The sequence below is a fragment of the Taurulus bubalis genome (genome assembly GCF_910589615.1).
Source record: "Taurulus bubalis genome assembly, chromosome: 20".
In the NCBI taxonomy this organism is placed as follows: Eukaryota; Metazoa; Chordata; class Actinopteri; order Perciformes; family Cottidae; genus Taurulus; species Taurulus bubalis.
In genome coordinates, this window is record NC_136608.1 from 10,117,126 (window position 1) to 10,189,214 (window position 72,089).

Sequence of the window (72,089 nt, forward strand, 5' to 3'; positions counted from 1 at the left end):
ATCACTACCACTTGATTATCCTAATTCAGGATGGAGTCCAATCGCCAAAGACTTTGCACTATTCAAATGTTATGAACATGTAATATGTAATATGGAGCATATGGAGCTCATGGGGATGAGTGGTCGTCCTGCAACCACAGACTGGCCGGTTCGATCCCCAGTCTCCCCATAGTTCACATGTCGAAGTGTCCCTGAACAAGACACTTAGCCCTAAAATTCCCCCCCGAGCGCTTCACTAGGGGCAGCCCACTGCTCCTTAAAATACTAAGGATGAGTCAAATGCAGAGAGTACATTTCATGTATGTATTTAAAAGTATGTACTATGACAAATACTTCTAAAAAAATAAAGTATTGTTAAGTTATAAACCTCTCCTGATTGAAAAGAAGAAATGTCCCAGCCTTCAGTCATTTTTAACCACAGACCTATAATATCCTCATTATGTTTGATTTGTGTTTATGTCATGTAAAGTTCTGAAATGTCTCTGCTAATCAGGCAAACCTTTTGCTTGTGGCTTTTATGTGTTTAGCATTGTACTGAAAGACTGAAAAGTCCCCCTTTTATAATCATAACAAAGATATTGCTCATGAGAAAGGCACCTGACACTCCAACAGAACTCAATCAATCTAATTTAAGGAAAAAACAAAAAACATCTGAAAAGCAAATTTTTAAGAAATGCACTTTTATTAGGCTGTATAATACATATCAGCTGCATAGTGCCAGATGACTTGGTCTTCAAAAAAGCCTGCATTAAAGAAAAGGTATAATCGTGAAGCTGTAGTCCATAGGTTCCACATAAATTGATCAAAATACAAAGTGATGTATATCCTATGCTTACAATTGTATACAAACATTCAAAAACGTCACAAGATGACAAGATAGTTATACTTTGCATAGCAGGCGTTTAGTCATTCCTACTTAAACTGAGTATTATGAATGTTATGGTAATTTTTGTAATGTTTGATTCTACTACTGTTACCTTCAGTAGAAGTTACACATGTATTTCCCCTGATTCATATGGCACCTTAAGTTGTGTGTGCGACAGGAGTGATTACAAGCGTGTCGTCAAAATTATCTTCAAAGATACCAAAAAAAGGGTAGAGCTTTGGTCTGTGACTTAAGGATGCGCCAACCAGAGAATAGAAAAAAGCTTTGAATGCTGGTATTGTCTCGATGAAGGCACATCCTGAGTAGGAGTAGATCAGAGTCCTGGTGTCCACGTCATAGAAGGAGACCTCTCCCTTCTCATAATCAACGAACACACCAACAGTCTGAGGCCTTTGCAAGCGGGCATTCATCACAGTTTCAGGACAATAGCGTTGGTACAAGTTGTAAGATCCTAACAGTGTCCAGCATCCCTGCTCAGGGCAAGTAGTCACAGGGGTCTCCTTGTTGGGCTTTTTGACCACTCCCAATAACCAACATTTACTCCCACTAACCTGCACTTCATAGTAGAACCTGCCGGAGGAAAAACCCTCTTTCCCAAAAATGGAGGCAATGTCATAACATCTTCCCCCAAAAAAAGTAGAAAGATATGGTAGAAGACCTTCACCAAACCTCAGTTGCTTCCCATCCTCAGACACTATGAGTCTGGAATGGGCTGTGTAAGCGTCCAGAGTCACATCCATCGCATCGTACTGCTGGATCATCATCAACTTGTCCCGAGGTGGATTCCACACTTCTCTAACAAACCCATCTGGCATTTGTTCTTCAGCTGCATCAGGCTGTTCAGTGGCCTCACAACAATCAGATCTGACCTCATGTATAAGCATCTCCATCTCATTACTGAGGGTCTTTTCCATCTGAGCCACTGCTTTTTTCACCGTCGCCACATAACTCTGCTGACTGAGGTCAGTGAGGTCTGATGTACATGGAGGGTTGGAGTGGGACTGAGGGTCGAATAGGTCTTCAGTGTGTGCAGATAAGAGAGATGGCCAGCTCTGGAGGAGGCGGAGGTGGTCCTCTGTTTGTAAAAGTTGCTCCATTTCAGATCTTCTCCTCCTCAACTCAGCTACTTCCAGCTCCAGCTGTGTCACATGGTCTGCAGCCTGCTTCTGTGGGGCTTCCAGCTTCTTCTGGATCACCTCAATCAGCTCGGCCTGCCGTCTTTCCCGAGAGACCACCAGAGCAGTGAAAACCTCAGCAATGTCCGCTATCTCTTTCTCAGACTTTTTCTTGCTCTGATCAGCTGCGTGTTTGATTTCCTTAATACTCTTGGATTTCATGTTTTCCTTCATTATCATCTCTGACGTCACACAGTCCAGCTGGACTTTCCTCTCTCTGAACTCGTGCTCTAGCGGTACGGCTTCGTGCGTTGCATGGTCTTCTTTCCAGCACATGAAACAAACACACATCTGGTCTTTACGACAGAAGAGCTCCAACATTTTGTCGTGCTTCTTACACACCCTGTCCTCCAGGTTTGACACAGGGTCCATCAGCTGGTGCTTCTTAAGGGTTGTGACTCTCTGGTGAGGCTCCAGGTGAAGCTGGCAGTACGAGGCCAAACACACCAGGCACGTCTTCTGGGCCTTGAGCTTCGGCACAAGGCAGATGTCGCAGGGTACCTCCCCTGGTTTGACAGGAATGTCATCTTCATTCCTCTCTCTTGTGTTTTGGAAATGCTCCACCATATCTCTGAACCCTGTGTTGACCTGGAGCTGTGGTCTCCTGCGGAACTTCTTCATACAGAGGGGACATTTTATCTGGCCGCTGCTGACCCAGTAACCTGTGATGCAATTCTGGCAGTAGTTGTGTCCACATGGAGTAGAGACAGGCTCGCTGAACACATTCAGACAGATTGAACACAGGAACTGTTCTTCACATAGGAGGCTACTGGCTGAGGCCATGTCTACATGAGAGAAACAGATTTCATTATTATATTTTTTAATTTCAAACCCCAAAAATGTGGAAATCAAGTCGGTAAATTACATTTCTGACTACCATTTCCCTCCCTAGGAGGTCAAGTTGTACTGGTTTTTGGTGTTCAGAATGATTGACATCTGCCTTTTAATAGCATCCAACACCATATGTAGGTCAGAGCATGGAGGCAATACATTGTGCAAAGGTCTGTCATGACAAGAAATGAGGGTGGAGAGAGAGGATGACATACAACAAAGGTCTCGGCCCCTACCTCCGGGACACCAGGGCTCTGTTACAGAAAGCAGTTAGTTAACCCTGGGATGAGGGAAACTTAAACTCTGGCTCTGTTATCATGGTAACTGACTCTGTGAACCTAACGTGCTCGCTGTCAGGTTTTCTTTAACACACCCTAAGTTTCTTTCTGTCTCCTCCCTCAGCCGGATTTCCTCATTCTTTCATTCCGTGTCAAAGCGCCTAGAGCATTGCATTAATTTGCGAAGGTTTACGTTCTGTAGAATGTAAATCCTGGTTGGATATTAGTTTTTTTCTGCGAAAAATCGGAAGTTTCTGCTTTTATGTGTTGTCAGTCATTTCATTGAACAGCATTTTTTGTCCCTCACGTTATATTACAAAGACTCAAGTCACCCTTAACAGCATATCCTACCTTTAGCGAGTGGACATTCTTTTTATATACAAGAATATAACGGCGTGACTCTCTGCACAAAGTTGATGTCAGTGGTTTAAAAAAAAAAGGTCTGCGTATTGTGACAGTGTACACCAACAAACAGCTCCAGTTCAGGCAGTGCATCATTAATCTCGGGGTTGTGTCCTCAAACAGCATTTCGATCAACAGTAACATCCAGAAAGACTTGAACAGTTAATCTATTCAGGCTCAGCAATTTGCATGTAAAATAGCAATTAGCAATAAAATCATAACATTTGTAATTATTCAACCTGATTAAATACAGCAAACACTGGATATTCTACCGTCAAACATGGCCCAGATAGTTCAGCATTGTAATCTGTGGCAGCGTATAATAACTTTATCATCTTTGTAATATCTTTCATCTGGACACAGGCACACACAGTTTTCTTTAAATTATATTTCAGATCAAAGTATCAGAGCACTTTACCTGTCGAGTAGTCTGCGTTGTCTGTGGAAACTGATTGTTGTGTATGACGTAGGTTCACTTTAGGCATGCTCTTTCATTTCTTGAGAAATGCTACTTATGAACCGGTAACTCCAGTTCTATGAGTACATAATACGTCCACTAATCGCTTTGCTATTGGTAACACGATCAAGGCTTTGCCTCGGCCCCAATCACCCAATCAGGAAGTAGCAACCACACTGGAAGAGAGCACATACACTCCACTACCCTGCTATGCAGGGTTTTACAGCATTATATTATCAGATAGATACCTCTGCCTACTTCTCTTCATTATCTGTAAAGTTAGACAACATGGAGCCATCAGCGCACCATTAACACTGACCTAAAACAATAAAGTAGACGAGCCGGTTGGTCTAGAGCAGGTGTCACTAGTAGGCCGAGGTCCGGTTCTGGACCCAGACGTTGCTGTATCCGTACCTGGACCTAATACCGAATAGATAATTGATACTTATTCAATTTTAGTCTGCACAATTTTTCCAGCCTTTATGGCACCTGTTCAGCGGTCCAAGAAATAAACCAACCAACTGCTGCTACATTTTTATTACGAAATGATACTCAGCCAATCAAATGTGTGTATTCCGATAAGCGTTGCAACTCCAAGAACATTTATTTATTATTAAAGTATGTGTTACTTATAGTTCAATTTGAAAAAAATCTGAATCCTAATACTACATCATGTGCTTGTTTTTGTGTTTCATTCGTGGATTTCGTTTGCTAAAGTGAGCACTTGTTAGATGAGGATGATGTTAGATTAGGAGACACTAGATGCCTCCTTTCCCTCATGCAAGTGTGGAAAAGGAGGTACGGTACAGTAGAAGGGCTATCCCGCTAATATTACATTTCACCAGTGGCGGCCGGCCAATAGAGGGCAATGGGGCTTGGCCCCACCCACCTAGAGCCACCAAAAAATATATAAAAAAATATATATATTTATAATATTATTTAATTTTAATATTATTTAATTATTATTATAAAAATTAAATAATATTAATAAATTATACAAATTGTCAATATTTGTGTTTTTGAGCTAGTGAATATACACAGTAATATTTGTAAAATAGGATATCTGCGCAAAATATATGCATTTCCTGCTCGTCCCCCTCTGCTCATGCACCTCTCAGCTGCTCCAGTGCACGTCTCTGCTGCACGTGCACGTGGTGGGGATAGATGGATTTTGCCCAAGGAAGACGGGTCTAATACGTAGTTTAGCCAATCACTGATTAAAGATAATAATGAGTGACATACAATGTATTCAATCAGCGCCCTAAAAAAGACTTCCGGGAGGGCTATTCTCATCTTGCCCCAGGGCTGCGCGTTCACGTCTCTCCTTCTTGTCAGGGCAGACGAGGTGCGCGCCACCCATTATAACAACATGCAACGGCGATTGCGAGCAGGAGCCACTGCTCTTCAAAGAAAACCAAACGCTAACTCTGTTTAATCTCTCCTCCAACACACGTTTGAGAGAAGACCTTTGGCTGAGAAACTACAGGTAAAACACCTGGTCCCAGATCAACCGAACAGGTGGTACGACCAGTAGGTCCGACCGGTCGTACCACCTGTCCAACGCACTCACTCCTCCGCTCTCTCTCACACACACAGTGCACGCTCACAGAGTGATCGCTGGGGAGACACGAGCAGGAGCTTTTGAACGACCGTCTTGTTGGAACAAATCTCTCCCAGTTGATATTAATGATGAAGTGTAGTCCGAGTAGTCTGAGTTTGTAGAATCCAACAGTTTCTGAGTGGAGTTCTAAACTAGCCGCTTAACTCTTGAGTGAGATCAAATATTTTGTTGCTATTGTTGCGCACTTGGACACAGGAGATCCAGGCGTGCATGGTTTTTTAAGAATTTCTTTACTAACAGGAGCAACTGTACACGAACACACTGAAAAGTACAGAAACACACTGATCAGCTCCACACTACGTACTTCATGCTATTCTAGACCAATCTGAATACAGTTTCTTATACCTATATACACATATCAACTTATATTATCACTAACAACTTCATTCACACATTCAACTGTCACGCAACTGTCACTCACAGGCTACAGATGATTACTACGGTTACTAGCTAGCTAAGCTAAGTGATTCATTATATTCCGGACACGTCATGACATTCAACTTCCAAACAGACATACATTCATATTTGCCTTCCAAACAGTTATGCCCATGTGTCGCTACTTTTATACTATTTAATCACTTTCACCCACCTGAAAAGTACAGAAACACACTGATCAGCTCCACACTACGTACTTCATGCTATTCTAGACCAATCTGAATAGCGCGAGCACAGCTTTTTCCCTCGCTTTTTCCCAAAGGACCCCTGAGCTGACCCAAGTCTTTGCCTGAACTTAAATCCATGTACCTGACACACCAAAAGAAAAAATGATCTGAAAAGCAAGTTTTTAAGAAATTCACTTTTATTAAGCTGTATAATACATATCAGATGCATAGTGGAAGATGAATTGGTCTTCAAAAAAGCCTGCATTAAAAAAATTGTATAATCTTGAAGCTGAATCACAAAGTTATAGCTATTTTATCATTTAATTGTTTTTCACAAATACACTACAATGTTTTATAATTATTTTTCCCTATCAGCTTATTTTTTCTCATTGCACAGCTCCTGTCTTCCTCTGTTGCAAGCCTGCAGTCTTCAGCCTGCAGATTCAGTGCAGCTTGTTTTAAGGAGAAGCGTTCCTCCAATCAGATTTTTCTCTCCTGTGTCTATGCCAGCAAAGCAGTTTAAGCAGGCCTTAGCAGATTAAACTACACTGAGAGTGGACACTGTGGTTGATTGTCATGGACTTCAACAAATCAGATCTTTAATTTGACAAGCTGGGCAGATTCTTTGACGTCCAGGGGCTGCGAAATGGCGTGGATGTGTATGATTGGTCAGTGGCCCAGCGTGACCATTAACATGCGCTGTGATTGGTCAGTTGGGCACAAAGCTAGAACCAAAAAGCTAACTTGCTGGTGGATTTTACTGATGATGCCTTTCGCACTAAGGGTTACGGGCATGTGGTGAGTTAAATGATGGCTCTGTAACTTTTTTTTTACATCTGCAGTTGTATTTAATGTGTGGGAGGGACGCTCGCCGCCGTTTTCTTTACCATTACCGTAATGGACCGCAAAGTGCCACATGGCATTGGAAAGGTACGTTCAGAATCCGTTGGAATTATGGCGTAAATATTCGAAGAGTTACGGTCGTTTGCACCCTTCTAAACAACAGGCGTAGCTACTAAATCCACTGCCCGCCACTGATATAAAGTGATATATATCCAATGCTTACAATTGTATACTAACATTCAAAAAAGTCACAAGATGACAAGATAGTTATACTTTGCACCAAAATGTCTTTAAAAAACATTTAAATAGAACCGGGGAGAGAAACAGGTTCATGGAGCAGCGTGAGTTAACGCCTCACGGTCAAACAATCAGCAGCAAAGAACCCTTAACGTGCCTCAAATAACCTTTTTGCTGTCGTTTCTCATTAAAAAAGTTCATTAAATGATCATAATTATTAGAGAAAATTTTGGGGGCATTTTTTGCCCCTCCCCTAGTGATATCAGGGGCAAACTTATATTTCTTAGCGGCAGTTTTGCCCTTTGCCCTCGTGTATTTCCGACGCTGAGCAGAGAACCGGGTCTTTATCCTTCTTAGCCAGTAGATATAGAGGCCTGTCTGGTTATTTTCAGGCCTGGAAAAGTCCTCTAAAAAAAAGAAATCCCCAAAGTTTTGGAAAAGTCATGGAAATATGTTATATTCATATGTTCATGTCGTTCATTTACGCTGAGTTTGAAATGATTAATATGCTTTTAAAAGAAAGACGCTCAAAATATAAGCAGGCATACATACAGGCATATATATATAAATGTTTATTCTTTTAATCATACTATTGTCTCTTGTTCATTTGTGTTATTTAAGGTATACTGTATGCTTTGGAATTCTCGTTGTTAATTTAAATACCACATTTTCTCACTTCGCAAATGTTTGGTCATGGAAAATTGGTTTAATGTCTTGGAAAAGTCATGAAATCCATTGGTCAGAATGTGTATGAACCCTGCTTAATCTTAAATCTTTTTCCTGTCCATGTAGTTCCATTGTGTCAATCCTGATGGCCCTTATGGATGGAGGATTAGATTGGAGGAGAGGTCGTTGTGATAGGAGCGACGAACAGGCCGCGCTGTTTAGAGCAAGATCAACTGCACCTGAAGAGACTTGTGTTCGGGTAAATGAGACAACAGTCCACAAAATAATACACTGTTAAGGAGGAGGAGGAGGAACTATGTGTGCTGACCCACTCAGCCACTTGCCGTCCCAGGCTGGTGTTGGAGGGCAGACCTGGGTCAGGTCAGACCTCTTGAGCGCTAATTAGCAAATGTTAGCTCGCTGGCACGTTAAAGTTACTGTGAGGACTTTTTATTGCGGAAAAAGTCTAAATTTAATACCATCAGATCGGAGCCACCGGGTTGGATTCTGGTGAAACCAGATGACATCATGCAGGTTCACCAGAAACCTCCTTCAGCTCAGACTCCAGCAGAGACCAGTCCACCGTGGACAGACCCAGATCCAGCAGAGACCAGTCCACCATGGACTAGACCCAGGGCTACACTGTAAAAACTGGGATTTGCATTAATTAATATCTCCTCAATAAATAATAGTAACCTTTACATCATAAAAAATACTATGTACTGTTTTTAATTAGATTGAGCTGAATTCAAGAAATGTTGTTCAATTATTAATTCGGTTTTACTTAATTTTATGTAAATAAAATCAGCTGTGAATCACTGAGTAGACTTTAATCATATTTCATCAGTAAAGTCAAAGATGCTGGAAATTGATAAATTTTACTCATTTGGAGGTTTTTGTTTTAATCAACATACACTTCCGCCTAACGCATTCTGAGCCACATGGACATCTTCTGCCATGTGTTGAAGGGGCTGCTGTTTTCCCAAAGGTAAGACTTGTTTAATTATTGTTAGTTAACAAACAAATTATACTGAAAAGTTAACAAACATGTCAACTTTACTGCGCTGTAACTTTATTTAACTTAAGTCATAAGTAAGCTAATGTTAGTGTTGTTTTTTTAAGTTGTCTTTGAGCCGCTAAGCCCTATGACAAGGACTGAAAAAGTAGTCAATTCAATGCCACAAGTTCATGACTTTTCTCATTTATGATATCCCGTATATTATGCCTTTTTGAGATACCAGCTCAGACCGAGTTTTGGGGTTTCCACCCCTCCCCCACCGCAACAAGCTAACATAACTAGCTAGCGAAAAGCAGCAGAAGTTAGAGCGCATTAAGGTTAATGCAATTATGAACAGAAATTCTTGCTCCTAAAGGTTAGTAATAAGGCATATGAGTTATATTAATATCACTGCATTTAATTTGATCAAGTAATGTTAACCTAACATGCTGTTAAAAGCAGTTGGGATAGACCATGCGGCTTTAATGGTAAGGTACATTTCTGGAGAATAGTCAGTGAAACAAATTAACAAGTAACATAGTGCAGTTTCCTCTTTCCTTTTTTTAAATCTGACGTTATTTTCAGCTCCAGGCTGTTACTGTGTTTTGTGCATGCTCTTGCAAGTGTGCTAACTATCCCAAGTTCACCGTCGTTAGTAGTCACGTAGTCGCAGTCTCTGTTCATGGTACTGAGATGCTGCAGCAGGAGATTCAGATCGCCATGTTTCTATTCTCTCTGTAGAGTTACAGGTACTCATCAAGTACTGCGGTAGAGTTACAGGTACTGCAGTATTCGCGTCACGTACTGAGGTAAAGTTACACGTACTGTACTAAAGATGTACTGAGGTCAGGGTAGGAAATGTACATATTTTTTAGGGGGCAATTTTTGCCCCCACTGACTGAAATCAGGGGCGTTTATTTTTAATTAATTTTCACTTGTGAAATAACATTGAATAATTCGCAACGCGTTTACTGTGAATGATTAAGGTGATGAATTCCTCACATGCCTTCATGATCATCTCCTGCAAATTAACAAATGGAACTAAACAGGAATAAAGTAAATGTGACATCCAAAAATATATATAGCTGTATAAGAAATGTGTGTGTATATATATATATACGTATATATATATATATATATATATATATATATATATATATATATACGTATATATATATATATATATATATATATATATATATATATATATGATATAAATTTATGATATAAATGGAAATATATATTAGAAAAAATATATTAAAAAAATATATTGTATATATATAATACTAAATGCATATGAAAATGGAAATATATAGAATAGATAAAGGGAAAAATATGCAAATAAACATATGTAAAATATATTTATAAATGTATATATAATGCTTGTTGCCGTTGTTGCAATGCAGTGCAATTCCTTGTTGCCACAGCAACGACAGAGAGACAGAGCCAGAGGATTCCGCTTGCAGGACTTGGTGAGGTCACAGATGCCAGTGGCGTTGATCTCAGATCTGAGATCTTTATATATAGACAGACTTCTTTACCAACAGTAGGTGCGTCTTTTTCAAGATAGTTTACTCGACCTATTTGTTTCTTTATCTCCCGATAAATATTCAAGTTTGTCCAGTATTCGTATTGAAAACCTCACAGTGTAATTTACACAGCAAAGCAAGAATTTATTTCTTTCCTTTGCAAGAATCATCTCTAACCAACAGCATGATTCCAGCCAGATGCATCCGGTTGCAGAGAGAGGCCATTGAACAACACCCTCTCCGTCAACCGCGCCTGAGACCAGGTGCACTGCCTTTAGTTCAACAACAAGGCTTTGTCAAGCCGGAGTGGAACCCCACACCAGTCCATGAACAACAGGCTTTAAGCACCATGGTCAATCCCATCGAGGAACCGGAAAAGGAAATGGTGATCCTCAACAATTTCCTAACACAGCTGAAGGCTCTCTGCCTCGATATACATAGAAGCCAAGCAAAGTTCGATTCCTGGGAACATCTGGACGTTGTACAGAAAAGGACTCAACAGTTCAATGTACAAAAGAGCGCTACCAAAAAAGCGTGTGACGCCGTTCGTAAAGAAGTGAGAGCGCTTCTTGATAAGTCTACAAACCACCACCTGTTTGTGACGATGCTCAACGCTTCAAAAGCCGAGAAAGAAGCTATGGATCAAGAGCATGAAGCTCTGCTGCAAACCATGCAGGACCAGCAGGCAAAGCAGAAGAGTTTCGAGCAACTCAAGACGGACACTGCCGTTGAAAGGCAGAAGAATGCAGAATTCAAGAAACAACTGATGTTTCTTGAAAATCAACAAAAAGAGCTTGCTTTGGATGAAGCATTGCTAATCTGCAAAAGAGCCGACAGAGAGTCGGTCAGACAAGAAAACTGCATCTTGCAACGTAAGATCCAAGGGTTGCAGAAAGTAGTACAGTCAGGAGAAGCTGTGAGGACAGCAAACCTGACCACGCAAGCGTCAATTGACGAGGAAAACCTCCTCAATAAGACGCTGCAGGAGGAACTTCAGCAACTCAACCAGAAGCTTGTTGAGGTCAAGCTCTGGAAGAGCACGAACACCGAACTACAGGCCCAGTCTGACTCTTTGATGAGAGAAAACTGCAGCTTGCAACAGAACATCCAGAAGTTGCAGAAGGTAGTACAGTCAGGAGAAGCTGTGAGGACAGCAAACCTGACCACCAAAGCTACCATTGACGAGGGAAGCCTCCGCAATAAGGCTCTACAGGAGGAACTTCAGCAACTCAACCAGAAGCTTGTCGAGGTCAAGCTCTGGAAGAGCACGAACACCGAACTACAGGCCCGGTCAGTGTGTTTGACAAGAGAAAACTGCAGCTTGCAACAGAACATCCAGAAGTTGCAGAAGGTAGTACAGTCAGGAGAAGCTGTGAGGACAGCAAACCTGACCACCAAAGCTACCATTGACGACGGAAGCCTCCGCAATAAGGCTCTGGAGGAGGAACTTCAGCAACTCAACCAGAAGCTTGTCGAGGTCGAGCTCTGGAAGAGCACGACCATCGAACTACAGGCCCGCTCTGACTCTTTAATGAGAGAAAATGACAGCCTGAGAATTCAAATCCAATCCGCCAACGAGGAGTTTGAGATTGGAGATCGTTTCAAGCGGAATTTCACGGTCTTAGAAGACATGGAAAGAACCCTGCTGGGAGAGAACGAGGTGTTGTTTAATAGCCACAAAGAGGTCCTCCTCAAAATCCTGAGCCAGGAAGATTACAAGAGTAAGCATGATCTTCTAAAGAACCAGACCGACGCCTTGAAGGAGCAAAATGTCTCTTACACTCAAGCAGTCCAAGGGTTGAACAGCAGACTTGAAGAGCTCATTGCCTTTAAAACGAACTACAAGGCAATGAAACCAGAAAAGGCCATTCTCATCAGGCAGAAGAACACCCTGATGAAGCAAATGAAGGTCCTAGAGACAAAAGTCTCACGTGTAAAGAGCTACGATGACAAAAGTGCTGGGATTGAATCGGACGTTGTGACCCTGACCCAGGAAAATGGCGCCCTTCAACACCAAGTCAATGAGCTCAACAAATCACTGAATGATGCTTCCTCCGACGGTCCTTCCACGCCTTAAATTCATGAAAGTTATTTTACAATTTTATGTTTTAAAGGGTGTAGTTCGGGTGATCCGGCTTGCTCCCTTAAAAACATAGGAAGGTTTTTTTCCGGGTAACCTGGTTTCCTTCCTAAGCTACTTTTTCTTACTCTTTCATTTATATGTTTTAAAAGGGGGTATTCCGGGTGATTCGGTTTACTCTCTTAAAAACATATTTTTTTACTTTAATTTATATGTTTTAAAAGGCGGTATACCGGGTGATCCAGTTTCCTCCCTTAAAAACATATTTTTTTACTTTAATTTATATGTTTTAAAAGAAGGTATTCCGGTGATCCGGTTTCCTCTCTTAAAAACATTTTTTTACTTTAATTTATGTTTTAAAAGGAGGTATTCCGGTGATCCGGTGTCCTCCCTTAAAAACATATTTTTTCACTTTCATTTATATGTTTTTAAGGGGGTATTCCGGTGATCCGGTTACCGCTCTTAAAAACATATTTTTTTACTTTAATTTAAATGTTTTAAAAGGGGTATTCCGGGTGATCCTGTTTCCTCCTTTTAAAACATGAATTAAAGTAAAAAAATTATGTGTTTAAGGGGTTATTCCGGGTGATCCGGTTTCCTCCCTTAAAAACATATTTTTTTACTTTAATTTAAATGTTTTAAAGGGGGTATTCCGGGTGATCCGGTTTACTCCCTTTAAAACATGAATTAAAGTTAAAAAAATATGTTTTTTGAGGGTATTCCGGTGACCCGGTTTCCTCCCTTAAAAACATATAAATTCAAGTAAAAAAATATGTTTTTAAGGGGGCATTCCGGTGACCCGGTTTCCTCCTTTTAAAACATATAAATTCAAGTAAAAAAATATTTTTTTAAGGGGGTATTCCGGTGACCCGGTTTCCACCCTTTAAAACATATAAATTCAAGTAAAAAAATATGTTTTTAAGGGGGTATTCCGGTGACCCGGTTTCCTCTCTTTAAAACTTATAAACTAAAGTAAAAAAAATGTTTTTAAAGGGGTATTCTGGTGATCCGGTTTCCACCCATAAAAACATTTTCTTTGATTGATATAGTTCTTTGGGTTTTAACCGGGTGATCCGGTTTTCTCCTTAAAAAAGGACTATAAATAAAGATTCCTTGAAATGTATTTTCAGTGTCAGATTCAAATAAGTATTTCTATTTTGATATGTCTCCTTATCATGTTCTGTCAGAAGTTGTTAATAAAATACTTAATCACCATCATACTCCATGACTTTTCTCTGAGAATTTCTGATCAACATGATTTGATGGTTTCTGTAAAAATCTGTATTTTAGTTAATTTCTGGGTCAATATATTTCAAAATAAAATTTTAATTAGAGTTAACTGTTATTCTCACCTAAAGCCTTCCATTTCCACATCTTAATATAAAACTGTTTATATGAACGAGCTCCTCCGGAGAGACGAAGCACTTGAATGTGCCACAAACAAAAAAACAATAACAACTGGCAGTATTTTGGGACAAATCCAGACGTCGACCGCCTCGAGGGGTGAAGAGACTCTGCTGCTCATCTCCCACAGATTCCCTCACCCTAAAACGGGTGAAACGTAGTAAGGGATGACAAGTTTCACACGCAGCTCAGCCCATTTCATCGTGGAGCAGAGTTCAGTACGCCAATGAAACCTGGGAGTGCGTTCTTTAACTTGATTACGGGTTATTATGGGCATGCATTGGCATTCATAACCGGACCGTCCTCGAGGGTGCAGAATAAGACAATATGAAACCTGAAATGTAGCACCCGGTTCCTCTAACTGCTGAGTGTGAAGAGGAGTCTGCTCGGATCCTTCAGACGACACATCAAAGAGAAGAAGAAGAAGAAAAAAAAGTAATAGGCCTTCTTTCCTCCCTCCCTCCTTCCTTTCCTCCTTTCTTTCTTTCCTCTTTCCTTACATCTGCATGCACACATAGAACCAGGTACAGCTGCATGCACACGTAGAACCAGGTACATCTGGGGATTATTTTCAGCAATCCAAGATGGCAGCATGTTAGTCCATGTCCTCGTCAGTACTCAGTGTTGTCTGTTTTGTTTTTTACTAATAAGTCTTTTAATTTTTACTTTTAACTTTTCATACTGAACTAAAAAGCAAAGTATATACGTAGTGCTTTTGCACACCTTAATTGAGGAATAGGGGGTTATCTGCTTCCTGGATCATCTAATCGGGATACATTGCTCCAACCCTCGGAAAATCTCTCTTTTCCGGTCTCGAGAGCTCACTGCACCGTCACCTGCCTGGCGTCTCCACCTGACCACGCCACCGCATCTCCTCCTCACCTCTCAACGCTCCAGCTCCTCTGCGTGTGCGCACCACACAGACACGCATTCGCCCCACTCTCTCTCTCTCTCTCTCTCTCTCTCTCTCTCTCTCTGGATAGAGACAATGGCGCTTCTCGTGGCGCTACTTTGTGCGCTGTGTTTGTGGGACTTGGGACCAAGTGATCGTACCTGGTGAGTGCATCAAACAACGTGTACTGCCCGTCGGACATTGCTAATGGAGGCACTTGCTTCATGGCTGTAGTACAATCCGTACAAACCCCAAAGCAGTTGGCGCAGGACACAAACTTTTCAAGGAGTATGCTCACCTATATATATAAATTAAAAAAAAGTGGATACAAAAAATGTTCAAATCTTGTTTTTCATGCCGAAAGAGCAATAAAACATGTTTTTTTCAAATCCTAACTGTGGTTATCATAATTCATGTTCAATAATATTTATTATCTCTCTTTCCCATAGACCACCAGAGCACTGAAAACCTCAGCAATATTCGCTATCTCTTTCTCAGAGTCTTTCTTGCTCTGATCAGCTGAGTGTTTGATTTCCTTAATACTCCTGGATTCCGTGTTTTCCTTCATTTTCAGGTCTGATGTCACACAGTCTGATGTCACACAGCTGGACTTTCCTCTCTCTGAACGCGTGCTCTAGCGGGACAGCTTCGTGTGTTGCGTGGTAAAAGGGTCATTCAATTCGAAAGTCCAGGTCGAGGAAGAAACTCAGCCAAACACCTTCTCTATTCTGTTGATTTATATAGTCGGCGTTGATTTATATAGTCAGCGTACCATTGTGGGTCATGTGGTAGGCGTTGATTTTGGTTTCATTGAGTTCCTTCATTTTGCTCCAGATCGTCTGCGCTTCGAGGGCACAAAGCTAGGATTGCACAATAAAAGAAAAAGAGTTTCAATGTCAATGCCACTCTTGCTCATTACTCGTTCACACTAGAGTTGTCTTTTGTTGCTTCATACCTCCCTTTCAGGCTCCAGTAAAATCTCAATCTCTCTGTTCTTTTGCTTGCAGAAGCGGGGAACGTGTTCGATGGTGATGGCCGGGTCCGGTGAAGCCATGAAGTCTTTGAGAGAATGAAGATGCAGCCTCCCAGGGGCTGTCTATTTTACGGTCCTCCGGAAACGGGAAAAACCCTCGTCGCCAGAGCGCTAGCCAATGAGTGCAGTCAGGGTGAAAGAAAGGTCTCTTTCTTTATTAGGGAAGGAGCTGACTGCCTCACTGAGTGGGTAGGAGAATAACAATATTTACAAAGCAATGTATTTATAAATCAATAGAACAATAACAATATTTACAAATTGATAGAAATAAATAAAACAATTAATAAAAATAACAATATTTACAAATCAATAGAACAATTAAAAACAATATTTACAAATCAATAGAAATAAATGAAAGAATTAATACAATAAACAATATTTACAAATCAATAGAAATAAAATGAAAAATAACTCTCTGAACGCGTGCTCTAGCGGGACAGCTTTGTGCGTTGCGTGGTCGTCTTTCCAGCACATGAAACAAACACACATCTGGTCTTTGGGACAGAAGAGCTCCAACATCTTGTTGTGCTTCTTACACACCCTGTCCTCCAGGTTTGACACAGGGTCCATCAGCTGGTGCTTCTTAAGGGTTGTGACTCTCTGGTGAGGCTCCAGGTGAAGCTGGCAGTACGAGGCCAAACACACCAGACACGTCTTCTGGGCCTTGAGCTTCGGCACAAGGCAGATGTCGCAGGGTACCTCCCCTGGTTTGACAGGAATGTCATCTTCATCCCTCTCTCTCGTGTTTTGGAAATGCTCCACCATATCTCTGAACCCTGTGTTGACTACGGCCCGCGGCCCATTTTTTATTGGCCCGCAGCAGATTCTAAAAATATAATATAGAGAAAGTCAAGCAAATGGCAGCTAGCCCGCGAGCTCAACAATCACATTTTTGCCGTCCGAACAGAACACGAGAAAATGCCACACTAGCAGCTACGAGGTCGCTCAACTCACAGCGCGACACGGGAAACCTCTCAGACGCCAGAGATTGACCAGTTTTTGAAAGAGAAGGACCGACCAATTCATCAGCTGAGTGACCCTCAATGGTTGGCAGACCTGGCATTTCTAGTTGATCTTACTCATCATCTAAACACACTGAACAAGAGCATGCTGTGCGAAGCTCCGTCTCTTTGAGACACAACGACGTGACATCAATGTTGTGCACTTCCCCACGCTGTCTGAAATCAGAGCAGCTTCTAATGGAAAAGGTTCCTCAGATTTTTATAATATATTTAAAACAAATTATATATATATATATATGTAGCAGTTGTGTACTCTCTCTTCCTTGTGTTGTGTATTTTTCAGTCAGGCACATTTTCATTAGCTCCAACCAGCCGTTTATTCAGGTAGACAGATCTGGTAGTCTCGTGTCACGGAAATAACTCGTGGCAACAGCTCCGGAACAAGGAGACACGGAAAGCAAACAAACAATCACTGTTAAACACAACCTATAATAATCAACTCTATGAACAAATAAACACTTATTTCAATACCATAGCGGAGCTTGTACCGGATCCACATACTATGTAGACAACGTGCTGTCGACTGGGCAGAATCTTCGCGGTGCCCCACTCAAGTCTGCAGGGACCCAGCAGAGAGAGGCGCTCATGTCACGTGGGCAAGTGGAATCATTAACTCCGTAACATATGGCATAATTGACCTCATTTGATTAATTTTGCGATATACCTCACCTTGAGTGAGTGGCCCAGACTTTCGTATATTTTTCGGTTTGTGGCCGTCAGTGAAAAAGGTTTGGAAACCCCTGTACTAAATACTGCAGGACAAGACAAAAAAGACAAACATTTAGCACTTAACGCTTGTCCGGACCTTTCGTTTGTTAACATGAAGTCAGTCTTGAAGAGAATCTTTGACGATAATTCTCCACAAGAGGGAGCTAATGACCTCGGTGTGAGTGTGGCTGATGGCGACTCTCCCCACACGATTTACAGCAGGGGTCACTAACGGGGGTCCGGATCCGGACTTCCAGCCTGTAGTGGCGTTCCGTCGCCGTTGTTTTTATTAAGCCGCTAAAGAGCTGCAGACACATTGAGTTCCCCTTCCCACGCGGATGACAGGAGACCGTTCATTTCCTTTTCTTCGGTTTTTATTTTGAGCAGCAATAAAACATATACACAAAAAGGAATAATAGGTCAAACGATCATACGGTAAAAGAACTATCTGCTCTCATGCATAATGCAGCTCATTTCCAGCACCTGCTGCCGTCGTGACGTCATTAAATCACTTGGCTCAAACGTCAGCCATTACCATAAACATCTTTCAGTATATTTTACATACAGTTACTAAACCGTGATCATAATTCTGAATATTAAATTATAAACACTCCTGAAATTTCAATTAACCAAAAACACACAGCCTTACACAGCCGTTACGGCACTCGTTCAACGGTCCAGAAAACACGGTGACCAATTACGTTCATGTAAATCACATCACGTGATGCTACTCAGCCAATCAAATATGCGTATTTGGATAAGCATCGTGGCTTGAGTGAGAAACAGAGACTTTCTCCATTACTTAATAGAGTACCAAAAATTCAGAATCCTATTAGTACTTCATGCCGTTGTTTTTTTGTTTAATTTGTGGATTTTGTTTGCTAAAGTGAGCACTTGTTAGATGAGGCTGATGTTAGATTAGGAGACACTAGATGCCTCCTTTCCCTCATGCAAGTGAGGAATAGGGCATTTTACACAAGTGTCTTCTTCTTATTTTTATTTAAGTTATGTAATCATAAAAAAGCAAGTGTTAACATCTACAACAGTGCTGCTTACAACTGATGAATGTATCCAGTCGCTAAGATCTACATAAGAAGTTAAGGGCAGGAATAAAGAATAATAATGTATGTATGAATGCGTGTTATGAGCTGTGTTGTGAGTGCGTCTATAACTTTAATAATCAGCAGAAGTGTGTGTATGTCAGTGAATGCGCATCATGAGCCATGGGAAGTGTCCAGTGCGCTGCATGCCGAAGGTACTGCTGAAGAAGTTGAGGATTGTGGTGATGAAGACTATGATGGTTGTTACGTTGTTCAGGTAATCCAGACGTTTCTGCAGGGTGGAGTTATTCAGGTCCCGACGGCCTGTGACACACACACACACACACACACATACATTTTGACTCCCGTAATGTAAATGCACAAACTAAAATGCCACTTTATTTCCCTCCTTTAAACACTGAAATCTTCACATGCACAGACACTCTTGCACACACACTATGCATTCACTATGCTTTGCATTCACTATTTTCACTCCAGCTGACCAGTAGCAGACCACAATTAACCGATTTTCAGCAAATAAAACACACAATAAGCATAGCATGGGCTTCTGTTTAATTGCTACATTTATTCAGAATGTGTCGGTACATATTAGAGGGATGTGATTTATTTATATTACCCTGTTTTTTTATCTGGTATTGAATCTAAAAGTCATGTTCTATGTCAATCAAGTTTAAAAAAAACATTTTTCCCAATAGGAATCACAAGTAAAGTGTAAAACCATTTGAAATACACATAATGTAACACCATTTTTGCACAAGTATGTTATTGCAGCAAATAAGATGAAACATATTTACATAAATATTCAGTTGGTTAAAGTGAAAATATTTAGTTGGATTACAGCGTGACGCACATCTCAAGAGCCTGAACGATAAATAAGATGTGATGTTTGAACATATGCAAATTGACAGCAGTGAATTTCAACTGTGAATCTGCTGGTTGACAGCGTGTGCACAGATGAAATACTCTGAGTGCATGTGTGGTTGTGTGTGCACATGTGTCAGAAGTGGAGTCGAGCCAGCAGCCAGCGGAAGAAGCCAGTCCTCTTGGATCCGAAGAAGCTGGCGAAGAAGTTAGTCACCGTAGTGAGGAAGATGACACCTGTGGCAAGGTTGTTCAGGTAGTCGAGTCGTTTCTGATTGGACACCACGTTCAGGTCCCTGCGGGCTACAATACACACACGCACACACGGACAGACACACAAACACACAATTTCAAACACTTCAAACACATCCACACACAGCCAGGCGTTTGATGCATGCTGACTCACACATGAACTCACAGTTGCCCCATACGTACAGTAACGTACCCATCAATATGCAGTCACACGCCCTCCAGCCTCTGTCTAGGTCACGTGACATTTTGACCCTCGCTCAACAAATACAAATTACTGTGATGATGCTCTGGAGCAGAGAATGAGCGTGAGTGAAACACACCTTTTCAGAATAAACAAGTTTTAGATGTGGCATGAATAAAGTCAAAACAAAGACAAACGGACGCAATTACACTGTAGTGCAAATTGAGGTGAAACAATGTCCTTTAAACTTGAGCATAAGCCAAACTACTGGGATCGGGAGGTTTCTCATTCACTTCAGTACAACTGGAGTTTTTATGAAGCTGATGTCTTGCTGCAAATAGAGGTTAAACTTCTAAAAGAAGTAGCTCAAAATGTTGGGAAGCACCATATACACATGAGAAGAAAAAAAACCTGAAGATGCACCGTAATCTGTTGATTATATAGTTTTAGACTTTTTGATTTAGTTACCTTTGGACAGAGATAGGCTAGCTTTTTCTTGTCTTTGTGCAACGCTAAGCTAACAGGCGGCTGGCTGTAGTTTCATATTTACGCCATAGACATAACAGATGGACTGTGATTCCATATTTAGCCTTGACGGAAGCAAACTCACAGTGTGAATGTGCATATGTTTATACATGTAAAGGTGTGTCACACTACAGCAACATACAACATTTTGTATGCATGAATACGCATGAATGGATAGAAATTAGAGCTGCTTCAAATACAAATTCCACAAAAGGCAACTTCAGACATGTACCTTATTGTTCAGTTTGTGTGTATGAATGTACGTACGGTGTGTGCTTGAATGCGTTATCTGTCATCAGCCTATAGAATGAAACGCTGAAGCAGCCATCGCAGGAAGCAGCTGCGTTGTGTGCCGAAGGCAGCTTTGATGATGTTGACGATGAGGGTGAGGAAGATGATGCCGGTGGTCAGATTGTTCAGGAAGTTTAACAACCGCTGACAAGAGGGGAGGCTGGTCAGCTCACAACGAGCTGCGCACACACACGCACGCACACACACACACACACACACACACACACACACACACACACACACACACACACACACACACACACACACATCTAGTTGGTCCCTTGGCCCAATCCATTCATCCTGTATAAAATCAGAGTATAGAAATACTGCAGTTTATTAGTACTTTAAGTAGAACGATAAGTCACACTCTTCTGTTTCGGTTTCCGTGTGTGTGTGTGCGTGTGTGTGTGTGTGTGTGTGTGTGTGAACATAGTCTGGTCCCATGTTGAATGCGTCAGAATATTTCCCTACTTTCCAAATAAGTCTACATATTATAATCATTGCCTACATCAGAAAGTCAGAAATGCATCCTGGCAAAGAGGCCGGTGCGCTCCATCCCAAAGACAGAGATGAAGATATTGGTGACGAAGATGAGGAAGATGAGGATGGTTGTGGTGTTGTTCAGGCTCTCCAGGCGCTTCTGATTGGCCTCTTCTCTTATGTCTCGCCGAGCTGCAATAATGTACACACACACAGACCAAAAATAACAACAAAACCAAAATAACAATGCTCAGCTAACTGTTCCAATGCATGTGATTTTACTTTCATCAGCCTTTTAGATTCATACCTCATGTTGCATAAAGAATGTGTGTGTTTGCTCTAAACCATTGTGTGCGAAACACAAGACATGACAATGATTCGACTTCAACCTGCACCGAGTGTGTTTTCACAACAAATCAGTAGTCTGTGTGTTAGTATGTTAATATGAGTGGTTAAGAGCATGGAGAATGGATTTCTGATGGATTCTAAGCCGAACTAATGCTGTAATATAATTGGCTCACCAATGATGATGATCAGGACTCCAGCCACTATCTGGAGAGCAAGGGAGAAGGAGATGAGTGTCAGGACGGCAGCGTAGTACCTGAGGAGGACAGAGAGAAATGGTATGCAGTATATTACTTATCAATGAATATTCTATGAGGCAACAGTGAATGTGATAATTCAGGAGCTTGAATTCTGCGAGACAAAAAAAAACAGTGTCCTCTCCTTGGTCACACACACACACACACACACACACACACACACACACACACACACACACACACACACACACACACACACACACACACACACACACACACAGTACCTGTATCCAGCTCCCTGTTCGATGACGGTCTTCATGTGCGTGATGTTAGCCAGGAACAGAGCGATGTCCAACATGCCCTCAGCTGCCGTCTTCTTGGTGGCGTACAGGTTCATGTTCAGATTAGAGGGGGAACCTCCCTGAGAGATACAGAATTCATATTACAGATCTCAAGTGATCAGCACAGTTTCTCAATGGCTTCAGCTGTTCACGCGCATCTACACACTGTGTAGATGATGAGTTTTCTTTTCTTTTTGCTTTTTCTGTTGTCTGTTCTGCCCCAAGATGGAGAGATATCAAGACAATTAACTCATAATCCAGACATAACATAAAATAAAATGATTGCAACCGCTTTTACAAGTTACTCTGCTGAGTTGTGACCAGGAGAGGGCAGCAAAGACCAAGAACACCACGGGATACTGCCAGGAAAAGTCTGAGGAAATAAACTGTCTGCATATTTTTATTTATTAATCCTCCAACCAAATCCAAGCCATAATAATAATGATAATAAAACTCCACATACATAATTGTAATGACTTTTTCCCCATCGCACTATATTTAGTGTACTTCCTTGTATTGCAGCAGGGATGAGATAAGCGCGTCTCTTATTTTGACAGCTCAGAAACAGATTCTTTTTTTTTCTCGTGGATCATTTATTAGAAGATTTCTAATTGAAGCTCATTTGAAGTTTTTAGAATGACAAAGAGTTCCACTTGGTTGCACATCTGATAATTCACAAATCAGCTGTGTGTGTATGCATATATGTGTGTGTGTTAAAGGAAACCTAACCCAACATAACACAACGTTTGCCAAAAAGAGGTGGTGTTTAACATCTTTACATAAAGTCTTTCTGTCGGGGACCAGCATCTACTCTATCTAATTATTGCTCTGCTATATAGCTCACGGACTGCAGAAGCCCAGACTGGACTACTTACACTGAGCTATAGATTTAAGCGTTCTATGTGTAAATGGATCGTTTTACCCGGCGCTGTCAGTGCAGATTGAAACAGTGCAGTCTGTTTTTCTTTCGGCTGTGCAGAAACAGAGATGTGTTGAGGGGGGACATATAGATCATATATGTAAAGCCAATCATGTGGACAATAGGGACTCATTGTACTTCATGACCTCACTCGGCTGAAATGTGCTTCACTGCTCCAAAATAAACACAACTTTGACACTGTACATGTACAGTAATTGTTCAAACCTGCAGCTTGTCCGTGTGTGCTGCCTTAGTGTGTGTCGGGGCGACGCTTCATATGGGGACTTCTTCGTTTGAAGTCTGCTGAGCCCCTTAACAGGCAACAATGTTTTCAGTTCACTGTTTTCATTTCCAGTTGTTGGGACATGTAAACAGTGTGCTCGTGGGCTGACGTCACGTGCCTTGGTTTCTCCTGGAAATCTTGCGGACAGAAACTTGGCAGGTGCACTTTTGCAGAAAATATTTTCTATTGACGGTGAATTCAAATGAGGTCTATGTCTTATCAGGAGGGTGCCTTGATTTCTGGAACAGGACGTTGATGTTGACATTTTCACATGTAGGTTTTGGACTCTCCGAGTGCCACAAAACCAGAACCAAAAACAAACCGGCCCTCTGCGTAGGAGGAAAAGTATGCTTTTTTGGGTATTTTCGGATAACCTGCACCTTGCACTTTATCCAAAGGTACAGTCTATTATATCCCAGGGTTAGATTTAAAGTCTGAATAAACATATTTCTTTGAAGTACAATTTACCCTTCCTGATGCTGTGATCCCAACACATATGATATATTCTTTTCTATATTTTCATACAGTACAGCTTGATCCAGATAATCTGGATCTGGATAAATCTCCAAGAAAAGCATGAAGCAATTCCTAGAACTGTAAGACTGTCAAAACACGATGAACACGTGTTCCGAGCCCTTTGAATGTTTTCCGTGAGAGAGAGAGAGAGAGAGAGAGAGAGAGAGAGAGAGAGAGAGAGAAAGAGAGAGAAGGAAAAACAACAGAGAAAGACAGAGAGGGACGTGAGGAAGTGAAAAAAAGACTCTAGATATAGAGATGGGGAGAGAGGGAGAGAAAAGGTATGTATATATGAACTGGCCTGTTTCCATCTTTTCCCCTTTGGGGACTCATGTGGTCACAATTTATCAACATCAGCTTCGGGCAGGCCGCCAAAACACACACACACACACACACACACACACACACACACACACACACACACACACACACACACACACACAATCAAAACACAATCAAAACATTGGAATGGCCTACATACAGTTTTACGGACCATGTGTGTTCATTTAGTTTAATGTCTCTCTAAATGTACTGGCGTGTGTGAGTTTATTATGCTTAATGCGAACATATCTGGATTTATATAATTATTATTTTGCCCTTTGTTTCACCGGATCGAGAGGGACGGCTCCTTGTTTACGGCACAAGCAGTGGTGAGCAGGGTTACACACGTTTATCTTCAGAAGCTGTGAGCTAGCAGCTGGCCTCAGGGTAAAGTCATAAAAGTCCAGGGTCGAGTACCTGGCTCAGCTTATGCTTTTGAGGAATGAGAAGAAAAAAAGTTTCTTGTTTTCTAAGCTCGTCTGTACGGAACCACCGTTTACAACTTGTTTTTTTTAACTAATTCCACAGCTGCCTTCATTGTGCGTCAAACAGACACAGGAGCTACGACATGTTAGTGCCTCATTGTTCTGGGCTTTGGACGCTGTTCCATCGTATGGGGTTCTGCAGATTTGGAGGTTTCCCTCTGAGGACTGATACTTAGCTGCAGTCAATAAAAATACTGTAAAACTTGGTTTTCATTGCTTATTGCTTAAGATTAAAAGAATACTGTAACCGTACAAGTGTCCACATGCAATAAAAGATGAAATGGGAATGTGAAGCTGATACTCGGCACCTTCAAAGGATTTCTGTGAGTGCGCATGAATCCTGTGATTGCTGGGAACAGTGCATGCACATTACAGCCCACTAGTTTAAAATTTACCTCAGTCTGATGGCTGAAATCTGACCAACTATTGAGACAAGGATATACATAAAAAAACCATTTATCATTCATGAATCAAAATATTTGACAGATTAAAGTTATGATCTGATGATAGCAAGAGATAAAAAAGTCACAGGATCATAAAAGTTACGACAATTCCTGAGGGCAACATGAATGAATCACATGAACCAAATTTCCTGGCAATCCATCCCATAGGGAGTGACAGACCGATATTGCTATCCATAGGGCTACTAACTAAGAGTAATAAAAACAATAAGAATAAAAATGACTACGAACTATAATAAAAATAAAAATAATAGTATAAACTGTAACTCTAAACTAGACAGAGTCTTTAACTGTAAACTAGACAGAAGTTCTCTTTTATTCCCAGTGATTTTTGTGGACATATGGTATTTATAAAGTTACTACTGCCTGTAAAACTTCCATTCCCTAAATTCACTGATGCAGAACCCAAGTCCCAGGACCATATCACATATTGTACACACACCCACGTCAGCTCCACACACACTTAAAACACATGAGGCACTTGAACGTGTTGTTCAGATATGCACATTTGTGCCACCAATATGCATCAAAACAACTACAAGTCTTTACACTTCTAATTGCACATAAACACACACACATAACATATAACCCAGACCACATGGGAGGCCCCCCTCGACCTCACAGGAAGTGCTCCTCCCCTGCACTCCTATTGGTTGCCATAATGGCCAATAGGAAGAGAAGACCAACTAGGAGTGGAGCTCTGGTTTTCTTCTAATGTCTTATTTTTACTGTCAGTCTGTCTCTCCATGGCTCTGTCTGTCTGTCTGTGTCCGTGCTCGCCTCTTTGACTGGGCTTCTCTGTTTTCCATCTGTGTTTTTCCCAAAACTCTCTCTGCCCGGAGGCATCATCTTTCTGTTTGGTTTTATGTAACTGCCATTTAGGGTGAGGGAGCGGAAGAAAGCAGAAAAGCAGATGAAGAGAAACAGATAGTGACACAAAGAAGAGGAGTCAGTGTGACGTGGGGGAAGAGAGGCAGGGACAAAGACACAAGTTGTGTTTTCTCTTGCTGACTTGGCTGGCAGCAGAACCGTGGCTGACTTGCTATACTTACTCAAACCATGTTGGACTCAAACATGCCTGTTTTTAGAAATATAGCTCGTAATTGCTTCTTGCTACAGTAATTTCCCTTGTTAACGACGTGGTCAACCTTTCTGTGAAATTGCAGACACACCCATATGGGGGCCAGAGGAAACAATGCACGTATGAACCTGAAACATTACGAGTGGTGTTGGATGACATCGAATGTCTTTTTAGTCTTGATTAAAACAATGTGATGCGATGCTTGCTTAGCCGCACTACACAGATCGGCAGTCACTCCTCTTCTGTTGCATTTCTGACAGATGCTCCAGACGTGTTAGCTGCCCCCAGTGTTCATTACGTGAGTCAATTTGAATGTAACTCAGGACCTGTGTTATTCAAACACGCCTGCTGTTACCACTAGAAAGGTGCACTCAGTAGACTGGCTGAGTGGTGCGAGGTACTCAGCAACCCCGAGAGGTCCTTGAGCATGCACGTGTTTCTGGACACCCAAAATACAAGTCTACATAATATATAATATTGTGTGCAACAGCAGAATGCAAGGTTATCCCTGGACAGACATAAAGGTGCACACTCACTGACACACACATGACAGCGACTACTTGATTCTCCTGGCAGAGAGAACCAACGTTTCCACTTCTTTTAGGTTTATATTATAGGCCTTAATAATGGAAATACTTTTGCTTGTCAAAAACAGGAAAGCCCTGGATTGAAGCGTCACCTCTTGGCATTTTCTGTTTGTTTGTTTTAGGGAAACTGGTCAACATGCAAACTGTTGCTTTTCAGGTTATTTGTTTGTGTTTGTTATATGTTGTATGTATGCAAATGTGTGTGCTAATGAAAGGAAGCATGAAAGTGAAAATACTTATGATATTAAGAGACAAACACACAAAGTGAGTTAGAGCAAAACTATTTGACACACACACACACACACACACACACACACACACACACTCACACACACACACACACACACGCACACACACACACACACGCACACACACACTCACACACACACACACACACACACACGCACGCACACACACACACACACGCACACACACACACATATGCAGTAGGCCTACAAATGACCCTTGATCTCTGCTCCTTGGCCAACTATCATCCTGCTGCTGGGCCTGTAATTGGTGACAAAAAAAAATACTTAACTTGCTGCGTGTGTGTTTCCTTTTATCTATTAAGGCAGATGCTGCATAATCCAACCTGAAGATGATGCTGATATTTATGTTTTGGTTGGAAAATGTGTTTCATAGGCCACAGTGCCAATGAATAAATAAGCCAAACCCAAAGGCTGTCACATTATTGTGAGTCTCTCTCCCAAACCTGTTCCCTGCTGAGTCCTTTAGTGAACCCACATGTCATTTTACTGTTACACACATCATCGTCCTTTTTGATCCTTCCCTTCTTCCTCTCCTGTTTACTATCACATAAACCATCACTTTCTTCTTGACTCCGCTTCCTGCATTCTACTTTGATAAACAGATAGAAAGGCTTAAGGAGAGACACAAAACCCATAACTGATAGGACACACACTACATTCAAACCTCTTCTATACAGAGAACTGTAACTGAGAAGAGATTCAAATATTCAGTGGATACTTCCAAGTAGTACACTAGTTGTGGTTTCAATCAAAGGAAATAGGCGGAACGATATATTTCTTACTCTATTGCAAAAAAATAACTAACATTGTATCTTTAAGAAACTGTTGAGAAAATGAAAATAGAAAAACATGACGGATGGATGAATGTCAACCCCAAACTGCACACTGCACGAGTAACAAAATAAGCTTTAACCACCTTTATGTTAATTATGTTCTCTCTTTACGTCTTTAATCGTTCTATTTGTGATGAGTGATGATGAGGAGTGTCACCCTCCTCCTCTTCTTCCTCCTCTTCCTCCTCCTCCTGTTATCCAGTGGAGGGCGAGCTGTTGCACAGCAGGATGGACGCCTCAGTGATTGCTGGGCAGGATGTACAAAAAATACATTTGTGTGTGTGTGTGTGTGTGTGTGTGTGTGTGTGTGTGTGTGTGTGTGTGCGTGTGTGTGTGTGTGTGTGTGTGAGCCGGAGATAGAGAGAGACTTCATTTAAAGTCTGGATAAAGCAAATTTAAACATATGTTCTGAGTTATTGCAGAATGGTATCGCTCATGCCAGAGACTTTTGCCGGTTGAGTCAGCTAACTTTTTTGGACAGATTTTAAGAAATAACGATAGGAAAACGAGTCACCATACGGCAAAGCCTATAACGTGAGCACAAGTTTTACTAACTTGGTTGTGATTGGCCAGGGAGCCCAGTCCTGAAACACACGCAGCACATTCATCCCCTGTAAAAACGTAATGGATTTTTTAACAGTCTTTTACTTTTGTGTGTGTGTGTGTGTGTTTGCCAGAGATAGAAGCATTTGGAAAACTCAACCTCAATCACCTTTGACCTCACATCCACAGTGGGGAGACACTCGCCCACACACAGTGCCGCAATGTCACCCACAAGCGCGGAAAATATGAACTGTGATTTAACATGACACATGCAGGTTCAGAGTTACTGCTGTGTGTTACTGTGAGTGTGTGTTACTGTGAGTGTGTGTGTGTGTGTGTGTGTCTGCATTTGAACTTCCATTTGCTGTCTGTGAGTCGGAGAGAAGAAGCGGCAGTGATCTAATATCAGTTGACTCTCTGCGTTCCTGACCATGAACACATAGAGTTTCCCATATGACTCCACCAGCTGGCCCTTCCGGCCCTGCAGGTCAACCTACGGAAACTGTACAAAAGGTTGCGTGTTCAACTGGCAGATTACAAATTATATTTATATATTTTGTTCTTGCTATATTACCTTGGATTTCTTTCTTATTTTTGTATCTTTGCAGTATTCATTTGATTGTAATCATCAAGTAAATGTATGTAATATCAACAAAATGTTTTTGATCCATTAAATTGATCTTGTCTGACCTTTTAAGTGATTTAACCAACAAAAATAATACATTGAAAATTTGCCTTTTACAGAAAAGGGAATAAATTGATTAAAACATATATTTGGGATTTTTGTTAAAATATTAAAATCTAATTAATTGGCACAATGTTAAGGGAACAGCACAACGGAACCCTTTGACAATATCTACAGGTGCAGGTTGTGTGCAGCTGTGTGTGTGAGTGTTTATGTAAGGAGAGCCCATAATCACCTCTGACGTCATCCATCCTGGAAGAGTCTGTTGCATAAGAGGCTGTCATGTGTTGTGCACTGTTATAGCATCTTTTGGCATGCTAAATACCCTTGAAAAAAATGTGGTTCTGCCATGGCAACATTGAAAAACACGCACATGTACAGATACAATCTTACTGTTTAAGAGGCGGCTTTCTATGAGGTTGCCCCTTCAGTCGAATGAGTGTTGACGAACAGGAATGAGAAGTATGCACAGCCTGAGTCACCAAACGCCTCCTAGAAAATGACAATCTCTTGAATGTACAGCTCAGTCAGACTAGTGTCACGGAGACGTCGCATTATAATGACTTGAAGATTTAAACTAACTAATGCAGCTTTTCTTCACGCTTCAACTTCAAGACAAACATGCAAACCTAATATTATTTCAACACAAACATAGTGTGTGAGTGCAGTTATGCTGCCGGTTACTGCACTCAACACGCAACAAAGAATTTGGACTGCAGCTCAGTTTAGCAAAGTGCTTTTCACATTCACAAAGGTTTCTCATTCTCAAGGAGTATCTCACTCCACCATATTCTGCATTCTCTTAACTTTATCCACGACAGAAGCGAGCACATACTGACATGTCCAGAGTAGAATGGGTACATAATATTAAACAGCTGATTTGATTTGTATGCACATCAAATCAAGTTCATACGATTTAAAACGTGATTTTGAGTTCAAAAAGTAAAATTCCAGCATTGTCTTTTAGCCAAAGCTTCGTGAGAGAGAGACTCTGGATGGACTTAACTATAATATATGCTGTATATAAAAAAGCAGCACTGAAATGTCACATCTTCATGTATTTTTACACATATTTAGTTTCACGGCCTGAATGCCATTGTCCTGTTTAGATACTCTGTGCGTATCTTAGCTGAACACTTTTTGGACCAATCTCTAACCCAAATGCACAGAGATGATATTGATCTTGTTATCCAACTCCAACTGTTTGACATTATATTATTTACCACTGGATGCCCATCCCTTCCCAATAGACACGCACACACACACACACACACACACACACACACACACACACACACACACACACACACACGCATACAGTTACTTCACACAATGGCTTGTGAAAAAAACCTCACCCCCCTCCAGGATGATTTGTGGAGTTGTAAAACATATATTAGTCATTGTTGAGTGTTTGCTTTAAGTTTTTATTGCAGGGAAGGCATGTTTGGAAGGTGGACCGACTGATGTCAGAGAGTCTTTGTGAGGGCGAAGACGGGAGCAATATCTGGAATTCCTTGTGTTCCTTTGTGGTGTTTAAAAAGATGCACGTGGGTATGCAGTCTGTGAACCAGAGGGGCATAAATACTGGAATTGACATACTATGAGAAAAAAAGATTAATGACAATAATTTTTCAGTAATAAATCAGACCTAATCATAGTGTTCCAACGAGATGCTGTTGACTTCGTTGCTAGCTGCCACCCTTCAGGAGAACAGTGAGTTGCTCAATGACCCTTCAGGGGTGCAGATGTTTGCTCATGTGGGAGCTGGTTGCAGACCTTCCCTCTGAAGGAATGTTGTCTCTAAAGCAGCAACACACGGGTCATTTTAAGGGGAAATACTGCATGAAACAAGGTACCGATCGAGAGATAGTTAAAACATTTCACAGAAGAAGAAAAAAGGCTAGATACATTGTGAAAACGGTTGACTAGTAGTCGTCTGCAGCGCTGCGTTTTAACAGGATGAAAAAGGGCAAACATGCAATGAAATTGCAGCAGAATATGTTGTTGCTGTTTGTTTTTGTGCAACTTTTAGGATCCAATATCTCATCTTCTCTATGTCTTGCAATTCAAGGCATAGAGAAGATGAGATATTGGATTGTTTTACTGGGGTTTCCTGCCACATGTCATCTCACATCTATCACATCAAAATATCACGGTTACTCTCATTTTGTGTGAATGTGTGTGAGTGTGTGTCATACTGAAGATATGAGAACCAAACTTAATGAAGGATCAAAAACAGCAACACACTTGGTAAATAGTTAAATCTTGAGGCATGTAAGCCTTAAAGTATAGAGTAACAACCCTGTGATTATACAACATGTCCTTACAATGTTTGTGGTTTGACGTTCATTGATATGAAAAGTCCGTTTGCCACAAATATGAGTGTGAGTGCCTGTATCCAAAACAAACACAACCAGAGGATTGTGGGAGGAGCACACTGTTGCAGGGTGCGTGTGCCTGTGTACATATTGTATACTGTATTGTAAATAGCTGTCCAGTACTGCATGTGTGGCTGTGTTTTGGAGTTGTGCCTTAAGGGCTGAGGTGTGGTGTGAATAGGTCTGATTCAGTTGGTTCATTCAGCAGATGAGCCGAAGCCTGTTGGCAGTTTAACCCTTCCTTCAAGCTTTCGGGCCTCCGCCATGTGTGACATCGCAGGCCATTCCCCCCCGGCGGCTTCCTGGCTTTTAATGGCTCGGCCTTCATCGCCATCCACAACACACACACACACACACACACACGTCCTTCCTCTGTGTTTGTGTGCGTGTGGGTATTACCCGCTTCCCGAGTTCCAAGAATGCTGCTGTTTTGTGCGAGAGCTGCATCCCAAATCTTTAGACATTTAAAGAGACAGGCAGATAAAGACACTGTGGTTGAAAACATGTGCAGAGAGAAAAAAAAACTGGGAGTGGAAAGATTTGCTTTCTGAATTACCAACAGATGCATTCTACTGAGGAATTTAGGGATCTTTTTTTTAATCAATTTTTGAAACATCAACTGTGAGTTTTTGAGAAGTTTGAGGATGTTCTGCCACTTTGGGGCACTATACCAATATTGTGCAGGCCTTATATCGGTCATAAAGGTTCAAAGGCACAACAGATAAGACTGCATTTTTAGCCAAAAAATGTCAAATACAGTAAATAGCAAATAAAGTAAATGAAGTATTTTTGTCTGAGAAAGCCTGAACGCAATCTCAGCACATATGCACGCCATGTTTGTGCATAAGAAGTATGAACAACAGCAGCATGGTCCTTTGAAGTTGGCAGTTTTACATGTCCATCCCTGCCAGCACTTTGTTTACTCGTGACGGGTGGAACTCTCCTGAAGCCAAAGGTGTTACAGGTGCGACGTACGGCTCGGTACACAACAGTCACATGCACCTGCGATGCCAGTTCTACCAGTCGGATATGATTAACTATGCAGCGAGGCCAGAGCCACGTTGTCTCTGTGTATACGTACATACTGTACACACACAGGAACCCGTCCTTGACTCTGTTGCCTTGTGCACGTGTCAGTAGCTTGAAACGCGAGTTAATAGACGTGCGTGCACGAGGATGGCAGATACCAGCGAGGACATCTTTGACAGTGAGGCAACAGGATTACGCTTGAGCCGAGCAAGTGGTGAATGACACACACACACACACACACACACACACACACACACACTTCCTCATCTCAAGATGTTCCAGCACATAACATGCCGTGATGTTGCAACTGTCCACATTGCTCAGTAAACATTTTAGTGTGATTACACATAAATGCACACAGTGTTATGACTTTATGACAGCGAAATGTCCATTCTCTCCTTTTGCACACACACAATGGAACACTTTTGTGTGACGACTGCAATTCAGTAGCCTATGTACACCCACAGGGAAGTTCATTTACTCCAGTAATAAAAACCATGATGGTATTCTTCACTGTAATAACTGTGTGACCAATATAGGGATATCAGATGTTCAACGCATCTTTATGCAACTTTATACAACTGTTATCAGCACGCGTGTGTTGAAAGAAACCGAAGACAACTGGAGAAAAGTCTCGCTGACTGGTAACCACAAGAGTTATTATTGCTGTGGCAATGTGGTAATGATCAGCAGGGATCTGAGACCTCGGTGATCAAAGCGACTTTAACAGCCACGCGTGTAATTTTAGATGACCACAAGACTATTAAAGAGATTAAAGTGTTTAATTGTTATGATGGAGGTTTTTCCACTGAGACAAACCTCTTAAAGTCCAGCGCCAAGTCTGCTTTAACAAACATAAAGTATGCACATCCGAACTATCAGTTTAGATACACTAATTCAAATGTAGTTCTAAGTTACCGTCAGGGACAGAATAATAACCATCGCATAGCCAAAGACAAATAGGTTAATGACGTTAATGATGAGGTTTAGGACAGAAATTCCTATATGATGAAATTAGTATTATTAAAATTCATCCTCTGGGGACCATGAATATCGAAAACTAAATTTCCAAGCAATCCATCCGAGATATTTCAATACATAAACATGTCAACTCGAATTATATTCTTATATGTATTTTATTATTATTGCCAATGGTAGCAAGTGATGTACTGTCTGTGTGTGTGTGTGTGTGTGTGTGTGTGTGTGTGTGTGTGTGTGTGTGTGTGTGTGTGTGCTTCTGAGAAGAGGTGAATGACTATTTGTCTAAGAGAAGTTATTGCTGTTTATTTTCACTGAGGGGGTCAAAGGATACACATATATTCCAGCAACACACACTCACACGACTAGAGGCCCAAACGTTAATGTGATACAGCAGAGAAGGTGGCTTAACCTCAGACAGGACTTTCTTTTGGTCCCCAGAGGCTCCTAAAGATGATGTATATGTTTGCACAGAGCAGGCTTATTTAGACAAGTTGTGAAACATTTTATGTATCCGGTCATGGGGACGTTTAAGAAAATAAAAGATGGAGATTAGAGCTACATGCTTGTTAAAATAGTAGCTCTAGCATATAGTAGAGTTGGTTTTAGAATGGAGATAGAAAATGGTAATTAGCAACTTCCTGGACAACATTTCTTTAAAATGATGAACAAGATGAATTTTTTCCCTGCTTAAAAAAAACAAAAAACATTTGATCAACAATTTTATGGTAGAATATCTGCAAATGATTTTCAAATCAATTAAACAGCTATGACAATTAAACACTAATGACCACAGAAAGCATTTTTCCCTTCACGGACTGTCGATGCCTTCGTGGTTTCAGACAGAGGACCATTAATAACAGAGAGCTTTTGTTCCACTGTTAGCGTGATCTCATTGTGTGGAAATCAACAATAGTCCCATGAGCAGCGCAGGCACCGGGGGACATCAGCGACGGAGACTGGATGAGGTAAGACAGAACCTCACCCACCTCCCTCCCACACTCCATCTTCCCCTCCATCTCTCCTGCCCTGGCCCACTTTTTTTCTCCCTTTTAACGCATTTAAAATCACAGATGACCTCACACAGCAACACCATGCTATTGCATTGAGGAAAATACAATGGTTGAATGCTTGAACACAAAAAGTGACGCTGTTACGTCCTTGAGCCCTGCACACACAACAGCCACGCAGGCCAAATATTGACATGTTCACAAACACACTGTGTGTCAACTAGACATACGTTCTGACTCTCGTAAACCCACATGCAAGAGGAAGGACGTTCTCTGAAAGTAAATACATCTTACTACTACGTGCTTTTTTATGAGCAGGGGAGTTATACAAAGAGAGGTCAAGTCTGTGATTTACAGTCAAGTGAACTTCGATTTGTAAGTCTGGAGTGCATTTTGTAGTTGTGTGTGTGTGCGCGTAAGAGTGAGAGTTAGTGTTGTGATTTATAGTGTCCCAGCAGGGGAGCCTCGGCACTGGAGAGGGAGTTTCCTGTTCTTTCTTGGCACGTACGACTGGAACAAGTGGATGAGGAACAAAAGTGTGGCACAACACTCTTGGCCTATAACGCTGCAGCTTGTGATTTATTTCATGAGCAGTAATCAGCTCAAGGAAATATATCATGCAGTGTCTTTCTATTTAGAAATAACACATTTAAGGAGATGCTGGAGTCATGGTTTTAAATCCTGTTCGAATGGAAGTGAAGAAGCAGACTTGTGCTTTATATCTGCTGTGTTTCACTCAGAGACACAATAATTGTGGCTTTGTGAAAGAGAAAGCGAGCGAGACAGAGAGACTTGTCTGCGTATATGTATGTGTGTGTGTGTGTGTGTGTGTGTGTGTTTGTGAGATAATCTAATTGTTTGTATCTGGTGGGATCTAAAGTTCCGTCTGGTATCACTTGTCATGGCACTTTTTGCACACACTCAAAACCTTCTGAAAGTCCTTTCACGTTTCAGCACACGCATGCACACAAACGGCAGCCAGTTGGGCTCCGTTCCCGTAAAAAAGCTGTTTCAGATTCAAACCTAGTTGGCTGTCATTTCCCCCCACAAATGAAAAGAAAACACACACTTCCCCCATGAGGCAAGAAAGAATGACAGTCAAGAAGACAAGAAAGGGAGACAGAATTGATCAAAGAACTTAAAAGAGTAGAACGAATAATATCAAATATTATAATAATCACTGTAAAAACAACTTCTGACTTGGCCAAAAGAACGTGAAAATATGATCTTATGTTTTGGCCCTTCAACCACCTTTCTACTGCTGTAAATATATATATAATTTAAAAAGTAGATAGTAACACTTGAAATAAATAAAGAATCGCTTGAATTCCTCTACTTGACAATAATGTTAAATATTGCATTACAGGCCTATTACACAACAAGTAATTTAAAGATGAGGCTCAACTGAGTCTCGGAAGAATGTTCCCGGAATCACACACACACACACACACACACACACACACACACACACACACACACACACACACACACACACACACCACACACACACACACACACTTTCTCGTACTTCACAGCCGTACTCAGAATGTGGCATCTGCCATTTAGGGGCCAAGAAGATGTTACACGGACACACACACACACACACACACACACACACACACACACACACACACACACACACACACACACACACACACACACACACACACACAACACATATAATGTCAAAGAGAGGCAGCAATGTATTCTGGGAGGTGAGAGAAGTGGGAAGAAGATGAGATGGTGATCATGGAGGGACACACAGCAGCAGACATCAAAACAGATGGATAAAATTAAAACTATTGCAGTCAACAAGTTGTTGTTCAGAGGACAAAGTCAGGCGGAACATGAGAGTGCAGCTGTCACAACTGTTATTGTGACACATATTATCTTGATCATCCAATATGATTATCATCATTGTTGGCGTGAGTGACAACACAAAAAGGGCTTTGAAATAAGGGCTTAGAAAAGACCAAATCATCTGTGTCTCTGTGATATCCTTTGAAACAAACAAAACCACTGACTTGATTCTGGTATCGTCTAATATTTATATAGCTTATTCCTCTGTGCCATAGAGCTCAATTGTTGTCCAAAAACAAACAGCCAAAGCCATTCTTTCATTTCCATGAACATGTACACTGTAGATTATTTTGAGATGATCCCACACCAAGAAACACCTATCTGCTATAAACTACAATGTCCAGCTGTTTCAGTCTATAATTCAGCCTCATTAAAAAGTTAAAGTACCTATTCATAAGACTATGTATTTAAAGATATCCATCATCATAGGCTGGGGTAAAGTATGCGACCCTAGGTAACCCACACTAGATCTTGTGAGGAAAGGCATTGCTGCAATGATCCTCCATAAATTGAAAGTTCATTGAACTTCTGACCACATGATCACAGCTGGGCGCCATCAGGCACCGTGTGTGAAAAGAACACGCAGTCTCCACTAGTTGGCAGTCGAGCCTGATTGTTTGCCAGTTACTCTTTAACAGGGGCTTCATATTGCAGGCAAAGCTCATTAAATGGTGACCTCTTACACCAGATGATTGTCCTCATTGTCTACCTCCAGGCTATTTCACTTTATTTATCACCAGTAGGACACTTAAAAGCTGTTGTTCGACAGTTACGTGTTATCGTCTTTTATAGCACCATTTAACCACCAAGAAACCTTCTTCCATTCCGTCCATGCTTGGAGAGGCAGTGTGATTCCTATTAATTCTGTGTTAGCGCTCCACGCCCTGTTGCTGCGCTTTATACATAGAGAGTAACTTAGCGGTGTAAAGCCTTCGCACCATAGAAATAGATTCTTCGTAGCAGCTTCACGCTCAAAAACCTCATATATCCAATTCCACCAAATTCCACGGTTTCCTTCGTACTTGATGTGGAGATATGCGGAGTGGCCTTATGGCTGGATGTTGAGAAGCTGTCATGAAACTCTGAGAAAGACTGAGAAACACATTCAAAGTCCAGCAGATCAAATGAAAACTGCCCATCATCAAACTGTGGGGCCGGATATCATTTAAAAAAGATAAAATGATGATGCCCCTTCTTAGTAAACATTGAAATCACGACTCTATGTTGACAATGACTTTTCAGAGAAGCTACAGGACCTTGTGGTGAATGTGTTTCTGCCATCAACAAACCTTTTTGTATTGCATTGCATTTGCAATACCAGTGGCAGGTTTCATATTGTAAGGAAAACCCACATGTATGTACAGTATGTGGCTGGTATTCTCACATTGTCTCTGGCTCTCACTCTTACACATATGCACCACTATACTGGCTGCAAGTACAGAGGCAACCAGACATCTGTCATCTGTCTGTAAAAACAACATGGCAAAGGTATAAGCGTAATCCAGTGATGAATGAATGCCTCAGTCAGGCACATAACCGCTAGCGTCCTCTGGCATTGACATACAGGATGTGTCTCATGCTGTGAGAGCGGTTTCTTAAACACACAGGAACGTGCATCCAGTCATTTACGCTTTTCTGGGGATCGCACATTTCTCTCTTCATGTCTGCCAACATATAATTAAGGAAACAGGGTTGACATAGTTGTGGATGGGACTCGGCCGAAAACTTTGAGCCGCGTGATCGTGACTGTCATAGCTCGTGGCTGATGACACATGCTGTCAACTGGTGATCTGTGATAGTCGTTGGCAGTCGTGGTGGTCTTTATCATCATTAACGATCCATGTTATGCATACATTTTAGTTCTTGATGATTGCTGTTGAGTCATACAGCAGCTACTGTAACAGCTGCCTGTGTAGTTACCGTAATCACTATGACAAATGAGCCCCAACATTATATTTAGACTGTATTTTCATTGATACGCAGATGTGATTCATCGAGGGAAATACATGGATTGAAAGTAACCGTGCGTTTGTGTGTGTGTTCCGTTAAATGAATGAACAGAACCAGCATTCATGAGAGGTAAATGTGGACGTGGTTAGCAAGAAGCAACCTCATGTGTGCAGCTATATAAATTCATACTGCTGCTGCAACTGTCGCCCTGAGTAGCATCACTATTGGGTAAAATTCAAATTCAAAACTTAACTGAAAGTTGAATTTTACAGTTTTGTTTATTATTAATTTACAATACGTTTTTTTCTTTTTGGGGGGATTCATTTCATTCACAATCCCTTGCAATACTGTGGTTACGTATATTAAGCGTGCAAGGCCCTGAAGCAAAATCATATATAACTATGTCCACTCAGCCACTCAGCCACTCAGCCACACACACACACACACACACACACACACACACACACACACACACACACACACACACACACACACACACGCACACACACACACACACGCACACACACACTTGAGTAATAGCACTTTGTTCACTGGAGACTGTGTAGCTAAATATACTACCAGTAACTGACAGCCCTGCTGGTTGATGGGCAGAAACACTGCTGGTCCTGACACTGATACAAAAGATGAATCGCATCGTGTGTGTGTGTGTGTGTGTGTGTGTGTGTGTGTGTGTGTGTGTGTGTGTGTGTGTGTGTGTGTGTGTGTGTGTGTGTGATAGAGTGTGTTAGAGAGGCTGTGTGCATTCTTATTATTGAATAATGAGTCAGAGGATTAATTGAAGAAAGAAAGTAATGCAATACTCTTTAAAAAAAAAAATAAAATACAAAATGTATTCTTTAAAATTAAAACAAAATGGCCTTAAAAATGTTTATGTTGAAAAAAAGAAAGAAAAAGAATCTTCTCAAAGCCTCAACCCTACCCTGACCTCTTTTTCTTGGCATTAGTGAGTCCTTGTTCTGTTGACCACTGGCTGCATTAGAGGACTTTATTAGCCTTTGCACCTAGGCCCTAATTGCTATTTGATGGATGTTGCGATCGTAACCTGGCCTCAGAATAGAGTACGGACACTCAGCCGAACCCAAAGAGCCGCACAGCAACCCTCTGATCCTCAGCTCTCACAGAGACAGGACATACCGCAGCTCTGTGGCAAAGCTAAGACAGGACCAGCAATTCAGAATCACGGATAGGCCCGACAGTGAGGGAGGGCGATGAAAGAGTGAAGGGAAGAGGGGAGAAACAGAAAGGAAGAGAGGGAAAGAGGTAGGAGAGGCCATTGCCAAACAGACAGAAAGATGCGTCTATTACGCCAATCACATTCGTCCTCCTGTGTCCGTCCCCTTTGTCTCTACCTGTCTCGCTTTTATTCACACAGTTTTCTCTCTCTTTTTGGGTGCACTAACCTGCAGAGGGCCGCTGGCCGGCATGGTGGATCTCAGCGATGTCAGGTCGATGTCTCGGCCCTGCTCCCCTCTCTCAGTCTTCCCAAGTCCCTGCATAATAAGGCCCGAAGTAAGCAAGCGACCAAGCACACACACACACTCGCTGCACTCGAGTGTTACCCCCACGCGGAGAAAATGCTAATGCGAGGATGGCAGTGGTCGTTATGAAAGGAAATGACCCTGGACGCCAGGCACCAAGCACCAAGCACCAGGCAAAGCCAGGGAGGACAGCCGAGGGACAAACAAACGGCTTATTCACCCATCCTGGTCACCCCCCCTCTCTCTCTCTTTTGCCACTCTTCCAGCCTGTCTCTTTCTCCCACTATTCTCCACCTCCACCGGATTTAGGTTGTACGTTTGCTGGAATACAAAATGAACCATCACACTAAAAAAAACTGTCAAATATTGTCCAAGTGTTAGACTGTTAGCATATTTAAAATGAGCCTCCATTTATCACTCAATTTGAATGACCAAACTGATGCACACAAACTTTGTGTCTATTTGTGCATGTTTGCTCAACAAACACATTCTGCTGTGTTTCTGTAAAGTTAACTGAGGTCAGACGTCTTCTCGTAAAAGCACTGAGGCTCCTCTGTCGGGAGTGTACAGCGCTCTAAAACAGGGGACCCCGGGCTCTGTAACAGGGCCACAAAGAGGCCGTGTGCGTAGGAGCCCGGCCAACCGAGGTCAGGAGTGTTGGAGACTGCATGGCCACACCATAAGGTGAGTCAAATATATGTTATGTACTTTGCTGAGAAGCGTTATGAAGTCAATGAAGTCAATGAAGTGACTCGGTCCATCCATGAATACAGCAGTATCTGTCCACGTCTGATACACAGACCATGTGTAAAACATGCGTAGCGTAGCCCGCTGTGTGAGACTGGAAGAAGAATATAAAATGTTCTGAAAGATCAGATTAAAAGGGTGAATGGCCTTTTGTAAAAGTGAGGAGACACAGGAATGTGCGGCTGTTGGTTATGAGGAGAGAACGACAGGGAGAGACAGAAGTTACCTGTCGGCATGGATGGAAAATACACCCCACACACACACACACACACACACACACACAACCACACACACACACACACACACACACACACACACACACACACACACACACACACACTGGACGGCACATATGCAGAACAGTTTAAAGAGTCTTTCCTTTCCTCTCTCTCTTGTTCAAATACACACACATACAGAGTGTCCTGAGGGGGAAGGAGGTTGTCAACAGTGATTAAACACACCACTGCAAGCTCATAATCCTCAAAATGATCACCTCAATGGCAGGAATTTCATTAGGTTAAGTGTACGAGAGCATAACAACACACACACACACACACACACACACACACACACACACACACACACACACACACACACACACACACACACACACAGCAAACCTTTGTCTCACTTTGTAAAGACCCATGTAGGGGCCTCACATAGGGGTTATACTGGAATTATAAAAAATGTATAGCTCACAGCTGGCTGACTTAACAATATTGCATCCAGGCTTGTGGCCTTCTGCGATCACTTGACAGAATTAAAAAGCAGTGGAATAAATTTCACTTGCCACTTTCAAATCTGCACTTAAAACTAATGTATTTAAATCTACTTTTAACCTTTTGCTTCTTACTGTCATGCAATCTCCCTATTTTATATTGTTAATGCTTTTATTGTTTCGGTTTAATGTAAAGTGCCTTTGAGTAACTTTTTAAAGTGATAAGTCTACAAATATAATGTATAATAATTATTATAGCTTAAAATCCATTCGCCCCAAAACCTGTTTAAAGCATTTTTTATTTACTAAAATAACAGCAAACCAACATATATCAGCACAAATATACGGAACAACATGTGCATTCAAAACTCAAAACGTGGACACAATTATTTTGTAGTAGTCAATCAGGACACAGCTGCTTTCTATTTTCTCTCTAATTGATAATGTGTCTAAGCTCTCCTCGAGCTTAAAGCAGAAATGTCTGCCTTCTCACTTCTTCTTTTTTTTTTTTTTTTTTTTTTTGGAAACATTTGCATTAACAAGCTTCCAGGAAGTGTCAGCTGACCCTGTCCGAGAAGTTATTTAGTTTTTGTGGTTTTCCAGAATTACACCTCTCAAGGACCCAGTGGCACATAGTGGACCATTTGACTTCTGCGCAGACTGTTGGACAATTTGAGCAGAGAATTCCAAGTTAATCCCTAAATGTGAGGTTAGAAACAAACCACCCTGCCCAAAGCATTTCTTTCCTAGAAACAGAGTTTACAAGAGTTACTCAGCCAAAACCTTCTCATTATTCGGTTCCTCGAAACAGAGAGTCTTCAGAAGATACAGTTTACACAGACTGCTTCCTCCGTAGAAAGAATAACCGCTGTGCAGATAAACTGGTTTGAGCTAACCCCACCTGCGTACAGAGACTTAAAGGATGAGGTTTTTAACAGCTAAATGCGTTCTCCTGCTCTGGAAAAGGTTACTCAGGTTCATAAACGTCCGTAAACACAGTGAAGGTGAACCGGTACTGAGGCCGCTGGTTCATTAACCGTAGATTACTAACGTTACAAATAGTAACACCATCACTAATGTCGGGTATATCTTACCCGATGTAAAACGAAAAACAGGTATCATGGCGGGACCCTAAACAAAGGCTTAAAATCGGGTGAAAAATTAGGGAATCGTCAATAAAACATGATTACAAATATAAATAATGGAACTATGAACTTGTTCTTTGGTCCACCCGTTCCTGGGACATGTGAGCCTTGTCCTGTGAAGGCACAGTCTCCCTTCAATGGTAATTAATATCCACCCGGATTTGTTTTACCCTCTATCACTAATGTCGGGTGAAAATCACCCGAACACTTGCCTGTTGAAAGGGATTGGAGCAGAGAGACACGCCCACCTTCAATAACATCTGTGAGCAGCATGAAGCTACACAAGGACCCACACAACTCAGACAAAAGCAACACAATGAAAATGACGTAACCACAATCGCACAGGTATAAATCACCCAGCCTTAGTGTTCTAGTGTTAAGTGCATTCTTGATTATTGAGCATTGTGTGTGTTTCTTTATGTGGAAGCTAAAATAGAAGCTGCAAAGCCCAAACCTGTAATTTTGTTGTCTAACATCTTTGTTTCTAAAAGTAAAAGCCTCCAGGGGTGTCGCGCTGCTTCTGCTCTTCATGTCGCAGATTTACTTGACTGTAAATAGTGTTGCGAAATAGTCACAAGACCTGCAACACAGGCTTTTTGTGTCAGTGTCCTCGCTCATGAATGAAGGCGAGTAACTTTCATTTGTGTATGGAGGCTATTAATAACAGGGCCGGAGTGGATATCACTTTCAGGCGGGGAGTGTTTCATGCCTCAGACCGGCACACATGAGGTCACCACCTGTACACTTAGAACCAAATATACTGTTAGTACCATCATTAACATGACAAATCCTGCCTGATCACCCTTAACGTATGGGCTCATGCCTTTTCTTCGCCAGCAGCAAACTGGCCTTCTGGCTGCTCCCGCTCAGAGATACAATAGACGGCACAGTGTCTCACACTTTGGTGCCATCACTACATACCATTTTGCATTTAACAAAGCACTTATTCATATCGTATATGTCCAACGCCGCACAATTCCTTGATACAACTTAAATGATATTTTGTTGGCAACGTTATATTGTTATATTTTGTTTTTCCACGCCTGCCGCTGCAGCCTGAGCGTCTCATCGTCAGCATCCACTTCTGAGTTTGGCACATTTGGCCTCGTCAGCTTCTATAACTTCTTTTTTCATTCTGGTCTTTAAAGCTTTCCCTTTCTCCATCTTGTCTTTTTAATCTTTCTCACCTGCATCTGAATTGAGACTTGCTCTAACGTGGATGGACCTTTTCCAAACCACTTCAAATCAGCTGTGGCAACGCGTGACACGGTGTAATGATACTGACTGGGACTGTCTTTGTCATTCTGTCTCTTTGTTATTCTTTCATTCTCTCTCTCTCTCTCTCACACACACACACACACACACACACACACACACACACAGCAGTACCAGGCTGCGCTGACCTCTCTGTCTGTCATACAAACATGCACAGACAAACACACATTAACCAGACAGTGCCAGTCTCTCATTCTGACAATAATAAAAAGGCCTTTATGCCTCAAGAATTGTTATCATAATGATGCAAAAACATACACACACTCACACACACACACATTCGCTCAACAGGTATCCCACTTCAAAGTTAGCAGAGCGACTTCGCACATCTCAGTGTCTGATAGCAGCTGATAGCGTTATCAGACCAAACACTCGTATGTAAACACACATTGTCACGCCCACATTCACATGCAAACATACACAAGTGAAGGCGCAGGGTACCGTGGGACCTGGGTGGAACTATAGCACAGATCAAAGATCGTTTAACTGACAGGCGTGCAGGTGCACATGTGTTCTCATGTCGAGCTCACCTGCAAAGTCAATAAGAGGTTATTATGGCTGTCACACAAATCGTCAAGTGCTCGAGGGCTCTCTTGCTGACATTTGAAGCCCTCTATGCATATTCTCCATAAGTTCACATTCCTGCAGACTTCAACTGAGGGAATTACCCACTGTACACGGCGTTGTGACGTTAAACATGGAGTTACCGGGGGAAGCCCAGAGGCATACGAAAAGGGTCAAAAAAGAGGCCTGGCATTTTCAATTTAAATTAAACAGAACTATTACTATAAAGGATTTAAGATGAAAACTCTTGAAATAGAGGAATGCAAACATAGTCTGTATTAAAAACCTGGTTTATTCATCAAGCATTTATTTTTATATCGCTTATTGGAGCTGTTTTGACAAAAAGAGTAAATAGATTTGACAATCGCCTCTGGTCTCGTAAGGCAAGAGCCCGGAAGACGTTCAAATCACGGAGTAATAATTGTTCTTCTTCAAGTCACTAATCAGAAAGAATTCAGTGTAAAATTCAGATACCTTCATCATCATTATTGTCATTAAACAACCTGCTATTTAAAGAATCAGTGTTGAGCATTTCAGGGGCTCTATTCGCAGAAATGGAATATAATATTCCTAATATGTTTTCATAAGTGTATAACCAGCTGAAAGGTTTAGAATGAACCCTTCATATCTACATATGGAGCAGGTCCTCGTCACAGACTCCACCATGTTGCACCATGACACCAAACCCCACAAACCGCGCCTTTAAGGTCTTGATTCAATACTTGAGAAGTCATGACCGCTTTGAGGAAAAATGGGTCAACAATTAATTCTTACGTATTTAATTGTGTGTCTGCCCTCGTCCCCAGCTGCATCCATTACACTCTTTCACAAGATGACAACTGTAGGGCACCAATTTATAGAGATTGGATGTTTGTGATGGTGCTACAAAGAACATGTGAATGATTCAGCCACTTCAGGAGGACTTTGATAAGAACGCATGCAACCATCGAGAAATACAATGCCTCGTTTTTCACCTGGTGCATTCATTGAAACTGCTTTTGTTGCACTCAAAATTCGTACAATTTCAGCATCAATATTTTCCTAAACATTAAACACACACACACACACACACACACACACACACACACACACACACACACACACACACGGGTTGAATGTTTTCTTGTGGCTCTAAGACGATTACCTCCCAGGAAAACACAACTTATTTTCCTGGGAAACAGGAAATTACATTTTTAAATCAGGACTGCGGTCAGAAAGAAAAACTGTTTGCTCCCATTATTTGTTGTCATTCTCCCAATATATTATAAAGTCATTTTTATTCACATATTGAATGCCTCTCTGTACTTTTTTTTTCTGGTTAAGCCACAATTTGACCCACCTGCACATGTTATCTTCCATGTACAGATTTAGCTTCCGTGTATTGGAGTGCAGATGGGCACATACATGCACATAATGCCAAGTTCCCGCAGTTATTTTCCTCAAAGAAAAGGAGTGAATCTTTGGGGGAAATCACTCAACCATAAAGTATTTGCAAAGACTGAGCATCACTATGATTTGATTATAATTGTTTCACTATTTCAGCTGTCTTCACATACCCAACCCCACCCATGAGGGATTTCCAAGAGGTAAAAACAACAGAGTTCTTATTTGCAGTTATCGTTTTGTCCCACAGGCTAGCCATTATATTGAACTTCATTATAAGAAGTTTGAAACATGGCCAAACAAAGCCATTTCTAATAGGACAAGGTAATTTTCCTGTTTTCTTTAATCTCCATGTTTAATCACATTTGTTTTTCTCTCCCCCTCTCCTCTCCTCTCTCGTCCCCTCCCCTCAGGCATTCCCTTCTTATACAATTACACTATTACAAATCACCATGCCATATTTAACCTGCTCCTCGCCCCGCAGGGAGAGAGACCTCATTTACGTTGATTGCCTCCAATTTGGATTACGAGGGGGTGAGAACTAGTGAAGATACATTTTTCCCTGAGGAGAATAATTAATTTCTACTACTACGTCTGTCTCGGGAGTAATATGGAACTGCAGAGCAAACGAGAAAATGAGCGAGTGGAGAATGAAAGTTTTCAGTAAGATCAAGTGAAATCTGTCAAACCTCCCCTCTGGACTCTTTAGTGACACTATCTGGTAGAAGGATGTACTGCTGAGTGCTCTGGCAATGATCTCCAAGCTGTACAATGCCACAGCAATTAGGAACACATCTATATTTGGAATGTTATGTTCTCTCAATCATATTATGCATACTTTGCATATCCATGTAAAAACCAAACCCATAAATGTAATTGTTGCGATATTAAAGCGAAGAAAAACGATGGAACCCACGCTTAAGATTCTTAAGATGAAGAATCCGGGGCTTCACAATGATCAAACCCTGTATCACTACCATTGTGAATGAACCAGTGTGAGGCAAAACGCTGATGGTCTGCATTCTCAAGTGGTTTCATTCTACTAAACGTCTCTCAGAAGCTCCAATGAAGTGCAATGAAGTGTCACAGAGAAGGGAAGTGACAGGTTCACTGTTGCAACATGAGATCTTTTAAAACATCCTCTGACACACAGAATCACCCGCTTACACACAGCACACACGCTGAGTTACTGGCATGCCGGTCATATTTCAAGTGATGAGACTGGAGGGAAGTTGTCACATGAAAGAGGAAGGGAGAGAGACTTAGAAGGCACTCAACCAGCTGCTTCATCTGTCCAATTAAGTTGTTTCCTGTAAGAAGCTTGTTGGCGTGTGTGCGTATACACACGTGTGTGCAGAGCAGAGGTAGAATGATGCAATGCAATACGTCAAATCTTAGTCTTAGGAAGTTTCCTTCGGCGGCTTCTCCAGATCATTTTAATTGTTTAACGACCATTTGTGTTTTAGTTTGATCAACGACTGAAAACAAAAGTCCATCATCTCGCTCCGCCAGCATCCGATTTCTCACATGGTCTCAAAGCTGCAGTATATGATGGATTAACTCCTTGTTCTTTTTTGATTTAGAGCTAGATGGATTTAAGATAAGACAAGATATTCCTTTATTAGTCCCGCAGTTGGGAAATTTACAGGATTACAGCAGCAGAGGGTAAAGTGCACACGAGCGACAAATACATCTAAAACAGGTATTATAAACAGGCAATAAAAAACAGGAATAAAAAAATGTAACGGCATAACTTATGACTATTACAGTAACTGAACTTAAATATGATATATACAGGCAGAATAACTAATTGAATTGAATTTGTGTATATGGCTGAGATGAGGAAGACAAGGAAGAAAAGAATAATGTGTTTGTCAAAAGATGAATTACATGAAGGACAGTCCGGGTTTAGATTCTCAGAAAGAAATGTAGACTTTACATTAATATCATTTGTGAAAATGTCTCAAATACAATCAGACAATCAATCCCATTTGTATTTGTTTTGTCATGCCACGTTCCCTTCTGTAAAATTGGGCTTCTTATGATGCCTAATAATAATAATAATTATAAAAACAAGTAAATAAGAGATAGAGGAAAGCCTAGCTGCCTTCCTGAGCTGAGTTTCGACAAGTCCTCTAACCTGCTGTGGCTTGTTAGGGAAGACACATTCTCAGTGAGCTGGGTCAACTAAGGGTTAAACTTATAGAAGAGACAATCTGTCAGTTCACACACACACACACACACACACACACACACACACACACACACACACACACTGAAAATGCACATTTAGTTTGCATATAAAGGAACCATCGAGCGTTTGATACGCGAGGGCAGGTTCCAACAGACAGTTCTCTGGAAACTCAAATTTAAAATTCACACATCCAGAAGTGATCACAGCTGAAGCTTTAAGGACGAGGTCGCTTGATATAGAACAGCACACACATACTGCCTTCACAGCCCTTATTTGCATATTTCTCCTCTGCACTTTATTGATCATAGTCTTTCCTGAATGTGTATTTGCATGTGTGTGTGTGTGTGTGTGTGTGTGTGTGTGTGTGTGTGTGTGTGTGTGTGTGTGTGTGTGTGTGTGTGTATTTCCTCAACATGCACATAAAAAAAAACTGTTACAAACTGTGCTCCAGCACTTCAAACCACCTCCCTCTTTAAATGCAAATTAATAAACTGTATTTTGAACAGATCGGGCGATGTTCCACCACGGAGAAGGTCAACGAAATGCAAATCTGAAAAGAAAATGTTTTACAGTTATCAGAGAGGCGTGAAGATAATATATTACAACATGTTGTTTTCTCAATGAATATAGCCAAAGGGAAGAGGAGCAGGGAGCAAATATGCACTGGGGAAAGTTCTGAATGTAACATGAATTTGTTGAATTGCCTCGCTTTCACTTTCATGAGAAATAGTGCTTCCCTTCTGATATTCAAAAAAAGGGCAGATCTGCACCCTGTATTTAAATCCTAAAAAACACGTTTCTTTATAAATCATAAAATCCATTTCAAAGTTCTGTGTAAGGCGGCAAAACACGGTGGAGTTTTGATTAGCGTGTGTTTGACGGAGAGAAAGATGAAACCAGGTGACAAAAGGGGGGAGGGGTTGAAATGCCCCTTTTGGTTTATTTCTCAAAGCCTCCCGAGTCAATGAGTGAAAGCTTATGTTGTCAGAGTCTCTAAGCTAATGAAATCCAGCTGTTTGAGTGAGTCCCCATAGCCAGACCCGGTCCTTTCTTCAACATAAAGGTCCTGTGACTGCCTGCACCATTAAGGAATTCCAATTGACTCAAAAGCCATAAATAACATATGGATTTTTCATTACATTGACATCCAAAGTGACTTGGAGTACAATGATTGCAAGGCTGGAATTAGCTTCAGTTTTCTCTGAGATTGTTCAAAGACATAGAAACCTCATTCCTGAGTCAGCTAAAGATTAGCATTTTTACCAGCAAAGTGTGACTCACTGATATATTCTGCTCTGTTCGGCACATGGAGATTCACAGGGAGCCGAATCCATCTTTTAGGAAGTTGAGATATAAAGGTTTAAGGAATAGTTCAGTATTTTGTAGAGGAGCTTATTAGCTTTCTTGTCGAAAGATAGATCAGAAGATTGCTCTCTCTCTCTCTCTCTCTCACACACTCTCTCTCTCTCTCTCTCTCTCTCTCTCTCTCTCTCTCTCTCTCTCTCTCTCTCTCTCGCAGTCGTATTGAAACGTCCATATCAACTCTTTATCGTCCCAGGAGTGTTTGCTGATTGCGTAGCAGCAATACTGAGAACATTATCTTGCTATTAACAGTGGAAGATAAGAGCCATATTTGATAAGATAATGTTTCACAGCCCGTTGGCCAGAGTGGATTTTGCGGCATATTGAAAAATGAAAAAGAACATTTGCATGAATATCTGGTGTAAGTAAGCGTGAACCGTAAGATTCAAGGTTTTGTACAACCAGAAAGGCCATTGCATGGGTTAATAGGGCCAGCTGCTAATGTATAAGTTCTCACAATTTCATGGGAAATTAGTCATTACTCTAAACAAAAGGAATCGTTACGAGCCTTCATTTTGAGAAAGAAAATCAGTTCTGTGCCAACATAGTTATGTGGAAAATTACTTTGGGACCCACTTTAATTTTGCCAGAAATGAAAAACCAATTAGTTTTTAATAATGGAGCCATGAAACAGTTGGATGCCTGATAGGACGTGAATGATCTCAGGTCTATTGATTTATTTCTTCACAGTGACGTCAGTGAGAGAATGTTATGCTCCAATCAGGGGATCCCTCTTTGGTGTGTTTTCATTTCAAGGGCCTTGGTGTTAAATTGTTTGGACCCCTGCAGTCAAACAGGAAGTCCCACGGAGAAAAATGAACAATAGTGTGCGTAAAGGAACTCCTCCTCCTATTTTTGGACATAGACATACGTGTATGAGCAGGTTAAAAACATGATCCTGCTGTGATTATCGTTGCCAGAGGTGCTGCAGCTCAATATCAGGGTATGTAGATCTAATAAACCGACCAAATGTTGGATTATTAACTGTGGGGTGTTCTGATGTGCACCGACTTTCACCTTTATACCAAAAGAAACACAACAGAAATTGAACTAAAACCCGCCCATGATGATCTCATATATTTCAGGTTATTCCCTCCCTTAAAAACTAAACTAGAGACCAAAACAATAAACAATATCAAGTCATATGAATTGTTAGGAATGTCAGACTCATTGTAATACACATATGACGAAAAAACATTGTATTATCATTGGGATTTTTTGGAGTCATGAGCTTGTCTGACAATTAAAGTGATGATGAAGGTGTTAGAGAGTGAGCAAGTAAAGGCCACACACCCACCCACACACACACCCACACACACACACACACACACACACACACACACACACACACACACACACACACACACACACACACACACACACACACTGAGGGAGGGGGAGAGGTCAACAAGCATCAATCAGAAAGGTTGACTATGGATGTGTCATACGTGACATTCGAGTTTACGTCTGCTGGCAAAATGATGTCAAGACAACCAGAATAAACTACAGTGTTTCCGGTTTGATTTTTCAACATAACAGTCCTATTAATGAAAGGGAAGCAGCTCTTCCTCCAAAGAGCCCAGTTTCACTTCAGAATAATGTGAGTTGTACTCAGTCTTACGATAGTATTTATTAAAATGCAATATAACTTTGACACAACTGTATCCGTGATCTTATATATATATATATATATATATATATATATATATATATATATATATATATATATATATATATATATATATATATGTATATATATATATATATATATATATATATATATGCATATGGAAAACATATTTATACATTTCTATAGAAAGATATTTTAAACAAGAACGTTTATTTCATTAGTTTCTTGAGTAAGAAAATAATGAGTTTGTAAATAGGAGAGTAAGTAGACTTCAGATCAGTTTTACCAAAATAAATAATTAAAAGTCATAAACTACGCACAGTGAACAATTATTATATATATATTTTTTTAAATATGACTAGAATGACATATCTCTTTTTTTATACATATAACACTGATGTTTAAGAGCTCATAACTGTTGGAGCAAACCAGAAAAAAAGGTGAGAAATATTTCCTCTCCTTCCCCTGCTCTGTTTGTTGGACACTGCAGGGGCACAGCTGGATCTCTGTGGGATCAAAGACCGCTGTCCTCAGTAAAATATTAATAACAGAGGACAAATAAGAGGTGTGGCACAAGTAAATAGCATGAGAGCAGCTGCAGGATGTCCTCAGAAACACCCATGTGGCCTAAAACAAATGTGATTATGTATTCAACAATAGCATCATTCTGTTGAGTAGATTGAACACACTTGGGTGGATTTAATGTGACTACATTTTCAGTCGCTCATGGAAAACATTTAATCACCGTACTGTACTTTAAGGAAAATTTGAGGTATACTTTCATTCGCTACTTCATACTTCTGCACCACTACAAGTCAGAGAGCAACTGCACTACAATAATTTAGTAGCTTTTATTACACTACAGACTTAGATTAATGATGCAAAATACATTCAACAAATACGTTATGATGGATTATTATAGATAAGACTTTACAAGCTACCTGGCAGCACATGCAGTAAACCATAAGCCCCACCTTTACCAACTGCACTATTCAAGTACTTTGCATATTAATCCATTAATCCATCCATAACTATAATTGAATAATAGCATATACACTATTCTGCAGTCTGCATAATGAGTATATTTGAGATAATAATGAGACTTTCACTGGTGATTCCTCAATAACACAGAGCTCACGAGTGCGTTTTGGATGATAAATCGCGTGTGTGTTTTATTTTCAAAGGACAACCCCGCTTCCGGCATCATCCGGGTTAACGGCGGCGCGCTTGACGCGACACGTCTGTGTGAAAGCCCTGCTGCCGTCGCCTTGTCGAGTCATCGCCAGAGAAGAGCAGAGAGAGCAGACGAAGCCGCCGTCCGATGGCTTGAAAACGGGGAATAACTGTGGACCACAGCGGATTTATTGCGCCACAAGAAGCCGAGAGGAGCGAGCCGGCGGTTGCAGGAGCAGACGAGACGTGGCCACGGATGAGGATAAAGCACCTTTGAGTGAAACTCCTGCCTTTTTTTTTTTTTTTTTGGTAGCGGTTGCAGACCCGGACACCAGACATCACGGAGACAGACTGAAGCACCAGAGCCGCCGCGACACCGGCGAGCGAACTTGGCTTCTCTGCCCGGTGGGAGGTGTCTGTCTGTCGGCTGCGGCTCGCTGCACGTACCGCTCACCGTCACGCTGCTGGGACCTCTTTTTTTTTTCTTCTTTTCTTAAAAAAGAAAAAAGATAAGCTTATAGCTGAGTTATGTATTTGTAAATAGATATTTTTTTTGGGGGGGGGGGCGGGTTTCGGCAACCAACTGTGGCTTTAATGTGACGCACTAAACTGACATTTGTGCCGTGTCGGAGCGGACCCCGTCTGCAGAGGAGTAACAGGCTTTTTAATCAAGTTTTTACCTTCATTTCTGCGGATGCAAGAGGTAACGGTGCATTTATTCTGTCATCACAATAATTGGGACGAATCGTGACCGGTGGCTGCGCGTGCCTTGTGTTGCCTGTGGGGCAAAGTTAGCTGCATATAGCCTCGTTTATTGCGAGTTCCTCAACAGGCGGCAGTGAACCCCTCACTGCACGGTCTGCTGGATGACGCTCCAGCCCATGTATCTCTAGCTGGAGCTCTAGTAGCCTGCACATCTTTTAATTTTAATTTTGCATATGCAAGATTCACATGTTCACACAAGTTACCAATATAAATATAAGCTATATATATTGTCATAAGTTATCTAACAGCTCTCTCATGCTTTTTTGCAGGTAACTTTAATGGCTCATGTGCTCATTTTAACACCTTTAGACTTTAATGAGACCAACTTAAAGAATGGAATTCATTAATTGTCTCGCCATCTGCTTCTTTATGAAGAGCAGGTTTGACCACGCAATGCTGGCCATGCTTGAATGTTTATGTGCATTATATTTGGCAGGGAGCCTGCTCACAGAGGGACTGGCACCTGTACAAAAAAATAACCAAAGAAGTATCAGTCTCCTTAAAGTATCAGATGAAAGTGGGCTTTTGCAAATCAAATCAATTGTGACATATTTTTGTTGCAATACATTTGAGTAAGTTAGCAAGACTCATTTAGGTACTCTGATGGGTCGAAGCAGCACACCTGTAATAATATGAGCAATATTTACATTAATTTGAACTATACTGTTCCACACTTCACCTTGCAATTACCACATGCCTATTATAGCTTATTTATTCTAAATTTGAAATGTATATTTTGTTTCACTATTTCTGTTGAGTTGTCCCCTCTGTGAGGGTTTTTACTCTGCATGGGAGAAGAGTGCCACCTGACAACACCCCTAGGTCTATCAACTAACAGGAATTAAACAAAACCACATGTCATAATTATAAAAACAAAGAGGCAGATGTTTTTAATTGGTTAAATACATCACCTATCTTAGCCCAAAGGGCAGTCGGGTGCCATTAAACGCAAAATAGGGATAATTTCAGGATAATTTGAAAATCTGTACGTAGCATATCATTATGCAAATAGTAGTATTGCATATTAAGCTGCGCAGGACACATTTATTTTACTAGAGAACAGGTAGAAACCAGCCATAAGGCACATACCTACTAGCCTCTTCAGTGCTAATCCTTCACCTACTTCCCTTAATTAAGTCAATATACAGGAGCCTGTGGGGCCAAATGAATCTCTGGTGTGCATGGGCCAAGACAAAAACAACAACCATAAAGACACATTTAACCCAGTGATATTTATGGCATGTGTCATACTCTGTGTCGCAGATACATTTGACTTATTCACATTATTTTGGCTGTCTGGCAGCCTTTGTTTTGCTATGAAGTGGCCATCAGACAGGTTTTACAGAGACAATTCTAGAGGATGCAAAATCGCTCGGTGCACTTTAAGTCCCCATTCATGAGGACGGATTTCATTGAAGAAACACTATAGATGACTCAATGAAAATGTGACTATTATTCCGCGTGTCTCTTTGTTGCCGATAAGATGTGTGGAAACCTGTTGTTTCATACATGAAGTAATGCACTGTGAATGATCTCTGACATCTCACGCCAAAGCAGCTGCTGTTCCTCTGCATCACTGCCACTATGATGACAGAAGTTATCTCTCGGGTGTAATGTAAGGCAAATTGCAAATTCAGTAAGCATGTTTCCTACCAATTACTTTTCCGTAATGCAATACGGTAAAGTAATATAGCGCACACTGTCCTCAGATATGCACTCGGGCTCTGTGTGGTGGTTCGAGCTCCGTCACTCCGAGGGCCCCTCACCTCTTATGCTAAGCTGCTGAATTGCCACAGAGTAGCCTAACCTTGAGGTCAGCCCGGCAGTGGTGACTTTGGGCTAAATTTGGAGCGTCGGAGCAATTAGGCGCTCACTCTGCTGCATCACTCCGTTGCATTAACTACACGGGGGCCATTGGGAAGGAAAGGTCGTGGATGCAGATGTCTTTCTTGTTAACGAGCTTGAGTTGGAGATTAAAGATTGTGCTCAACCCAAGTAAAGTATTTACTGGTAAATCCCAAACAACGAGTTGTTTTGTGGACCCGAAGTCCGACTGAATCCTCTAACGACCACATTTGGAATAATTAATTGCTTGAGCAGTGCTTTAATTAATGAGAATAATCACATTTTGGTGCATGCAACCCTACTTTTTCTTGCCCGGATCTAGTTTACCTATTTTACCTCCCCAAATTGTTCAGAAGCATCCAAAGGAGGGTTTGACCTCTGCTCAGTGTTTTGGAGGAGCTGACAGATTTGTGATCTGATACCAAGAACTTGTGGCAGCATTTGGTTGACTTTTATTTCTCACCCTGCCTCGATCACTCTTACAGCTGGTCGCTGGCCAAATGGTAGTGACATGTTACGTTATCTGGCAGCTTGAACCAAGTATCATTTGGGGGGGTTCCCTTGAAGTTGTTCGGGTCAGTTAAGTAGTCCAGTGAAAGCAGATGGTGAATTTTGTGATGTTTGGTCTGATGTTTAAAGAAAATATAGTTTAATCTGACAGCTCTTTTCCTTCTCTCTTTTTATTATTAGTGACTAGGGCACAAGCGGATCAAGCTGGGCCAAGCTGGGCCAGGCTAGGCTAGGCCAGGCTAGGCCTACCTAATCCTCTGTCTGGCCTTACCAGGCAGGCCAGGAGCCTCTGCCGGGAGTCCCATCTTCAGCGAGCACTGGGGGCTTCAGCCTGATCTTCCAGAAGCTTCACCAGACCTCCACGCCAAGCGGTCACGGATTGGATTCCAATCGCCTTTTGGTTTCATCAGCCTTTGGGTGGCCGTACTGGTCTGTTGTATCTCCTTCCATGTCGTGGATGTCCCTCTCTGGATGTTGGCAACAAGATGGATTCGGGTGTTAATTTGACGGTTGTCACCTCATTGCAGTGCTTGCATCCCCCCTCCTTTGACTGGCTTTCCCCCTTTCCCTCCCCGATCTTAAAGCGAAAGCTCCTTCCTCTATCTAGGGGCTTCCCTGGGCCCTGTACAGAAGGCCCTTGTAGGAACTGTCGGTTGTCTTGTTGAAACCGTTGACCGAGCAAAGAGGAAGTAGAGCTACCCATCCGCTTTTCCTTTCCCAGGAGGTTCATCGGCGGTTGGAGAGCTTTCCGTTTGAAAAAAGAAGCTTGCTAGTTGAGATTAGTGCTCGCATTAACACACATAGCTTGCTCTGATTTCTCACAACAAATAAGTCCTTATTTATTCGTACAGAATCCTGTTTTGTGGTCTGAGCCTCGGGGAAAGAATGTCTGAAAGCAATAGCAGCAGCAACGCGGTAATATTCATTGCCCCGGCGCCTCCTCCTCCTCCCTCTGCCTCTCCCTGTCCATCACCCCAGACCCCCCATAAGAATGTGAACGGCTCTGCCAGTTCAGACATGCTCGTGATGGAGAAGCTCAGTGTACACCCTGAGGTCCAACGCCGGCGCCACACGATGGATAGAGACTCTAGAATAGCCGAGCACCGTTTCTTCCGCCGAAGTGTCATTTGCGACTCCAACGCCACAGCTTTGGACCTGCCCAGCAAAGCTGCTGTGATACTCACCTCACCACCAGACTGCGAAGGGCTGCCCACCTTCTTCCTTCTGCAGCCCTCAGGTCCTGGACCTGGGGCACAAGACGCCGAAGGCGGGGAGGTCCCTCGAGGTCCCCATGCGCAAAGCTCGACCCTTCAGCTTGGTCTTGGTGGGGCAGTAGCGGAGGGGCACATAGAAAATGCTGAGGAAGATTTAGGTGAGGGCAGTATCACGGTTGCTGTTCCCACCATCGGCAGTATTGTTCAAGACCATAGCGCAGATGGGGCAATAAAAGAGTCCACCCCGACAGTGTTGGATGTTACCGACAATACGGTAGGCAAACCGCCTGATGTCATATTGCGTCCCAGAGGGCCAGAGGACCCGCAACAGGTGGTAAAGGACGGAAAAGTGCTAAAGAGTGTGGATAGTGTTAGCAGTCCGACCGAGGAGAAAGAGAAGGAGACAGAGGAGGAGAAGGAGCTGGCGAAAATCCGGGCAGAGCAGAGGGAGGCCGAGAAACGAGTGCAAGAGGATATAGAGGAGGTGGAGACGAAAGCCGTGGGGACTTCACCAGATGGGCGCTTTCTGAAATTTGACATCGAGCTTGGAAGAGGGTCCTTTAAGACGGTGTACAAGGGACTGGATACAGAGACTACTGTGGAAGTGGCATGGTGCGAGCTCCAGGTGAGTCCAACTCATAAAACTGTCACCTCTTCACTGGCTTATCTGGCTCAGACTTTAATTAAATGTCATTTTGTGGTTGTCTTTGAGGTGTCTGGGTTCCATCCAGGTGCTGAGTTGAATTTCTTTTTTTTCCAATGATTTCTTTCCTATTTTCATCTTTAAAACGAAATCACTGATGTGTGAGAACTTCCTGCTCAAGTGCTTTTCTGAAGAAATTTTCACAAAGTGAGATCGCAATCTGATTGAGACTGAGATACTAGAGCATGTTACATCCTGCATAAAGCATGTGTTCGAGGTTTTGATTTTTTTTAATGCATTTTAGTTCAAGCGTGACTAGTTTATAAGGGCCGTAGGCCGAATCTTTCAGCAGACGGTAAAGGGCAACAGTGGAGAAACATTTTAATCAGATGCTTTCTATCAACAACATGTTTGGTTGATACTCAGAGCAGAAACAATAAGGTTGTTCATGCTCAGAACTCTCCCTGAACAGGAATAATTTTGATTTTAATCAATTTGTTTTAGTTGCTTTGCTTTTAATTGCGCATAACCTTGTGTGTCTTAAGTTGAGGTTGTGTTTCAGATTTGTTTTCTGAAGATGCTCCAACTGTTTTATATTTCAGTAATATAGACATGTGCCAGCTCCTTGGGGCCGTATTTGTATGATGTCAACATTTCTCCCAAGTTTTGCCAACATCTCCATTGGGACTCTGTCAGATATTTTGTCAGTCGTACAAAATCAAACTAGGGAGGTCTGGTGCAACCCCTGCGCGCCACTGTGGCTCAGGCCCTACTTTTCTTGTTACTCATGTTTTAAAAAAAAGTATTTCCACATCCCTGCAGGTTATACGGTTTCAATGTTATTCAAGGTCATTGTACAACAGAGTTGCACATCAAAATGCAGTTTGTAGTCTAATTTTGCTATCCAAGAAAAACAGACAAACTCCTCACAGGCGGAAGAGAGAACCTGCTCTGAAGTCTGGTGGTACGGCAGCTGATGCCTCTGTATCTTTTTCCACAAGGCAGCAGCTGAGTCTCTGGTGTAAACGGTCGATTAAAAAAAAAAAAAAAAAGTGTATGAAAGGATGATGTGGTGCATCCTACCATCACAAGTAGCCTAAATGAGTATTGAATGAAGGAGAAGAGGCCCAAATGCTAAAGTGCTGAGGCATGTGTTTGATTTCCCGATTGTTGTGGCAGCTTGATGCGTGTAGAATGTAGGATGAAGTTTGTAGGACTGCTTAGAGAAGTTATCTTCTGACTAGAGACTTCCTTGGCAATACCCCCTGACTGTTTGGGAACCTTAGGGTACTACAACTGAATGAGAAACACTGCTGCATCTCTCACCTGCTTGTCTCAGTTATGGCGGCAGGTTACTTCCTAGTCGCTCCAGTATATAGTTTCTCCGTGACTATAACAAGACTGGTTCTATCAAGCTCCCAATCAGCTCGATAGATACATAAAGGTTCAAAATGAAGATGAAATCATGCACACCGTGTGAAACATGAGACAGGATGACATAGTTCACTACAGGATGCGGTTGCTGCATTATTATGTGTGAGTGTGTGAGTGTTGAGAGGAAGAGACATGTAGAGCATTTAGATGTGGTGGGAAAGGTGAGTAATAAAAAATAAAAAATAGTGTCTTTCTTTGCAGCTCGTGTTAAGTAGTCCCAAAGACAAAAGGTTCGGTAGTTTGAAATATGAATAACGGTTCCAGCTGGTTATGTATCGTTGACTAAGCTGAGGTCATGTGGAACCGCTTGCTCTGATGAAACTCTTGATACTGTTCCAGTGAAAAAGATTACGAGATTAAAATGTTTACTTCCTGTCTGATATTCAGCAGTTGTTCTGCACCACAACATATTGACATACAGTAAGTAATTTGTACTACGACAGAAATCAAACCACAACATTTCTTTTCTCCCTTTTATGATGTTTTCCCTGTCATCTCCATCACAAGATGCACCTCGAGTCCTCCTGATTCTCCGGAGCTAAAATCAGCTTCGCCTGATGCCCAGCGTCTAGGAGACGACAGTTTGTTTATCAGAAAACAAACATGGAGCGTTCTCCCTTTGCAACACATGCTTCTTTCTTCCTCTTATATATCTCTCTGTCTCTTATTTGTCAAAAAGGGGAAAACCTGTTTTTTCTTGACGGGGTTCTGAGTCTTCATCAGGTCAGATTCAGACCTGAGACTGATATTTTCTTTTTTTTTTTTTTTTTTTTTATTTTTTTTTTAAACTTGCAGTTTGACACAGACTTTATCTTATGATTATTCAACCAAAGATGACTGAGCAACTGCTGACATGTGGCAGAATGGTGGGAGTAAAGTTACATGCACACACATGCAGGCACACACGCGTAACAGCCAATCCCATTCACTCACTGGGTGGGCATGGGAACCAGAGATCTGTGGGAGTCGGGATCATCTGGAACTTGCTGGTTTTCTGTATGTGGAAACGTGTGCATGGATGTATATGTGTGTCTTTCCATCCCTTTGACTCACTGTAATATGTTTTAAATATTTGGTGGTGTGTGTTTCAGAGATAGTTCTGGGGTGTGGCAGCTTTACATTCTTTGGCATCTGATCCAAAGCAGGTTAACTTCTGTTTGCAGGAGAATCCAGAGATGGGTGTAAACAAGAGGAGCAGATAGTTTGCTTAAGCTTCAGAGAAGAAATGGATTGATTAATAGATGGTGGAGTGGAGAGAAGGAGAAGGACGGTCACTCGGCTTATCTTAAGGTGCCCTGTCTGGCTGCATGGTAATGATGATGGATGGGAAAGAAGAGGCTGACGCAGTTCTCTTGGAATGAAAGATAATGGAGAAGGGATCCCTTTAATCTTCCGTTACAAACCTAGAAATACCTTTAGCGCTGTTGGTTTCTGTTAACTATTTTAAATGACTTAAAAGACTTCTATCAGGTAGGAAAGTAGTGGGTACACATTTGCATGAGATAAAGTTAAGAGTGAGACGACCACAAGAACGTCAGAGGAGAAAGGAGAAGTGGGGCGGGAAAGGAAAGAAATGAAGTTCTATAAGAGGGCAGGGATGAAGGGAGGAGGGGAAAAGGTCAAAGTTCAGCCCCCCTGTGTCTGAGGCGATCACTAGGAGCCTGTCCAGCGTTCAGCTAACTGGTAAAGGGGGTAGAGTGAGATGGAGGCGCAAAGGGAAAAAGTGGAAATTAAATGCATTTAAAAAGTAGAAAATGTCCTTTTTAGATAACTTTTGGTAACAGGTGGTCGGAGGTGATTTAGGAGGAAGGGGGAGGATCAAGGGAGTGAGGACATTTCAGGAACGTGAGTTTAAGGAAGAGGGAGGTGATCGTGGAAGAGATTTCAGTGAGAGAATAGAGAAATGGGAAACATGGGTAGGAGGGAGGGAGGGTAGAAGTGGGAGAGGAAAGACAAAAGAAATGAAAGGGGAGGAGGGGGAGGGGGAGGAGCAGAGAAAAACTGAGGACGAAAAGAAGAGGGACCCCAAATCTCACACACACACACACACACACACACACACACACACACACACACACACACACACACACACACACACACACACACACACACACACATGCTTTTTGGAGCTTCAAGGCTGTGCATATTGCACCAAAGCAGAATTTATTTATTTATTTTTGTCATGAAAATCATAGGTACATTTGATTGTTTTAATTACAATGTTATACCTTTTGCAAACTACTATCATACATTGCAGTGAAATGTTATGTTGCTAAGTCGTAGCACTGCGGTCTCCTGACAAGCAAATAAAATCTAGCAAGGCTAATGAATGTGGCTCACTTTGTCCAATTTTAGCATTGCGGCAATTTGTTGACAGTGATGACCTATTTTAACCTGACACTGGCCTGGAAACTGTCCATTAGTTGCTAAAAAGGGGAGGAGGGAGGGACACAACATGAGGGAGAGCAGAAGGAAGGAAGAGGATATTGAAATGTTTGTCAAGTGTTGATCAGACATTAAAAAAATGTCCCAAAAGCTGTTTTACTGAACAATGGATTATCTGTTGCACTTTATCTCAAATTACAAATGCAGATTGCGAATCGTATCTGTATACATTTTCTTAGATATTACTGTATTTGACATATTAAACCACCCTGATGCCCAGTTTCCAAACTCCAATTATTGTTGGAGCTGGTGAACCATTACTTGTAAATATTTTGAGTTGAAGATGATACATACAAGTATAAACAGGGATTCAAAGCTGCATCCTGAAAGATAAATATCCCCAGATTACTCCAGTGCAGCAGAGCTGAGGTGAAACTAGGTTAGACTTTCCAGAGGTTCATATTTCCCTTACAAAACAGCACACTGCAGCTGTGTCAAGCCTTCGGCAGAGGCTCGTTCTCAGTGGTGATTGAGTCGCTATAAAGTAGTATTAGCCACCCGCAAAACACACACAGACACACACACTGACAAAATGCATGGAAACTGTGTTTGCAGTTAAAACATGTTCTCGTAAATGATTTTAATGCTGGCTACTCCTTATTAGCAGTTTAGCTGGTGTGTGTGTGTGTGTGTGTATACACACACGTGCTTCAGCTAGCTTTGGGGATTATTAACTTATTAATTTTTGCTGATTCTCGCCGCAGATGAGCTCAACTGTTCAATGATAGAGAACTTCAACTGGAAATGTTTTTTTTACTCTGCAGATATTTTCTGTGTTTTTAATGTGACGGACGAATGGGTTTTGTGGACTGCGTAGTTCAAGACAGGTGTTGGTAAATGGCTTGTAGGTCAGATGCAGATTGGCTATAAATCACCATGATAACATCCCCCATAATACTGTTACTCTTTAAGTCGAGCGGTAAAACTTGGCTGATTCTGCATCTCAATTTAGGAAGCTAGCAGTCGCAAGGCCAAACACGTTTGTTTCCTGTCATGTAAATTACTGGAATGACGGGCTTTTCTGAGAATTGTTAAGAGTGCCAAAAGCCCAACTCGGCTTGATTTATGAGTGATGAAACACCCCGGCCTGAGGTCGCTAAGTGTTTAGCTCTGGTATTGCAGATGACAGAGGATAATGCACATTTTCTTTCTTTTTCTTCATTGATTTTATTGCTCGTTCTCTATAGCACCCAGTCCAGTCCGCCTTTTGCTTTGTCTTTGTCCCGCCATATTTGGGACTCACGCTCTGCCTCACCCTCTCTGTGTCTCTGTCATGTGTCAGTAACCAGCTGTGAGCGACAAAGGAAGGGAGACTGAGAAGCTGTCACTTCCTCATATGCAAACCGTCCCTGTGCTTCCTTCCGTGTAATGCGCACACACGCATGCACGCACGCGTGTGCGTGTGTGTGTCGGAGTTTACCATAAAGTTAACAAGTAAGGTCAGGCCACCCCGCCTTAAGACTTTCATTAGTATTGATTTCAGTGGAAGGCTAAAGTGTCACATGGCCTAGTTGCTGTTTCAGGATTTGTTATTAGTGTGCAGACCTTCAGATAGTAACAGTGTAAATACAAGTATGTTTTAAAGTCGAATACAGTGTGCAGAGTCATTCAAATACAGTAAAAAATACGGCATGTAGTCTATGCTTCCACTCACGGGAGCGGAGCACTTCATCACACACGCACACATAAATGCCACTTGATAGCTTTCAGGCTTTCGATATGTGTGCTAACAGTTTAGTTATGTGTGACTGTGTGTGTTTGCTCCGAGTGAAGTATGACTGACCTTTCTCCCTCCCACTCTCTGTGTTTATTTAGTAGAAAAAGAAGGAAGTGTCATCCTGAACCCAGAGTTTTGAGTGTTTGTGCAAGTCAAGAGAGCTGAATATGCTGAAGTGTTTTGGCACCTTTTAGAGAAAGTCATCCAGCGACTGAAAAGCGCTGAGGGAGAGATGCTTTCGAAAACTGCTGAGGGTGTGTGTGTGTGTGTGTGTGTGTGTGTGTGTGTGTGTGTGTGTACCCGTACATGTTGGTAAGCATGTGGACTTTGTGATAATTACAGTGCGGCATAATTGGAATCGGGGTGTGTGCGCGTGTGTGTTGACTCATGGAAAGGCTATGCATGCTCACAGCTGATGTAGGGATTGTGTGTGTGTGTGTGTGTGTGTGTGTGTTAAGAGGTTAATGCATCATGAGACATGATGACATAGCTCACACTCTGTTTTTATATTCTCTTTGTCTCTCAGTAGTTCTCTCTTTCTTCTTCCCATCCCTTATTTGCTCTTTTCAATCAGATTCGCGCCTCCCTCTCGTTATCTCCTCCATCTATTCCTTCATTATTTTCTTTGCCTCATCTGTTTCTCTCTCAGTCTTAATCCCTAGCTCTTCCCCTGAAATCTCTCTTTTCCTCCTTTTCATTGAAAACATAAAAATGAGTGATTTTTGTTTGTCTGATTCCTCCTTCACGGCTGCTTACTCATTCACTTCATCATTGATCTTTTTGTAATCTCCATTTTAAAGGGTATTATCAAGGCATCTCTGATCTGCTATCTGAGAAATATAGGACCTGCTTTTGAGCCAACAACACTGCTGCACCACTACATTATATTCAGTACTGTCCTCAAGGAAGCCCTGAATCTCTGTAGTCATTTAGATTTTTTTACTGACTGCAACCTAGATACACACACACACACACACACACACACACACACACACACACACACACACACACACACACACACACACACACACACACACACACACACACACACACACACACAGTAGCCTGACGAAATGCGAGTGTGTGTGTGTGCGCTTGATTACCGAAAAGAGGGTTATTGTTTTTCCACTTTGTATTTTTTTTTTTGCCAGGAAACTGTAAAACAATACTGACATTGTGAGCATAATCACTTCCTGGAAATTCCGAGCCACGATTGGCCGACAGTTACGGATCAGAGGCAGGGGATTGGGTCACGTTGTTTTGAGCCAGAAATGACAAATCTGGGATCAGATGAACAGCTTTCTACTTCCTCAGACACAATGCAACTACAGTGGATGCAGCAAGCGAAACCCGAGGCACTGTACCATCCACCGAAAATGTTATTTGAAACTCTTACTCAGCGTGACCTACACGGAGAGAGCAGGTCCTCAAGGATACTTTATTTTCTTTTGTTTAATTGATAGGAATTCAGTGTCTGGCTGAAATGCCTCTTGCATATAAACGGCAACAGTCTCCCAGTTTTCCCAGATGGTTCGCTCTGGTTGAAATGACACGTTGAATATTTCAACTGAAGGGCACTGAATTCAGTGGCATCACCACACCGGCACTGACTTACTGCTTGAGCTGCAGAAATGATGAGGCAAGAATAAATGCAGAGACTCTGACATTTGGATTCCATTTCCAAGTGCCATAAAGTCAATTTTTTTTTTTTTAATATATTGTATTCCGACAATAAATATGGAGAATCTACTCAGTGTTTTATGCCTGTTTTTCTCGGTTTATTGCCTCCATTTCACCTCCGTGTCCCCATCAGTTTCACTTTTGTCAACGACAACATTTCTCGCAGGTCTGTCTGTCCTAAAAGAGATATCTTATCCTAAGGTTTCTTCTGACCTGGCTTCATGCTGCTCCACTTTGATTAATAGTTGTCTCTATTTGATTAAATGCTAATCACATTACATTAAACCGACTCATGACTAGTAAACAACATCAAGAGAATGGAACTACAGTTGCAGGCTGGTATCTCTGATAACAACAGATCAACCACCGACGGCAGGGCTGAATGCATGTCCATAAGACCAGTGTGCCTTCTTTCCAGTAAGAAAGAGTGTGAGTGTGTGTGTGTGTGTGACCTCAGTCTAAAATAGATCTAGTCTCTAAACTGCTGGTCACCTGCATCAGCGTAAAGTGACCTGGGCCGCACATCTAAGCTTTGGCTCTACCGCGGCTCTTTGGCTCACTGTGCCTGTCTTTTTTTTATTTTTTTATACGTGTGTGTTTAGGGTGCGTTTGCTTTTGTTTGTGCACCGTGTGTGTGTGTGTGTGTGTGTGTGTGTGAGCTCCTGTTTCTTTGTGTTCGCCTCTTATTCTCTCACTGTGTGTGTGTGTGTGTGTTTGGGGAGGGGGCAGCTCCTTGGTTTCATTGTCCCTCTCCCAGATTCCCCACATTCCAACAATAAGATGTCATCTCTTAATGGAAGGGTGTGTGTGTGTGTGTGTGTGTGTGTGTGTGTGTGTGTGTGTGTGTGTGTGTGTGTGTGTGTGTGTGTGTTAGCCGGGGTGAATATATGATCAGTCTGTGTAATCTCAACTCCCTATAGATTAACGTCAGGGCCTTTTCCTGGTGACGTCACTTTGCAACATGTTTTGTTTCCTTGATAGTTGTGCTGATAGATGCTGCAGGATGACATAGTTTTGTAGGCCACCCAGAATGTAGCATCCACTGGTTCCACAAAAAGCCAATAGGATTATTGCAGAAAATAAACTCTGTGGCAAACAAATGTTTGTGATACTCACAGTTTGATCAAGATAATCTTTACACATGAAACAAAATGAACAGAAACAAAAAGCTTTCATATAAGTAGCCTGGATTTACTGTGATATTTACCGATGGCTGTATAAATGCAGCAACACTCGCCAACGCGGTACGAAACGTAGACCAACAATCGGATCTTTGAGATGCGATATGTCTATATTAAGAGACTTAAAGTAAAACCAATTGATGCTCATGATACCGAAGAAAAACAACAGAATTGGTTTGGGGTTTAACAAGTTCACTTGTGTCTGGAAATAGAACCGAAGAACGGCGAGACAGAAAGAACAAAGTGTTGTATTGATGCGCTCTGTCTGTGTGCAACTGTGCGTCTCTCTCTCTCTCTCTCTCCCCCCATCCCCCCTTGGTTATCCATCTTCCATGACCTTAACTAAAGCCTTTGAGGGGAAAGGGGAGAGACGGATCCAATAGAGAGACGAGATGGGATTTTTCCCTCATTTTTTTTGTCTGTTCTATAAATAGCAGCAGACTGTCATCTGCTGAGCCATAACTAGAGCAGAATGAGTGGAGGCTGTGGCTGCATGTGTCAGAGTGGATATTTGTGTCATTGTGTGTGTGTGTGGAGTCTACTTTCTACTCACCTAAAAAAAAAAAAATAGAAGATTTAAAGCTTTGAAACCAAGGTTGGAGAAATGATACTTTACTGTAATGTTGCACTAAAGTTCGGGATTGAAGAGCTTAAATCTGCCTCGTGAAATATTTATATTTAGTCTACTTGTTAGTTTACCTCAAAATGTGAAATACTTCTGATAGTGTAGTACATTTTTCAGGGGCTATTAGCATAATGTTGGATGACAGTTTTGATGTTTAATTAAGCGGATATTCCCCTGAAAATGTATGTTTTTAGTTTTAAACTCGTGGCTCTAAAAGGTTTGCAGCGTGCTCCTTTGCTGGGCTGTAATTGGCATGTTTTGGTGATGAGAGTAGTGTATGAGCATACAGATGAGCAGTGGTGAAGGGAATTATAGGGTAGCGACCAACGCTAACTTTCATTCTTGATTAATCTGCAGATCAATTGATGGTTTTGTCCATCAATTGTCTGCAAATGGTCCCACAGCTCATCCAGAGAAAGACCACACGATTTTAAATGTTTTTCTTTGATGTACTTAACCTAATGTGACGTCATCATCGGTTATGTTAGCGGCATCGGCCATGAGAAGCCGGTAATCATCGGAAACGGCTCTGAAAAGCCATGCACTTCTTCCCTTCAAAGTAATCAATCCTTTCATTTGAGAAGCTGGAGCCAGTGAATGCAATTTCACTTGAAACGCGACTAAAATGTTTAATTGATTATAAAAGTAGCTGCCGATCAACGTTCTGACTAATTGATCATCAATTTATTCTCCACTGACATTTGTTGCTCCACATGATAATTTATAGACGGCATCCCACTCTGATTGGCGTGATATATGAATTCATACGCTCATATTAGTCCTCTGCATGCGTTATTAATGCCACGTTAAATTGGATTGGAGTCCGATTTTCTGATTTTAATGGTCAGTTTCAAGGTGAGTTAGTGGAGAGCTAGTCTTCCTGCCACACTGCTGAGTCAATGAGAACAGGATACACACACACACACACTCTGTGGTGATGAGGTAGGAAGTTCTCCCCACCAGATTAGGAGTCAATCCGCATGAGCCACAGTTCGCATGATGTAATCACCACAGAGCGAGGTCACATGGATGGTATGCGACGCTCGGGGCCGTTGGAATTGAATGGGAAAGCCCCTTCTGTCTTTTTTAATGCCGTGGTCGGGTGAGAGGAAGAACAGCTGCGTCATTTGAAACCGGCGTCTGCCACAAATCATTTTAATGTGTAATAAACTATGATATGCCGGTGAGACGGAGTGTTTTGCTTTGAAAGTGCAACATGCTGTAAGAAACACTGCCGTAAATTTACATTTTTCCAGTCAGTAAATGTTGGTGTGAGTGTGCCGTCCCCCTTGTCAATCTCCCTGTCACTGATGAAGGCCATAAATCCTGTCGGCCTTGGGTTACATGTGGTTCTTGTCGGAGGTCACAGGGTCGCTGTCCACAGGGCTGCGTCATAAGCTGGGCGGTTTGAGGTTGAAGTCACCAAGTTCACCGAGATGATGAGATTCTGGATGCAGGAAGTGTTTGTTCCCCTGCGGTGGCGTTGCATTTATCTGAGAAATGAGTTTCTGAGATGAGACGGGATGTGGGAGTATTGCCCAGTGGTCTTACCTCAGAATCCAAGGGTCAGATGTTTGATCCTGGTAGCCGACTATGTCCCGTTGAGTGTCCTTTTATGGTAAATTCCCTGTTTTTATAACCTTGAGCTAATTGTTCTGCAACCGACCGAGTGGAGAGAAGCATACAGGTTTTACCTGTGAACAAAACGGTAGAACGTCCAAACCTATTCTTTCAATCAGAAAATAGCTGAAATCCACGAGATGTTCAATTCACAGTTGGTTAATAACTTGAACGTTTGACTTGGTCAGGAGTTTAGTTACATTCAATACAAAAATGAAGAACCGACAACAATGGGACACGTACACACGGAAGGGTTTTCACTTACAGTGATGTGATAACGAGCCAGATCTGTTCAAAAGATCTCCTCAAAAGGGAAAAGCCACAATTTCCCGGCATTATTTGTTGTACTAAAAGCCAAACTTTTTGACACAATGTCTTTGTTTGAGTGGATGTGTGCGTAGTGTGGCTAAAAGGTAGACGATACATTTACAAGTCACATATGGAAAATATTATGATGAAATTAATGATTTAATTTAATTTAGTTATGCGACGACTCCCTTCGACTGCTTTGGTTTCAGGGTCCTGACTAGAACGGAGCCGTCCTTAACGTTATCAGTAATTAGCTTTTCGGACCGCGACGAGTCAACATGTCTGCAATCAATCAAGGACTGATGAGCCTCAGGTGTGGAGCAGCACTTAGTATCCGCTCGAACACCCAACGTGTTGTACATAACATCACATACTTACATTACAACCAGTAATCATGCATGTTCCAACAGTTATATGTAACAAGTTATATGCCTGATAAATGATGTTAACTGTTCGCTGTTAATGAATTCAGACAGTTTTATAAAAGGTTTTAAATTCCACTGGCACATTTTATTTCAGCATTACAATGGAGTTATAATGGGATTTTTGTTGTCGGCCACTTACTATATGTGGAATATTGTTTCAGAATGATACGCGCAATGAGATTTTATTAACATAACTTGTTCCTGAGGTCAAACATCAGAGTGGTCATGAGTTGTTATGACTACAATATCTCACAAAACATTCATATTGTTGCTATTACAGCTATAATGCGCACACACAAGACAAACATTGTCCCACCCGTCTTTCCTGCTCACACAAAAACATGTGTGCGGCCACACACATACACACCCACACCCACACACACACTCTCAAATTATAACAAAGCAGAGTTGACGGAGCGGTCAGGTCTGTTTGTTTACTGTTGTCCTTCCTTTGTGTGCATGTCGTTATGTTGCGTTGTCTTTTCATTGTGTTACAAACAGCAAACCTGTGTCACCCTGTTGTTGACTGAGAAGAGGGCCGCACTCAGATGGAAGAAATGGAGGGATGGAGAAAGAGAGGGAGAGGGCAAATAAAATTAGAGAGAGACAGAAATGACGACCATGAAGATGTATAGTCGCAGAGAGATATGATTTGTCTGACCTGTGTGTAGGACTGGGCCTTTTTGAGAGGGTTTGTTTTACGGGTTTATAGTGTGCGTTTCCCCGGCCTTATCTGAAAGCCCCAGTTTGTACTCACTCCATCAATATTTGATTGGAAATATCTCTTGTTCTTCCTCTAGTGCCGAGTGTGCTCATGTGTGCAGATGAATGAGCTAATGGAGTTACAAGCAGTAAATACGTAGTCACGTAGCTACACTTACCATGTGTGTGCACAGGGGCATATTAGGGCTGCTACTGAAGCACAACCAGAATTACTTTTACTACAATGAATCTCTGTTTGAGTGTTGAATACATCTGTATTTAGTTTAACAGTTGATCTATAAATGTGTAAACCTCTATTAGTCATGATGGATTAGTGACCATTAAACTTTAGTGAAAAAAACGAGACAAAACCTCAATGAACACAGTACAGAGAGAGAAGTGATGAGCAAATGCTACACAAGAGGAGATGAAGGTAGAGATGAGGATGGAGAGACGGAAAGGGTGGATGAAAATCAACCTGGGGTGATACTCGGAGAGAGAGAGAGAGATGCAGACAAAGTGAGTGAGAGGCAGACCGAGGGGGAGAGTAAGTGAGGGTGACGCAGACGGGGAGAGTGAGACAGAAAGCTAATGGGCAGCTTTGTAAGGTAATGGACTGTGGATCCCCTGTGGTCTTTATGGTAGTCCCATTCAACCTGTGTACTTTAGGCATTGTCTGCCCCATTGTATATTCAATATCCAGATGCTCCCTGGCCCTGGGGCTTTTGCACAAGAGTGCAGAGCGCTCACTCAGCCCGGGCCCTGTAGTGCTGCTGCTTCGTTCCCTCGCGTGGATTAATGATTTGAAATGTTAGTTTGAATTTCTGTGTTACGAATAATTACTTTAGTTCAATGAATTTATTTATTTATTTTTTAAAGTAAAAGTGTATACAAACCCCACGTAGTCAAGATCATTACAACTGTGAGCATCGCTGAGCCTCCGTGTCTCTGTGTTCGTACCGTGTGTGTGTGTGTGTGTGTAGGTGTGTGTGTGTAGGTGGTAGCGCGTGCATGCATAGCCATGTGGCCGTGTTTGCAGACAAACAGGTTTGGGTATTGATGTAGTCCGCGCCTGTTTTTTTTTGTTTTTTTCCAGTTGCGTATCCTGAACTCTATTCCCACTGAGACTCCTCTGGCCTCTCTTTCTCATTGACTATGCTAATATGTAAGAGGAGATGTAGACTTTTCGAGATTCTTCAAAAGCAGCAGCTCGGTGTCGGGAGGCTTGTCGGGGGTTTCCGTTTCATGCTCTGTATGCATCTTTGTGCGCCAGAGCACGGGAAGGTGACAAAAAAGAAGAACACAACGGTTGTAGGTGCTGTAAGTTTGCAGCATTGCAGTTTTTAAGTTGCAGGTGGCACTAAACCACAGCACGGTCTGCAGCACATCCGCACTCTGGTCGCTGTTGCTCACTCTGCACAGAGCTATTTCTGTCTGTTAAGCACATATCAGATATTGTGGTGAGCCACCAGATATGTACCTCTGAGCCCATCTACATAGCCCTGGTGCACTTTTACAAGATTAGTTTCCTTCCAACCGAGTGATTGACACAGGGCTGTGACTATCATTGACTCTTCTGTGTAGTAGTATTTAATTAACCATAATTGACTTAATTGAAATTCAACAAACTGTAAAAGAAACTCCTCCAGCTATGTGGCCTTGTGAGGATGTTATTGATACTTTTCATTGGAACATATACTGTAGCTACTCTTCTAGGTGCATGCTACTAGTCTGTGTTAATGCTAGGAAGCATTATAAGAAATATGACCTCAGCATTGTGTAGTACTGTGTGTTGACAGCTCATAGCCGAATATGTCAATACTGTCTCGAATGACAATGTTTGCAACAGAGCTGAAAAGGCTAAGAACTGCTGGCATTTTAGGGGCATATTCAACTCTAAACTCTTTAGAAAGCTTCCTTTTTGGCGAAACAGCAAATCTGCTATGACTGCAGTGGTGGGGAATGCCTTTAATTTGCCCAAACACTACCTCTGCTTCAGCTCAGCAGCTTGAGGCGAACATGGCGGAGCATGAGAAGAAGTAGATACAAAAGGGGGGCAGTGGAGGGGAATGAAGACGGGAGAGAAGGAAAGGTATAAATCATAATATGAATATGTGCTCATGCCAGGTTCTTAGCACCTGGCGGTCTGCCTTCAACATCTGCAACACTGTTGCAGTTGTGGAAAAATAAACCCTGATGTGTGTTTGTGTGTGGATACTTGCACACCAGACTCATCCCGTTGATTACGTGTGTGTGTGCTCGTACGCAACAGTTCTCCATGGGAAAAGGCCACCACCCAAGCCAACAGTACGACTGTAAATTATGTCACCAACCGTGTCTCTACTTGTCTGTTGATATTTTGTATCTGCCAGAGGCATCGCTGCTCTTTTCTCAGGCGTTACTCTAAACGTCGATTCATTGTTGATGAAGACTTCCATCTCTTGTTTGATGAAGATATGTATGGCCCTTTTGTCTTTCTCGTGAATGTCATTGACTTTGTTCCACGTCAACCCAAACAGGTCCTGCCAGCCAGTGTTTTTGCTTTGTTAACTAAACAAAATGAGCGACAGTTTCTCGCTCTTCTTTCATCCCATCTTTTATATGATTTGAGTAAACTGTTTGCGCACACACCTTTGTTGGGGGGGGGATTGCCAAACCTTAACTCGGCTTGTTTGCCATTAGGGTGCCAGCTGTGACAGATGCAGCATTTGTGTATGAATTTGTGTGTGTGTGTGTGTGTGTGTGTGTGTGTGTGTGTGTGTGTGTGTGTGTGTGTGTGTGTGTGTGTGTGTGTGTGTGTGTGTGTGTGTGTGTGTGTGTGTGTGTGTTCATGAATGTGAGCTGCGCATGTGTGGATAGCGTATCCCTTTGTGTTTGTTCATATCGACCATAAATTACT

At 41.8% G+C, this 72,089-nt stretch overlaps 3 protein-coding genes across 3 annotated transcripts in view; 1 reads left to right on the forward strand and 2 right to left on the reverse strand.

Moving 5' to 3' along the window:
- Positions 1-710: 710 nt before the first annotated feature.
- LOC306752153 (E3 ubiquitin-protein ligase TRIM21-like) lies at positions 711-4,008 on the reverse strand. Its single transcript, XM_079235863.1, has 2 exons — positions 3,991-4,008; positions 711-2,846 (listed from the first exon to the last, which is right to left on the reverse strand). Exon 2 carries the CDS (start codon positions 2,842-2,844, stop codon positions 1,024-1,026), a length of 1,821 nt encoding a protein of 606 aa, XP_079091989.1. The 5' UTR covers positions 2,845-2,846; positions 3,991-4,008; the 3' UTR covers positions 711-1,023.
- Positions 4,009-20,843: 16,835 nt separating this feature from the next.
- LOC306752200 (ninjurin-2-like) lies at positions 20,844-39,902 on the reverse strand (the record flags this gene model as incomplete). The annotated part of the gene is made up of 4 exons (XM_079235928.1): positions 20,844-21,013; positions 21,836-21,915; positions 22,141-22,277; positions 39,807-39,902. 4 exons carry the CDS (start codon positions 39,900-39,902, stop codon positions 20,844-20,846), a joined length of 483 nt encoding a protein of 160 aa, XP_079092054.1.
- A 16,178-nt stretch (positions 39,903-56,080) lies between these two features.
- The window catches only part of wnk1b (WNK lysine deficient protein kinase 1b), a gene marked incomplete at both ends in the record, with an annotated part of 74,789 nt that continues 58,780 nt past the window's right edge, over positions 56,081-72,089 (forward strand). Inside the window, one exon of the mRNA XM_079236124.1 lies at positions 56,081-57,034. Within this exon, the coding sequence (XP_079092250.1) occupies positions 56,081-57,034 (954 nt within the window). The remainder of the gene's footprint in view (positions 57,035-72,089) is intronic.

What these genes read in the sequence shown, in the direction of transcription:
- LOC306752153 (XM_079235863.1), bottom strand. Translation starts at nt 2,844, where the DNA reads ATGGCCTCAGCCAGTAGCCTCCTATGTGAAGAACAGTTCCTGTGTTCA.